At 42.1% G+C, this 72,089-nt stretch overlaps 1 protein-coding gene across 2 annotated transcripts; it reads left to right on the top strand.

The window, feature by feature from the left end:
- Window positions 1-16,546: 16,546 nt before the first annotated feature.
- GRPR (gastrin releasing peptide receptor) lies at window positions 16,547-48,968 on the top strand. Of its 2 annotated transcripts, XM_040532973.1 has the most exons (4): window positions 16,547-17,015; window positions 17,107-17,610; window positions 37,064-37,415; window positions 40,647-48,968. In XM_040532973.1, the coding sequence occupies exons 2-4, from the start codon at window positions 17,192-17,194 to the stop codon at window positions 41,037-41,039; spliced, it is 1,164 nt and encodes a 387-aa protein (XP_040388907.1). In that variant the 5' UTR covers window positions 16,547-17,015; window positions 17,107-17,191; the 3' UTR covers window positions 41,040-48,968. The 2 variants fall into 2 exon arrangements, with proteins under 2 accessions (XP_040388907.1, XP_040388897.1); XM_040532963.1 differs by having other exon boundaries at window positions 16,547-17,610.
- The last annotated feature ends 23,121 nt before the right edge of the window (window positions 48,969-72,089 follow it).

The raw sequence follows: 72,089 nt of genomic DNA, 5'->3' as shown, positions 1-72,089 counted from the left end.
TACTGCTAAATGTTCCTGGTCTGGGAAGTGATTTCTGACTGGCAGAGTTCACAGGGTATCACACCTTCTATTCAAGCCAGCCCTGTACAGATCAGCTGGTGCATCCACACTGTGCTGTACTGGTGCAGGCCTCCTCTGGATCCCAACATATGACCCATGTATTTTGTCATGTGTTTTCTCAGTACATAGTGTCTGAATGTCTTGACTGCAGCCCACCTGAGTGGTATTTTTACAGTGGAACACCAAGAATATGCAGGGCATGCTTTGGGTTGTGGTGGCAGAAAAGCACTGGAGAATACCTAAGGATATCAGACTCACAGAAGTAGTGTTGGAGGACCTTTGGGGGTTAAAGGAGGGAAACATGATGAAGCCTTAATCAAACTGATTGTTGAGAGTAGTCTCCTGTTTTGTTTGAGAGAAAACTATTTGGTTCAGCCTTGGGGTTGTGATTTATGCAGTGTAGACAATCTGTGGGCCAAGATCTGAGAATGAACAGGGAAGCTCAGACTTTTGGCTATATAGACATAATTCATATATTTATTGTTCAGTCCACTAACCTGTGACTTTTCAGAAGATATCTCGTATGCAGTGGTACAACATCTACTTATGATGAAGAACCTCCTTGCCCTTTCTTCCACTTTCACTGTAAGGGTCAGGAATAGTCTGGGAAGGAATTCAATTAGTAGGCAGACTGCCAATGATCAGTGTAAATTACTTTGAAGTTCATGCGTTATATTTGACATTTGAGTGAAAAAATGCATATTCCCTACCACCTGGGAGGCCTGTGTTGTGTGAGGAAGTATTAACATTGTAGCTCCTGCCCTATTACTACTGAAAGGTGAAGCTATTCTAAAAGTGACATACAGCTATTGTGCAGATCGGTTTAATTCAGCTGGAAGCAATCTGTGAACACAAATTTACTGTCAGCTATTAACAGCTCTTTTGGGTTTTCTAGCACAGCATATTGTATCCAAATCAACAACACAAGCAAACTAGAAGTATACTAATATGTGGATTGTGTGGTGGATGAAAATCACTCCAACGTAAATAAATATCCCATTTGCACGTGTCTAAGTAAAGGGATCAAAGCACCATGTCACAGCTACTGCTCCTGTTAAATGACTGCATAGAATTGTCTCTTGGTAGCAGATCCTCAAAGCATTTCCTAGAAGCTTTTGTCCCTTCCTTTATTCAAAGTTTCACTGAAATTCCAGGGTGATACATATACTTAGTACTTGAATTCCTGTCTCTTCTAGCATTGTGGTCTGGCAGATAATGGGATTATTTCCATGAAATGAAGAAAAAGCAATAGTTATGCTTGTTGCTGTATTATGTTGGAAGCCACTTATTTGGGATTTCTATGAATAGGATGCTTGCTGAAGACCAGTGCTATGCTGAGGAAATAACTCCAAGTCATTTATTTCCCACCCACTTGTCTGTCTGCCCAGTAAGCTACTAATTTGTTTGTTCAGTTAAATAAGTTGGGATACTGACTTGTCAAAATTTTGAAAGGAGTGTCGAGAGCTGTCACTACATACCTGAATGCAGATATTGTTTTCAGATGACGTTGAGCTGATTTTAGCTGAGGGTATATGCATCTTTCTCAAAGATCTTTCCGTTTGGTACAGAAGGCGAGGCATTACAGCCACTGTTATAGCTGTAAACTCCAGGGATCTCCCGTCTCTCTTATTTCATGTAGATAACATCCAGTGTCGGAAGCAGTGGCCAAAGAAGAGCTACGTTTTAGTGGAATGATGTAATTGAACTGAGGTCTTTGTAAATCATATCCATTGGCACATTGTCTACAAATCTTTTGTAATCTGATTTCCCAGGGAAGTTTAGGAACGTGTTTATGGATGGATTCTCCCTAAACAGAGAAGAAGTTGCACACTGTGCCTTTTTTATTCAACAAGTGTAGGGAGCTTTCTTCTGATTCAGGGCCAGATTTCCCAAGTGCACACGTATTTCTGCATGTCAGTCTTGACTCTCTCTGCAGCTGCTATAAATGCATAATACAATTTGTTGTGCATTGTTATGTACAATTTTATGGTAAATCAGGACTGTAATCTGCAGAGTTCAGGGAAGTTATGCCATTAAAAAAACAGGATGAGATCAGAATTGGCTCTCTGTCTCATTGCAAGCAAAGCTGTGCTCCAAATAAGACAAAATGTGACCAATTTCACACTTTCACGTTCTCTTCTGATGCAGTATCTATTCTGGGGATAAAAGCTCACCCTTGTAATTCTATTTCAAAGTCTTCACCTTCCACTTGCTTTCTTTGTAGCTAATCTAATTGCTTGTTGCAAATGATTCATTTTCCCCTTTTCTCCTGTTATTAGTTCATCATAGTTTAGATGCTCAGAAATACCACAGGACTGCTCTGAATATCTTTCAACCCGTGTATTTGCTGAAGTTTTTTATACTAAGCACTCCTCTGAATACACTTTCTTGGCCAATTAGCCTTGCCGTCCTGTAACAGAGTCCATCCTTCAGCAGACACCACAGAACCTGAAGCAAGGATGTGATCCCACGTGGTGGGGCTGCAGCAGTGGTCCTGGGGTGAGGAGATCTCTCCCAGACCCAATCACCAGGCGCTTGCTCCCAACCCCACATCGGTGCACACTGCCTCTCTGTCAGACTGTGTTTTCCTCATCCACCTTTCTCTTCCTTCTCAGCACAACGGTGGAGGAAGATGCCGTCGGTGGAGAGAAAAGGGGAATTATTTAAGCCAGTGTTGTCCCCAAAGCCCTGCATCAAGGACATTGTGTCCCATTTCAGGGAGAGCATGCACAGACAGGTAAGATAAGATCATTTCATCCACCACTGGTTGGCCACTCATTGCCATGCTGTCACTACCAAACACTTTATTAAATTGACAGACTGATTCAGTAAAGGTGTGGAAGGCTTTGAATAATTTTCCAAACGGCTGTAACCCCCAAATATTTGCTTTTTCTTCTGCTTCTTCTTCTTCTTCTTCTTTTTTTTTTTTAAAAAAAAAAACCTCCACTTCCTGAAGTCTTTGAATTCCAGAAAATCCCAAACCCGTTATTATTATTTTCTGTTACATTGTGATCGTCATCCATTAATGGAGCCCACTGAAACCAGCAGATCTTTAGCTACAAATTTCTTTGACAGATTTGCTGTCAGATGCACTCATCTAAATTGCTATGGTTTGGGAAAGTCATCAAATGCTTCCTTCAGCTCTTCATAAAATGATAAAATGGTAGTTTGTTGCAGCATACATTTAAATGTTATTCCAAAGCAATTCAAGAGTCTGTGCATTTTTTTTAATATATATATTAGTTGGTTTAGCTTTTTTCTCAAGGGATGATAGCTTAATTTACTTGAGTCTGAATCTTATTTTGCTTCAAGAGCAGAACGATGACTGTGTAGTCTACAGCAGGGACAGAGAAAGTAGAATGTGCACGGCATGCTACAGGGGCTTTTGTGTTTTTCATAAGGATGACTAACTGAAAATACAAAACCAAATTTCTCATCGAGAATCTCTAAATCAAGTTTTAAATTTTGGGTCGGTTCAGACTAGAATCTTCAATTTTCCTAAACAGATCACAAATGTCTCTTTCAGAAGCAATTATAAATATATATATATATTAAATTACATTCCATATTAGTTTTCTGTTACATGCAGCCATAATTTATGTTCCTATTCTCTTTTATGGAGTTAGATGTATTTTAGAGGGTGGAAATGCGTTTTTTCTTCTGAATCTATTATGTGCCACATCATGGAGGATGCTGTAAGATTTGGATTAAAGGAGATAATTATGACGGTTGGCTCCCCAAATAAAGCTTTAACACAGTAATGTCACAAAATGGGAAAAGCAATTATTTATTCATCTGAATTGAAAAAAAAATAATCCAATTTGTTGAAAAAAATGAAATAAAATGTTTTCGATAAATCCAGGTAACAAATCTTCAGAATTTTGATTGCATTGTCCTTATTTGGGCTGAAAAAAGACTGGCTATCCCAGTTTTTGAAGGGAATTTGGGATTTCATTCAGTGGAGTTGAATGTGAGACTAAAAACATGGCTGCTATCACAGAAATCCATATTTGTCTTATATTGCAACTCCTTTTCATTGCCTTTCTGTCTAGCTAATTAGAATATCTGATAACAGTGATAACAGATACTGATTTTCAATTTTTTTTTTCCAGTATTCTGACTTTTTAAGCATATGGCACCTTTGGCAGTCAATGCAAACTCCAATTGATGAGCAGATCTCTGAGCTCTCTCAGGTGTCACCAAAGTGGTGATTACGTCAGGGATCATCTCTCTCCTCTGAGCCCCAAAATGAATATTGACAGAACATAACCTTTATCTTAGGTTAGATTCTGATGATATTGGGATATTCTTGAGAGCGATACATTGGTTAGCACATTGGAAGAATACAGAGCTCATATCCTGCCTGTCTTCATAGATAAAATATGAGTTTCCACCAGAGAATATAAGCCTTGGGTATGTCAATATGTTAATTAGTACAAGAATGTCAAGAGCATCCAAACATCATTATTTAAAATTTAATCCATGTCTTACCAGCTTTTCAATCTATAGCTAATGAATAAGAAGACAGCTGTAGGTGATTGGCTTCACAAAGCATTTAGATACTTAACTCCCAGTGTTCACAGTGGGATTTATATTCTTAAATGTTTTTGAGGATCGGGGCCAATTCTGCTTATATGTCTTTATGATCATCCTTCAGATGACTTCTGGAGGTATGGACAATAATCTCCAGGGCTTTGGTCACACACAACTAGTTTCTCAGCATGGGACAATGTAAATATTTACATTAGAAAACACTAAAAACTAAAGATTGCTAGCCAGTGCTTCATTATTGACCAATTTTCTGCTGGATTGCAAATAAATATGTCCCAGCAACCTCAAACACTGTCATGTGATAACTGTTGGCAAAGGCAGATTAAGGCATTCCATGCCATGCAGAGCAGTTCCTATTCTTTAATGCAATTAGTGCTATCATTTTTAAGGGGCAGGAAACCCAGACATTAAAATGAATTACTCATTCCCTACTTATTCCTTCATCGTTCCTTCCTTGTTGTTTGCCTTTAGGTCTGTGTGCATCGAGATGATGTTTTTGAGTATTAATCACAGTGATTTCAAGGTTGCTTTTCTTACAGGAGACAGGTTGTTTAGATGCCATCAAATATGGGTATGATTACTCAAAGTCATTTATTCCCATGAGTATTATATTGTCTTTCTTGTCTTTCTTGTCATTTATTGTTCAGCCACACAACCCAAACACCATATTTTCTGTCAGTCTCAGCAATCAGTTTTCCTTGTTAGTGCTTTAAAGAACTCAGGACCATCAACAGACTTTGGCTCCTTACAGATCACTCCCTTTTCTGGAATATTTCTGAATATTTTGGGCCACACAGAGAGCAGGAGAGCTTTCCAGAGTGCTCTGGATGCCTTTCTTCTTGGAGGAGAGTGACTCATTTCTACTCTTGATTTCCTGTTTTGTAGGTGTTATTAAACAATAACTTCCTGAATGCTTTCAGAGAGTCCAAGCTCACAGGTGTCATATGTTTATCGTTAGATACAGCCTCCTTGCCTGTTAACTTAAACAATATTAGTTTCATAAATTATGACTTCCCCTTATGAATGTTTTGTCGAGCTTTCTCCAAGACCTTACATTTCTCCACATAGCTACTGATTTTTTTATTTTTTTATTTTAGCATACTGACATCTAATATGACATCATCAAAAGCAAGGTGTCTGTCCTGTGGCACCCCACTTCTCTCTGCACATGTTTTGGACATCAGTATGACAACTGCATCATCTTTCTGTATTGGGTTTACATGGCAAGGTTTTGGTAGCAGGGGGCTTCAGGGGTAGCCTCTGTGAGAAGAGCCCAGCAGCTTCCCCATGTAAGAGAATGGCCAGTTTCAGAAGGCTCCAAAGGGACCTGACACTGCCCAGACCTGAGCCAGTGACTGAAGTTGTTTGCACCTCTGTGAGAGCAGATTTAAGAAAGGGGAAAAAAAAAAACTGCTGCACAACAGCAGCTGGGAGACAGGAGTGAGAACCAGCCCTGCAGCCCGCAAGGTCAGTGCAGCAGGAGGGCAGGAGGTGCTCCAGGCACACAGCAGAAGTTCCCCTGCGGCCTGTGGAGAAGCCCCTGGTGGAGCAGGCTGTCCCCCTGCAGCCCATGGGTCCCACATGGAGCAGATCTCCACGCTGCAGCCTGTGGAGGAGCCCCCGGTGGAGCAGACCCCCTTCCTTGTTTCCCTGCGCTGCTCAGGGGGAGGAAGTAGAAGTGGATGGATGGGGGAGTGGAAGGTGTTTTTAGTTTGTTTTCTTTGTTTTTCACTTCTCTAGATTGCTAGTAATTGGTAATACATTTCTTTAATCTCCCTATGCTGAGTCTGTTTTGCAGATTATGATAATTGCTGAGTGATCTCCTTGTCCTTATTTCGACCCTTGAGCCCTTTTCATCATATTTTCTCCCTCTTTCCTTTGAGGAGAGGGAATGAGAGAGTGGTTGTGATGGAGCTCAGCTGCCCAGCTGAGTAAAACCACCACACTTTCTTTCTGCTACCCCTTGTCAGGTTCAACATGGCATATTCTACAGCACTAAAAATGCCATTTAAAAAAAAGAGTAAACCCATTTCTTTGCACAAAAGCCAGTGCTGCCATATATGTAGGAGGTGTTTTAAGAGACTAGACTACACTGGTAGGTGGTTTTGCTTCCCAGAAAACAAACAAAAACATTCTGCCTTTGTTCCTCAGGCACACTAACCTGTGCTTACATATTTTAAGTTAGCTCAAATTGAACAGTAAGAATGGAGCCCATCAGACAGATGCTTTGTTGATATTCAAAGACACTAAGATGTATCCTGCAAATGGGTGGTGAGATACCGGAGCACAGACCACCAAATTAAACCCAGAGTTTAATTTAACTGAGACAAGAAGAAAAGGTCTGCCTTGCTTCTGCCTCTTCCTCTCATTGCTGTAGGATTATCCCCCAAACAGGGGCACCCATCGGTGCAGCAGAGCGCTTTGCTGGCACCTCCCTTTTCCATTTTTCTGCATACCCCAACACAGTAGTGATTTCCTTTCAGTCATTTCTCTGTCCCTGAGGGTGGACTTGCTTTCAAGTGTTTTTTGCTTGGAATGCTTTCCAAACACCTTCTAACAGTGCCCACCCTTCTAACCCGGGTTTATTTGTGACCTTGTTGAATATTTTCTGTGTCCTCTAGGGTTGCTATCTGCTCCTTTCCAGCTTCTGTCTCCTGCAGACACAATGATTGCAGGGAAGAGGTCTCTCTAATTATCCACTTGTGTGGTCTCTTGCTACCCAGGGTCAGAAGATAGACATTAGGATTGCTGCCTTATATCTGGAGGGAGTTGGCCCTGTGATTAACACCCAGCCCGGCTCTCCAAGTCCTTTTGCTTTGCAGGGAATATATATCCCACCAGCAGTCATGCCATGAAGTGGAGAGAGCCATGTCCACGTGCTACCATCCCCTCACAAAGGGACGTGCCAGTGTACATGCAGAAGACTTAGAAAACCGCTCTATTGGGCTCTGGAGAAACAGCAGGAGCATGCCAGCCCCTCCACTTTGTAGTACTGCTCACCCTGTACCGTGAAGTACCTACTTGCCCCTACCCCACTCCATCAATGGAGCAAGCCTACGCATCATTTAGCTTAATGCAAAGTGGATAGCAAGCCAGAGCACTGCTCAGCAAAAAACGTATGTCACCCATGTCCTCTAGTGGCCAATATTCTCAGACAAAACTCCTACCCTCAGCATTTCTGTAAGGCTGTATGGATTTGAGGTTTTTTGTTTTGTTTTGTTTTTAGTTATGGTGGTTTTTTTTCTTTTTCTTTGTTTTTTTTTTTTTTTTTTTCGTCTTATCTATGGGAAGCTGCTGTGCCACACATCACAGGGTGGAGGTCTGGGCCCAGAGGTGCAAGGTGGATCCTGGGATTCATCCAGGGCTCAACACAGAGCATCTGTGGGGTCTGCTCCCTGCTGTCACAACTGCAGCTGTCTTCTGTTTAAACTTAGGAGGCAAATTAGAGCCTTTATCTGAAATCTCCTCTCCTTCTCATGAGAGAGAAGATAATAGAAAGCAAATCAGATAGTAGATGTCAAGAAAAACAATTTGTTCAGAGTTATCGTTATCGAATGCCTCTGTATTATGTGATTTGTTTTCTGAAACATCCCTCAGGTACAGTATAAAGATGGTAAATGGTAATATTACATTGCTGTGTTTCTCCAGTGCATTTATTCATGATTTTTGCCAGCTAGATTTGAAATCCCTTTTTAAGAAAAAAAAGTTTAAACAACCTTGTTGACAACAAATTTTACTTTTTTCTTTTTCTTTTTTTTTTTCTCTTAAAATAAGTAGTTGACACTGTGGTGTTTCATTTGTTCCCATCTCCCAGAGTACCACCTTTATTATTAACAATAACAATATTGCCATCTTTGTCTGTCTTTCTGTTAGCTGGGGAATTGTTCTCTCCCATGGCAACTAAGATTTAAAAAATAAAAAAAAATGCATCTCCAGTACATCTTTCATTATAAGATGGAAAGAATAGCATGCATTCAGCAGTAATTTATTGCACCAGGTGCTTGTCAGCAACAGCACTGGAAGAGAAAATGTTCAAACTCCAAGAGCCCACAAGGGAGCACTGGGATGGGACAGGGACGGGGGTGAAACTTGAGTGAACCCATCAGCCCAGGGTAGGAGCTACAAGGGCTTGCAGTTCCTGAACACTGCTTCTGCATGCCAGGGGCCAGGAGAGACAAATGTCTGCAAGGTGATACAGCTGGGGAAGATGTTCACAGTTCAGGGTTTCACACAGATGTTAATGACCTTTAGCATTCCTGTCCAGTCTTGCCAGTGTTAATATTTAAATAAATGCTGAGGCTGACTCTACCCAGATTTCACCTACCAAGTAAAGTCTATTAAATCAGCACTGACATAACTTCCACCTGTCCCAGTGGAGTTCACAGCTCTCTAAAGAGAAGTTTTTCAGCAGGTCCTGAAAAAATGTGCCTCTAAGGTAGGTTTTCAGCCTTGAAGTTGGTGTTAGAGCCCTAAGGTTACCTGTTTTGCAGCCTTCCTGTGCTCTGCTCTACTTGGCTGTCTCTCCAGGGCAATGCCTCTACATCCCTGTTAAGTGCCAACAACCTCAGGAAAGTGCTGGCTCTGCTGGTGGCCAAAAGCAGGAGATATTTGCCTTCACCTTCCTGGAACTCCTGACCAAAGTGTCTGGCTTGGAAAAGCCCTCCAGTAATAAGTAGAGAACAGAGGACTAACGTGGGGTATGTGCAATTTCCTTGCCCTTTCTAAAGCTGCTGTCCTCATCCTTTCTAGCACAAAAGTCTCTAACTCTTTCTTTTTTAGCCTAATCTAGCTTAAGTTGTACACTATCCTTGGCCAATTAGCTATTTAGGATAATATGCTTCAACATACACTTAACCCAAAATCTTGGCCTTCCCTGATTTATTCAACTGACCTCTCTTCTCCTGTCCACTTTTTCCCTTCTGAAGCATTTCTAATGGCTTCTTTTAATCTTGCTCAGATGTCTGTGGGGTTTCAGGGTACTCTTCCGTTGGTACTCTTCTTTTCCACTCTGAGCAGTCCATATCCACAATCTCATCTCTTCTCTTCCTGCAGGTGACTCTCAAATCTCTCCAACTTTGTCTTGCCTCCATCTGTCAGGACAGGAATCTTCCCCTGTGATGTTTCTTTGGTAGTGATCAGTTGCCAGCAGAAGCTCAGCATGTTTAACAGAGATCTTGTTTTCTCTGCACCAAGGTCACTCTGCTGCCATCTTTCCTGATTGCTTATCACTCAAGCCAGCTTTCTATCTGTTTGTTTCTCTGCATCCTCATATTTATCTCTTTTGAAGGGGGAAGGAGAGAGTCTGTATATAGGATGAAGCTTTTCCTATCTCTTTTACAACTAGGGTTTTATATTGGGTTTACGTGCCAAGGTTTTGGTAGTGGTGGGCTTCATGTTTGGCCTCTGTGAGCAGAGCCCAGCAGCTGCCCCATGTCAGACCAGAGCCAACTCCAGCCGGCTCCAAAAGGGACCTGCTGCTGGCCAGAGCCAAGCCAGGGAGCAATGCTGGGTGGGCCTCTGGGAGAGCAGATCTAAGGAAAGGGAAAAAAACTGCTGTGTGACAGCAGCTGGGAGAGCAAGGAGAGAGAAGCAGCCCTGCAGCCCCCCAGGTCAGTGCAGCAGGAGGGCAGGAGGTGCTCCGGGCACGCAGCAGCAGTTCCCCTGTGGCCTGTGGAGAGGCCCCTGGTGGAGCAGGCTGTCCCCCTGCAGCCCATGGTGTGGGAATAAAAATGTTGTTTTTGCAGAGTTACATTGTTTAGAGGTAAGGAATGGGGTATTAAGATATGCTTGCAGTGATAAGAAAACTTAGCAGGCAACCTTGTAAAATGCAGACAACCAGACTCCTTAGAACAGTTAGGTGAAAATCACAGTGTTAAGTCAAGTCAGATAAGTGAAGAAACATTACCGTTTTAAACAGTAAAAAAGTCAAAAGAAATTTGAAATTTAACAGGCCAGCAACTGAAGGCCATGCATTGTCTGTGAAGCATCAGATAGATTGTGAACCTGGATTACCCACTCAGTGGGGAAACAGGGGAGGGTCCTGTCATCAAAAAGTATATAAACTGTGTTTTGGAACCAGTAGGTGCGCTCCTGCTTGTGGGACGCCCGCCATTGCAATCGCAAATAAATTACTACTTCACTGAGATCCTCGCCTGAGCCTAAGTTATTGGCTACGGAGTGTTTCTCACAGTGGGTCCCACGTGGAGCAGATCTCCACGCTGCAGCCTGTGGAGGAGCCCCAGGTGGAACAGGTGGATGTGGCCTGGAGGAGGCTGCGGCCCATGGAGAGCCCCCGCAGGAGCAGGCCCCGGGCCGGAGCTGCAGCCCGTGGAGAGGAGCCCACGCAGGAGCGGGGGGTCTGGGGGGAGCTGCCGCCTGTGGGGGACCCGTGCTGGAGCAGTTTGCCCCTGACAGATGGATGGACCCCGTGGTACGGAGCCATGTGGGAGCAGTTCTTGAAGAGCTGCTGCCTGTGGGCAGCCCCCGCAGGCTCAGTTCGGGAAGGACGGCATCCCATGGGAGGGACCCCACGGGGAGCAGGGGCAGAGAGGGACCGTGAAGGAGCGGCGGAGATGGAGTGCTATAGACTGACCGCAGCCCTCATTCCCCGTTCCCCTGCACCTCTCGGGGGGGAGGAAGTAGAAGTGGGATGATGGGGGCAGGAGGTGTGTTTAGTTTGCTTTTTGTAGTTTGCTTTTTGTTTCTCGCTGCTTTAGTCTTCTATCAATAGACAATAAATTACATTATCTCCTTATTCTGAGTCTGTTTTGCCCATGACAGTAATTGGTGAGTGATTCCCTTGTCCTTATCTCAACCATGAGCCCTTTTTTATTGCATTTTCTCCCCCTTTTCTTTTGAGAAGGGGGAGTGAGAGAGTGGTTCTAGTGGAGCTTACCTACCCATCTGTGTGAAATCACCACAGGTGCCCAGCATCTCATATCTTCCTGGCTACAGCATTGTTTTCTCTGATCTCAAAAAAATGCGGTTGTGCTCTTCCAATATATGCAGAGGGCTGCTGCCAAGGTCATTTCCCTTTCTGTTTGCTCACATGACACTCTTCCTGCACCTTTTCCTGTTGTTCCATCCTCAAGAGCATCTCATACATGTATTCTCAAGTCCCTCCTCATCCTACGTTTGCAAAGTCTGGTCTAGTTCCTTCCTCTTGCTGGTCCAACACTCAGCCTCTGTCTCGCTGCATTTTTAGATGCTGTTACGCTTTTGCTTTATCAAGCCTGGCAGGAGATTCCTGTAAATAAATGTCTGCATGCTCTCTCCTTCAAATCCTTCCTTGCCTGTATGCACATATCCTAGGTGCTATCCAGTTCAGACATCCCCTCCAGGCGTGTCTGTTTTTGATGACTTTGTGTCATGATGAGATGCTGGGAGTGAGTACAGGATTTATGAAGTTCAATAACAAACTGAAGGAGTTGTCTAATTTAAGATGAGTAAGCTGTTTTCAAAGGCACAGTAGGAGTGCCTCACATTCTGGGATTTGCATCTTCTGCTTGATCAAGGAGCAAACCTGACAATGCTTCATTTCCATATTTACACATGCAAGAAATCAGCATGTAATATACACTCAAGAGACTTCTATACCATGGGTTATATTCAGTTTCCTCTCCACCCCCTCTGACCTCCAGTTATGCAGGTATGAGCCCAGATCATTGTTCGAAAAATATACATTTTAATGTAATTATCTTGCTGTAAAGCTCTACTGTAAACCAGATCTCTGGAATGGACTAAGTTAGAAAATTACCCTTTTGTAAACAGTTACTGTTAACTTCAGTGACTGAAACAGAGAGGTGAACTGAGACAAAGATCATGATGTGAACGGGTCAGGGTAACAGCAGTGAAAATGAAGACCTTACTTGAACAGATCATAGGAAGGATGTTCTCCATCACTTTGTTCCCTCTAGGAGATAATTTGCTGAAGGGAAATATTTGGTAAATCAATAGATGAGCTCAGCAAGGAACAATCCCTTGTCACTGCTCCTAGCCCCAGTGACCCAGTTCTCAAGGAACAGTAGAGCCCTAAGTCCAGAGACATCCTTTCTGACACTTGACTGTGGAAGGTAGTTTATCCTTCTCCTTCAAGGAGATGCTCAAGAGGCTGCTACAAAGGAAAGTCTTACTAGTAGCAAAGTAATGAACATGACACCCTCAGCAAAGAGCCATGTTCTCCGGGGGATGACCCCTATCACCTCCACCTTAGTGATTTCGAGCATGCTGCTGGCTTGAGCCAGCCACAGAGTCTGTGGGTGGTCACAGCAGCGTCCTCTGGCTCCCATCACCAGAACATGTCCTGTGGGACCTCACAGGGTCTGTGTTTCTGAAGTCTGCGAGGTTTCTTAGCTGTTTGGAAGGTGTCCCACATCTTAATTTCTCTGGGGAAATTTCCACTCATCTTAATACCCAGAGAGTAGTTTAGTGCTGTGCTTGTTGGACTAGATTTTCAAAAAAAGCCAATTTAGATATGAAGAGTAAATGATCAGTGTCTTTCAAAAGATCTCAGTACACTGGGTGTTTGAGTTCTTTGATAATCTGCCTGTGGCTGTCACTGTGGCAGCTGCAGCTTGCTGAGTTCCTTTGAAAAACGTGTCCCCATGTACTTCTCTCAATGTGGGTCGCATTCATTTAAAAATTCGGCTCCACTTCTGGGTGGTGAGTTCATGAGCAGTGTAGAAGCCTAAAATTCATTACTTTTCAAATAGGTTTAACTGCTTTTGAAAATTTTACTCAAGTACCTTTTTTACAAATTTTGTGCACAATTAAGGAGAAAGAAGATAGTCTCTTTGCAGCTATCATTTAGAGGCTGGATAAAGGTTGAGAGCTGACAAAAGCATCTATTGAAAGTATCTGTGGAATCTCTCATTGTCCAGCGGAAAAACATTACAATGCAGGACCAGGCTTGGGAGACCTGCATTATTCTATTCACAACTCTGCCAACAGCCTGTTAAGTAACATTGTGCCAGTTACTTTTTGTCTGCATGTGACTGAAGGTTACCCCCAGCGAAATATGGGTAATGATGCTTACCTTGTTTTGGAGAGAGGTTTGGGAGCTTGAAATGAACACTACAGCAGAGGTGCCTATGCTCATTTAAAGGCCCAAATGTTTTGTCTGCTCAGGGAAGATAATGCTAGACAGCATTCATTTTACGATGAAAGAAAAGTTTAATAATTAACATAACTTCTCTTATGCAAATTATGACAAGACAAAAATATCTCTGGGAAGCGTGTTCTACATTTCTAAGTTACTTATGGGGAAGTAGGCTAGGCAAGTGTGAATACAGCCTGTGTCCTGCATGTTGGTAGCAGGCATTTAACCCAAAGCAATCTATTAAGTCTGACATAAACAATGAATATTTTTGTAATCTGAACTAAGTTTCAGGCTTCACAGAACCTGTTGTGTTTTTTTTTTTCTTTCTTTTTTTCTTTTTTTTTCTGTATGTATTTTCAATTTCTCATTCTCTATGATCAAAAGAGGTTGTCCTAAAACCTGAAGCCTGGTTTTATTAAACCCCCCAAACTAGAAATCTTTTACTTTAGACTCGAAAATTTTCTTGGAATGAAATAGCTGCTTTGCAATGACAAAGAATGACAAAGGTGAAGTGGATCTTCTCAGAAAACATGAAAGCCTCTTCCATCACATGTGAAAACACCTGGGACATGCTCATCTGCCTACACTCATCTCAAAAGAACAGAAGAGTGACCCAAATCCAAATCTGCTGGAAGATAACAAGTGGTTCCAGCAGGGTTTTCCCTTTCCCGTCTTTGTTCACCCCACAAAGTTCACTATGTAACAGTATGAAAAATGTCAGCATATAATCATTTAAACTGTGATGAATCATGACTTAGTGGCTCTACTAGAGGATTTTTGGCAAATGAATCATATTGTTGTCCATCCGGAAGACTAAAGGCTCATGATGAGAGCTGGAGCTGTTATAGCCCTCAGTTGTGGGTTTACAAATCCCAGAGGTTCACAGAATTACAGAATGGTTTGGGTTGAAAGGGACATTAAAGTTCATCTAATTCCAACCCGCCTGCCCTTGTCAGGGACACCTCCCACCAGACAAGGTTGCCCAAAGCCTCATCCAGCCTGGCCTTGAACACCTCCAGGGATGGGGCATCCACAGCTTCTCTGAGCAGCCTGTGCCAGGGCCTCACCACCCTCTGAGTGAAGAATTTCTTCCTTATAGCTAATTTAAATCTACTGTCTTTTAGTTTAAAGCCATTATCACTGTCCTATCACTACGCCCCTGACCAAGAGTCCCTCCTCAGCTTTCCTGTAGGCCCCCTTTAGGTACTGGAAGGCTGCTGTAAGGTCTGCCCTGAACCTTCTCTTCTCCAGGCTGAACAACCCCAACTCCCTCAGCCTGTCTTCATAGGAGAGGAGCTCTAGTTCTTCAGTCATCCTCATGGAAGCACACATTCTTCTGTTGTGAAGCCCCTCTGACCAGACTCCCAACAAACCTGGGGGAACTCCTGGGAGAGGTGTCCCACCGCGCAGTGTGGACAGGCTGCTTTGGTAGCCCCATGGTGTCTCTCCATGTCTCCAGCATGTGTTCTGTTGTGCCAAACACTGTGCTGCCTCCAGCTGGGCTCTGCCCAACCTGGCAGCCTTGCACAGGGCTGGCCCCAACCCACTGAAGCACTTTCTCTAGTGCACCTGGATCAGACAGCACAGTAGCTCTGCGTCCTCTTTTTATTTTTATTTTTATTTTTTTTTTAACATTGGAAACCTAAGGTCTATTTTTAAAAACAGGCTTTTGTCTGAAAGGTATACCAGAAAATCTGGCTTCTTTTCCATTCCCTTGAGCTCTCAGCACAGCACTCTCTTGGGTGCTTGGTTTGAAAACATATGTAAGTAGCCCTCCTTAAAGTTAAGGGTACACGTAAGTCCTTTGTTGACTGAGAGTGAACAGCAGCAAAGCAGCTGAAAACACTGACCTGGGTCACAAGAATGAAGCAGAAAAATGGCTCCTGGAGTCTCCCTCTTATGATCCCATTCTGGGACATGGTGCCCAAGTGCCTGGATATTTTCCAGGTCATGTTCTGAAATATTTCCCTTCTCAGCAAATCAATTATCACACTTTTGTTGTCTAATGTCTGATTTGAATCACCATCTCCTTCACTTCCAAGTACTTCTAGCAGTTGATAAAACATTCTTTTTGCCTGCAAAAATGAGCAGTTGCAAGGGGAAATGTAAATTACAGCTTCACTTAATTTTGCAGGCTGGATTCCAAATTAGCTGTATTTTTCTGCAGTCCAGAGAGTCCTTGTATATAATCATAAATAGCCTATCTGTTATAAAGCCGTAAGCCATCAGTGTTGGTTATATCTTAATTAAGCTCTAAGAAAGAGCATTTTCAGACTTTTGTAATCTGAGTGAGTCCCTCTCTGCTGCATCTAAATGTGTGTTACCTATAGATGCCATTATGATGGGTACCTCATAAATAGCAATGATCGCCTTGAACAGTAAACTTTGTCCCTTGCTATTGGTACCTTCAAATTAAAACATAAACAAAAAATGTGCAGAGTTCAGGCTTCCTTGGTTAACTGCAGGTGCATAGTGTTAATATGCTTTTGCCTGCTTTAACTATGTTGCTGATTTTATCTTAATTGGCTTTATTCGGTTCATTTACCCTGGAGGATGAGTTTGGCTCCATATCATTATACTCTTTCATTGGAACAATTGAATACTGGAGCGCAAACAAAGTAAGTGTGCTCTCATTTAAGAATGCCCAAGAGCTTTTCTGGTCACATTATTTGCAGTATGAAATAAACTTTTATTTTTATTTTTGGCGAGGCGGTGAACCTCATCTCACGAGGTATTAGTGAGCAGACCTTTTTTCATCTAAAGAGTTAACGGAGATTTTTTTTCCCCCTATTTTTTCTCCTACCCAGGCAGTGATGAGATTGTCCAGTAGGTGGCTGGCATTCTCCGGCACTAGCCGGCGGCTCCCACGGAATGACTGCGATCATTTAAAGCAATCCTGCTCTCATCATGGGAAGCCGGGGAAGAATTGACGTCCGGAAGATCCTGCCTATAGGATCCGAGCCGTCAGAGGAGCCGTGCTTTTCCCTCACTTTAAATCCGGCCGGGGAGTGCAGGTGCTGAAAGCCAGAAGATATGGGGAATGCAGCATGACAGCAACTACCAAAAGTTCTTGCTGGCTGCAATTCCCTCGTTTCGGACTCCGTTCTGCTCGGCAGACCTGGAGCTGGGAAATTAACTAGCCTTGATTTTGAAAATGCCTCCCACTGACTGGGCTTTGAATGTGATAAATGGCCTTCCAGAGCTGGGGAGCAGCTAACAGAAAGACAAGGCAACGAGGAAAAGACAAGTTCCAGGATTCAAACTCTGGTAAAAGATGTTCTCCTTTCAACTTATAGAAACTGTACTGGTAAGCAACGTGCAGTGGCTTTTTTGTTTTATTTATTTTTAAAATGTTTCACAAGGTGAAATGACTTTTAAACTTTTCTGACTGTTTAAAGCAACCAAGCGGCAGCAAAATCAAAGGAAGAAATTTTATTCAAGGATTTTCAAAAAGTTGTCTTCTGAGAAAAGAAAAGTAGGACAATGGCATCTGGCGAGTGCCTTCTGCTGGACCTGGAAACGGATAACTTCATTCTCTACAACATCTCAGTCAACCAGAGTGCAAACCTCTCCATCCTCAGCGACGAGTGGTTCTACCCAGCCTTCCTCTACGCCATCCCCACCATTTACGGGATCATCATTTTGATAGGCCTTATCGGCAACATCACTTTGATTAAGATCTTCTGTACTGTGAAATCCATGAGAAATGTCCCTAATTTGTTCATCTCCAGCTTGGCTCTGGGAGACCTGCTGCTGTTAGTGACTTGCGTGCCTGTGGATGCCAGTAGGTACCTAGCTGATGAGTGGCTCTTTGGCAGAATCGGATGTAAACTTATCCCCTTCATACAGCTCACTTCTGTAGGGGTGTCAGTCTTCACTCTCACTGCTCTCTCAGCTGACAGGTAAGCCTGCTGCTGTAGCCTTGAAAACTCTGCATATTTCCAGTTCTGTAAAATGCACAATTATGGACATCTATTTTCAGGTCACAAATACATTGCTCATAAGTGACATTTTTAACCTAACATTGGAAAAAGAACACATTCTTTTAAATTTCTGGTGGTTATGAGCACAAAACTTGAGGAAGAAACAAGCTGAATGCAGGTTACTTTTTCTGGGTTAAACTGTGCAGTTTAGCAACTAGTTTAACTTAATTAAAAGAAAACCAAGAACAGATCAAGCCCAGAGAGGAAAAATAGCTATTCATGAAAGAAGCTCTACTAAAAGACAGCATGTCCATATTTGCCAAAAAGATAATTGTTCCATACTTCATGAAGTGTGAAGGCACTGGAACAGCAATTTAAAGTGCAGTTAGAATCAATTTTTTCTAGTGGCTTGCTTCCTTAGGGCTAGCACCATATGAAGCAACATTTCATGAAATATGTTCAAAGTACTCAAATAAAGATGCCTGAAGTCAGGCATCTCAGTTCACTGTAGTCAGTACATTTCCCTTGATTAAATGCTTTGCCCCGTAGCCAATCAAAATTGATCTGTGCTGTTGGTTTGGAAACTTTGTCTTCCAATAAAGTTTGGTGAAAAGAATATGTAATAGCTGTGCTATTTTAGACTATATGAGAAAAAGGTTTTCTGCAGATGATAAGCTTCTAATAATCCAACTCTGTTTTGGATTTCTGTGAGGATTTGGAAAATTATCTCAGAGCATTCAGATTTAAAATCAAAAGACCTTTAAATCGAATGTTGTTTTGAAGAAGGAAGCCTTTCTTTGTGAAAAGATTTTAAGTATTTGTTAGACTGTTGGCCTTCACAGAAGCTCCTATGCACATCATAGAGGCCAAGATATCTTGTTTCTAATTTTGATGCTTCAGAAAGAGACTAAGGAATACATTGTCACCACGTTAAACATAGGGAATTTCACAGAAATACTAAGATTTCATATGAGAAATATCCTTATAGTTTTGTCTTGGTCACAAGGAAGTGGAAATAGCCTTGTTTTAGGTAGTGCCTTGCATGCCATGCTGTGTGTCTCCTCCCAGCCTCCTAGTTTAAAATATCAGACTGTTTATGCTCAGTTTTCAGGGCTGTTCACATACACATTTCAATATACCTTATGGGATTTCAATAAACGCAGATCACACACTGTGTTTCAGAGACAGAGAATGGTCAATATGTTTTGTATCACAGCAGTTCAACTCCTCTGCGATAGTTATGTATAAAAATAGCACTGCCTGCTCCAACAGTAGATAGCAAACATGCCTATGTGCAGACAAAAGTCTTCAGACAATTTACTGTAAAAACACTGGGAAAATGGGAAAACTGCACAAACTCTTTACTAAAGGATCACCTACACTTTCACCCTTGAGTTTATTGTGACAGCTGGAACCCTGCTCTGGAGAAAATGTTAGGAAAATAAGTATTTCTCCAGGGAATTCATCTTTCCAAAGCTCTGGTCAAAGTTGTTTTAAAAAAAGTGTCAGGGAAAGAAAAATGTATCATAAAGAAGATTATATTAGAGAGATTTCTTGCTGTCTGATCACGTCACATAAAGTAAACAAGGCAAATGCTTTTACTGAGCAGCACATCAATAGTGTTTTTTTCCTGATGTAAGTCAACAGAGCAGAAAACAGCAGCTGTAGCAAGCTTGGGTTTTGGTGACTTTAAATTCCCAACTTCAGCATTGTCTGAATCCTCTTAACCATCATGCTGCACTGGTAATCAAATTTTGCAACACTTTTCCAAGCCAGTTGGCTACAAGGGAGATGGGCACGCGTGTGCGAGAAGACTTTATGTTCCCATCTTCAAGGGACAATTTTGCTGTCTTTGAATGCATCTCTTGTTCAGTGTAGAAGGAGATAATAATATTACATTTACCTTTATTAGATCTATGAATCTTAACTGCTGTGCACTGGACCACAAACAGGACTTATATATTATGTTTACTGAAGTTTTCATTTTGGTATATTAGCAGCAGTGCTAGGATAATTTTCTTATGGAATAATATGGTCTACATTTTGCCAACTCACAGGCCATTAGTCTATCTATATTTTCTGAGAAATGTCACCCCAAACTCTAGTACACAGTATTAATCATTTCAGAATCATTAAGAAAATAAACTTAAAATGTACAGGGAAAACTTCCAAGACATGCTTTGGCTGTGAGCAGCATGGTGATGCCTGCCTGAGTCCACGGAGGGACCATTAGTCCAGCATTCTGAGGTGGCCCCTAGGGCAAGGAGATGCTGACCCTGGAGTGTGGAGAGGTTTCATAGCAGGCTGCTTCCGAGGTCAGATGTGGCCTTGCAGGAAGGGTGAGCAGCAGCTCAGCCCTGCAGGGAGATGTCTGAGGGTGTTGTGGTCAGAGCAGGGTAACAGGAGGACTCAGGAGTCTGGCGGTTGACACTGCTCAGGCACAGCTCATCTCCCTCAGCAAAAGCTGTCTGAATGGAGGAGCCCCTCCAGGATAGCCAGCAAGGTGTCCCATAGTCCATGGAGAAAGGTACCTCCAGAGGAGATAGGATAAACCACTGTGTCAGGATACTTCCCTTCCTCCTTGGGTACAGACAAAGTCTTGCTGTTTAACATAAAACCTGCCTGAGATGCTCATATGAAACATGCGAATTTCCCTGTTCTCATGAATCAAAGTCATGGACCTTCAGAGAGAAAAACATCCTAACCCATCTGATGTGAATAACACTTCGCAGCACTGTCTCCAAGGAAAGGGAGACCTGTCGGTGCACCACAGACTTTTGTCTATAATTCATTTTCTGGGGAAAAAAAAAAAAAAAAAAAGATAAAACGCTCAATTATAGTCCGCTTCTATTAACAAAAAGCTAGTAGGAACAACTGCAGGCATTGCTGACAGTGTCGTGGTAATGCCTAGAGACCTGGTATCCCTGGGATCAGAAATCTGCTGTGCAAAGAAAAAGCAGTGTGATACAACACGGTTATTCCCATAGAGGTGCCCATTGAAACATAGTATGAAAAGCAATGGGTGGATGTGATGAGCCAATACACTATGGCAGAGAGTGGTGAGAAAAGTCTGCTAGAACTTACCACAGTGCCACAAACCATCTCTGTTGCTTTACAGCCCCTTCTGAAGACCAGGGGCCCAGTTTTAATACATTGTGCTCACCCCACATCATGGGGGCAGAGGTGTACCTTCCTGAGGTACACTATTATTCTTTCCATCTCCACTTCATCATGTGTTAGGCAGGGTTAATAACACCGACTCTGTCATCTCCTGGTGACTGCAGATGCTGAACTAAGTGCCAGCCTCCACCACAGGGCACTCAAAGCAGCTCCGTGGTTTGACCCGCCAAGACCCAGAGGTTATACAGAGGATTGGTTGCTCGCTTGCAAACCTTTCTCAGAATAAAACAGAAGGACAAACTGCCAGCTTCATCTTTTCCTGCAGTGGGAGTCTCCCAGGCTGCGAGGGGCTCTGTGTCCACATGCACACGTGCAGATCTGCACAGGTTTCGTTACACAGGACATAGCCATGGGGTCCCTGGGTGTTCAGCCTGGCTCTGTGTAAAACCAAGTGATTGCATCAGGCTAAAGTTAAATTATTCAAGAGTGTGAGGTAGGGTAAAATAGATTTAACAATATTAGAAATGTATTTTCTTCCAGACCACTCCGATGGCTGCATAGTGTCCTCATCTGTCTGGCCACATTTGCAGGAGCAGTGGGAGCTGCCTGTGAGACTTTTCCTTTGAGCCTGGCAGATTTACAGAGCAGCCAGGACAGGGTTAAGGCCTGTGGTGTGCTTACAGCCACCCTCCAGGAGCGATAAGGTGCCAGGGCTGAGTATACAAGAGCAAGGAAACAAGCAGTCGATGAGTGTGTATGCGTGTTTGTGTGTTTTACAAGGGCTGCAAACGAGGCTGGCAGGGGAAGGACATCTGTCTGAGCTGCTCTTCTGCTCCGACAGAGCAGCAGATTTCTTCAGCTACTCTTCAGCTCATCCCTGCAAAAAGGGAGCTTGAGTTTGCTTGTCTGCCCTCCTCCTGCAAGAGACTCAAGGTATAGAGGCAGCCTGCATGAGCGATCACACCTGGGCTGAGAGCCCAGGCAGAAAAGCCAAAGCTGGCTCAGCAAGTGACAGGAAATTAAGGAAAATCTTTGCACAGTAAGAGGAAAAGCAGCCCATTTAATTGCCCTTGTCATGGGAGATGTCTTTATTTAATTGACTGTTTCTCCCATGACTGACAGGGTTTAGACATTTGCATTTAAATTAGGCAAGCTGTCAGGCACTGATCACACTTGCCCACTGTTTTGCTGAGATTGTAAAAAAATCGAAATGCCCTGGTGCTCATGCAGTGAAGCCTTCCTGAAGTAAAGTTTCTTTTACAAGTACACAACAGAGCAAGTGTAAAGCGTAATTGGAGTTTGCAAGCGGAATCTTTACCTTAAGCAACTTGCATTATCCAGATTTTAGTGCTGGAAAACTGCAGGAATGCCTGAAACCCTGAGCTGCTGCCAGCCAGTCATAGGAGGCAGTGACACTTATTGTGGGGAGGCACATGGGGTGACATTATGAATATGAGGTTACGTGGCTTACCTTGGTGAGACCAGCTGGAGACAGCAGGAATTGCAGTAATACGGGAGCTCTGAGACCTGAAATAAGGGCACTAACAATGGCAATCACTCTTGCAAATGTTGACCTCAGTGCTTGGATGCAGGTATGGATGCAGGGATGCAGCAGTGGGTCCAGATGCCCTGGACCCCTTGGAGTGGGTCACAGCCACAACCTTCTGATGTTCCTCTGAACTCATGCAGAAGTTTGTTTACGTAAGAAATAAAGACCCACACAATCCTCTCTCCCCCTCCCCCACCCCCCCCAAAAGAAAAAAAAAAAAAAAAAAAAATCAGTGGTGGAAGGAAAGAAACAGACCCAGAATTTCTAGAAGGATTTCTCTGAATATGCAAAAATATTTATTTGGTGGACTCATCCCTTTTGAGCTTTAGATGTCTCCTGCTCCCACTATTAATAATACATACAATACCAGAGAAGGAGTAACATCTACATGTCAGTTCATTTGTTTTATTTTACAATGCCAGATTATGGCTCCACAAGAGGATTAAGTGTGCCACCCTGAAATAAAGCTACGAAAAGCTTTTCCCGCTCTACTCTGCGCTGGTGCGGCCTCACCTCGAGTACTGTGTGCAGTTCTGGGCACCACAGTACAAAAAGGACATTAAACTGTTGGAGAGTGTCCAGAGGAGGGCGACGAAGATGGTGAAGGGCCTAGAAGGGAAGACATATGAGGAGCGGCTGAGGTCACTTGGCCTGTTCAGCCTGGAGAAGAGGAGGCTGAGGGGGGACCTCATCGCAGTCTACAACTTCCTCGCGAGGGGGAGTGGAGAGGCAGGTGACCTATTCTCCGTTATCACCAGTGATAGGGCCCGCTGGAACGGTGTTAAGCTGAGGCAGGGGAGGTTTAGGCTGGACATCAGGAAGAGGTTCTTCACCGAGAGGGTGGTTGCACACTGGAACAAGCTCCCTAGTGAAGTAGTCACTGCACCAAGCCTGTCTGAATTTAAGAATCGATTGGACTGTGAACTTAGTCACATGGTCTAAACTTTTGGGCAGACCTGTGCAGTGCCAGGAGTTGGACTTGATGATCCTTATGGGTCCCTTCCAACTGGGGATATTCTATGATTCTATGAAAAGCCAAACTGATTTCCACAGAGTTGATTTACGGAATGATGCTTTTCTTTAATACATCATTTACAAAGTGTCAGGTCCACGGTGGTTATGAATTCATTCCAGGCAGTCTAGTAGCAGCATTCGTGAAATCCCTTCCGGTCACCAAGGCACAATTTTGGGGCAATTTACTTGTGCTGTAAGTTAGTGTGCAGCCTCAGGAAGGTTTTGAAAGAGTGGCTGAGAAAGCCGCTCTCTGAACTACCAAGACAATCCTGAGTCTGGTCAATGCAAGCTGGCAGAATGATACCCTCACACGTGCATTTTGGATCCACCAATGTGATCTCAGTCAGAATATCAGTCCTTCCAAACCAGAGAAGAAGTGCTGAGGAGCTTTGAATGCCATCTCAAAGCCTTCTCTCCCACTGAAGCACAGGGCAGGCACTGCCAGGTCGGTGCTGCTGGCATGGTGGCCCTGCTGCTGCTCTTCCTATGCTGATGGCAGAAGGTGCACACAGGGAAATACAGGTATCTCTTTCATCCCCTGCTCCAAGTCTTAGATACTGTGTTGCTGCCCACTGTGTAAATACAATATAAACACTCTTAACACTCTTGATTTTAGCTCTCATTTCCTAAGCTCCTGCATCCATCTGTACCAAGAGAAACGGATCAACAGCACAAACTTTCAGAGTATCTTGATTAGCTGGAGCAGATGGCTAAAACATGATAGATGCAGTACTATAGCCAGGAACATTAGAGCTCCCATTCATATCAGTGGGACCAGCGCACGAATCCAGGGTTAGAGTCAGTGCTAATGTGTTGGAGACTGTCAATATTTAAGCAATCAAAAGGAAGAAAAGTTGGATTACCTATTGTTTACATTTCAGTAAAACCTGAAAACCCCAATCAGTTGTCATGGTCTCGTGGTATGAGGTGCTGTGTGCACCGTTAGCAAGGAGAGCAATTGGCCACAGAGAATTTGCCAGTCCCATCAGCTCAGGCATTCGTACGTGGAATTCAGTGGTGGGCAACAGCCTGGCTAAAAAGAGGAAAAGGGATTTCAGCTGAAAAAGCTTGCCTGCATGGCAGTGAAAAATCCTATATCAGCTTTGCTGGCAGATAGCCTCTGGAATAACCTGTTTTCTTTTTATTTTGAAAAGTGACTCAAGTGTTAACCCTGCAGAGACCCCTCCAGTTGCCTCTCACCAATTCTGCACCTGCGTGCCCAGCTCACCCATGTCATGTGAGCAGCTGGGGACCATGGGGTCCTGCCCGAGCTCCTGTCAGCAGGCTCTTTGGTTTGCCCCCACACCATCTGATCGAGCAGAGCAGGGAATTTCAGTGTCCAGAAACCAGCCTGTGTCTTGGGCAGAAACCAACATGATGCTTGAGCCCATTCCAGTGGTGAGGCACCAAAAGGCATCCTAGCACCAGCCAATATGTGTGATGTAGAGAAAGGCAGAAAGATGGAGTCCCTTGCAGAAATCTGCCTTCCTGACCCCAGGCTGGCGATCAGTTTAGCCAGAGTGCAGCAAACTGTCAAGAATCAAAGGGAAAAGCATTGCCAAAGCTCTGTCCACCCTGTCCTTGTCTGCCCTCTGGACAGTCCCTGTGGCTCCTTGGGAGGGCAGGACAAAAAGCAGTAGTGGCACTCTAAGGGTAAAAACTATTTCTTCATACCTGCAGGCAACTCTGAAGCATGAGATTTAGTCATGGCTGGTCAAATGGCCTGGAAGAGCCAGAGCTGCAGATGCTGGGCCAGAACTGACGGCTCCAGGCATCCAGTTCAGCTTCTTTTCTTGCCCCCACCCACACACAGAGGCTGCTGCGTATCTCATAGCATTTGTATTAAAACATCATTTCAGTGACACGAGGCAACATTAAAATATTCTAACTAAAGGTGCCCTTTCCCTCTCATTGGTCTCCAATATTCTGCTATCCTCACTGCTTGGAAATTGTCATATTTCAATCTAAATTTGTCTGACCTCTGACCATTGCATCTGTCTATGCCTTTCTCAGCAGGATGGAAATATCCCTTACCTCTGCTTATCTTCTTAATATGAAAATGCATTCTTGTGGTGATCAAGGCTCCTTGGAAGGCATCATCCAGCTACACTGGCTTAAAGCTGTATTTTCTGATTCAATCTCCTCTTGGTAGACTATTCTGAACTCTTCCTGCTATTTGATATTCTTCTTAAAAGCATATGGTAACACAGACAGACCATTCACTATGGTCCTACAGTGCTGGAGGCACCACAGACACCATCACTTCCCTGCTACTATTAATAATCAAACTAATAACAACAGTAAAGGATAGTGTTAGACTATTTAGCCCCAACATGGAGCTAAAAGTTGATATGGAGGTAATGGCCTTTTGGGACACCTGTCTTTGATGAAGCCACAGAAAGGACATACGCATCATAAAAGCATAGCTGACAGCTTTATACTAGCTAGCTCAGGTACTGATTGCTCTAAAGCCATAACACCATAAGAATGGCACGGGATATTTGATTACCAGGTGTATAAGAGGTGCTCCAAAGTCTTGTTCTCTTTTCCTTGAAAGCCCCCCAATTATTTTGCCATAATCTGCTCACTTGGGTCCTACATGCACTGCACTCATATGAGTTAAAATGGCTTCTGTTAGACTATGGGCATTTATCCCAATGACTCTGACATATTTTTTTGCAGTCTGCTCAGCCACTGTGCCATCTGCAGACTTTCCCAGCAGAGTCTTTATACCTTGCCCAAGGCACCTGATAACTGCAGTAAATAGTACTGCAGTTAGAGCAGGTTCCCAGGACCCATGGCTCCACGCACTGTTACAATTTTACCAGCATGTTTGGGGACCCTCTGGGGTTGCCATGGGGCTCGGGGTCCTCACCTGGACCAGCTCCCCTTCTTGAGCCAGGGCATCTATTTTTAACCCTTGTTTCATAGGAGAGAGGCAGGGATCACTTGGGCATGTATGGAGAAGGGAGGAGCATGTGTGTCTGGGCACACTCTTGGGCAAGTCTACATCTAACAAGGTCACCCATGCAAGCATGCCCAAACAGGCTGCTCGCTTGTATGCCAGCAGGGCACACACCCTTCTTACATCATCTACAACCTTGTGACAACAGAAAAAAAAGAAAAAAAAAAAAAAAAAAAGACTAACCTTGCCATACATTAAACAACAAGGACTAATATTAATTGTCATCTGTTAGTATTATTAGCCTCTCCATTCTACCATCTACTACTGGCCTTGGACAGCCCAAATTCTTGCACTTTTCTCAGTCACAACTTCCACCTTTTTGAACTTCACAGTTTTGGAGCCAGTTCTCCAGTTCTTGGGAATTTCTCTATTTTTTCAAGATTTGTAAAAAAAATAAAAAATTAAAAAAATAACACCAGTTATTCCCCAGCTGGTTCCTTTAATACTCCTAGGTGCAAATTATTCAGGCCTGCTGGTGTGAAAATGTTTTGGGCTTGCAGATGTTGGCTCACATCTTCTTTAATACAGCTGGTGACTTTTCTGCTACATCTAGAGCACTGCACACAAGCTGTGGACACCTCCTCCGCATTTGGGCTTAAATATCTAGTGATTGCCTTTCACCTTGTCTCCATCATTGTTTGTATCTTCACTGTTTATATGTATGCCTGACTTAATGATTTTTTTGTTCCCGATGTATTTAAAAATGCACATTTGTCTGTCACACAGTGACCTTTGATATTTTGTTGGTTCCTCCAGCTTTCCTTATCAGACACCGACATTTTTAAACTCCAATATTTGCTGTCATTTACTTTTGCTTTTTTCCCATCTGTTGCATATTGATTTTTTTTAATTACTTCTTTGAGGTTCTAGCACAACTCCTCATTTTCTCTCACTCAAGGCAAGGTGTGGCAAGGGAGGAGGCTGGTGGTCAGCTGCTATTGTGTCATTAGCATTTCTCACTTTACATTTGCATTCCCAGTCCATTGCACTGGCAGCTGTTTTTAACTTCAAGAAGCCTGCTTCTTTTAGGTTCCATATATATACAGCGTTTTGTCCTTTTTCCACAAAACAAAAATAAGGTGCCATGGCTGTGCACTGTAGTGTAAGTGCTACGGTGTAAGGAACTGTTAAGTTGTAGGTCAGTGATAAGCTCTTCTTTCTCTGTCAGAGAAAAGTACAATATTTTATTGCTCATCACAGGCAGGACTTCTGGGGCTGAGAAACTTCCATTTTTAGAAACTCCAATGAATTTCTATTGCAGGCTCTGTGAGATATTCAGCAGTTACCTCATGTGTTTAGGTTAACCACTGATGCTCCTTTTGTGCACTGAAGGTTGTGCTTTCCAGAGAAATTAGGCTGTCTAGTGAGATGAAGGGTCTGCACCTGAGGCCCCAGCTTTATCTTCCCTGTTAAAATTTTAATTCCATGCCCTCGGTCCTACACCACTGACAACACTGGAGACTTGTCCTGTTACAGAAAATCCTTAGGTGGAAAGCATCACCAGCAGCCCTGGCATGAGCAAACCACGCTGGTGGTGCCTGATCCCACACCGTGCAGTGTGGGCACCAGCACATCCCCCTGTCCATACTGGGTGCTGAGCACTCAGAGAACTGCACAGCAGTTAGCTGGCACCAAGGAGCTTCTCCAGCTGGGGCACTGGCTGTGTTGGGGAGCTCACTAGTTTTGAAATCAAAGGATGTATTTCAGTGCATAGGTCCCATCCCTCCCTCAGATAGCAGGTCTTATGTCCAACTTCAAGAACTGTGGCAAATGGCAAGGCTGACCTGACTGAAATCTTTGACTTGAGATCAGGGTTTCATTCACAGGCGTGAATGAAGGTCACCTGCAGAGAATAAATACCCTAGGTGCAAGGGGGTCTTTCTAATAAGGACAGCATTGCCCATGGGACATCCACTATTTACTCCATTGACCTTTACATCTGTTGCTTCCTATATGTATAGTTAATTTTTGAAATATCTTGTATTCTGGATAGTCATGACTAGGAATAACACAGTCATTACTATATAGTTACTATGTAAGCCTTCTTCCCCCCAGTGTGTAGTCTCAGTGTCGACCCCAGTCATTCCTGGATTGAAATTCCCATTCATCCAGATTTCAGACTAATGTAGCAGTGTGCAGGTACATGGACTGAAATTGGGAAACATGCTTCAAAAATTTAGAACTACGCCACTCCGTTCATTGCATCCTGTTTCTTTCTGTTTGAATGTTAATTACTGGAAAGAGAGAGAAAGTAGACAGTACCTGCCAATGTATGTAAGACTAGCCCGTCAGGGATGTCTTTGTGCCCATGTGCAATTTACTAAAGATTTTAATAACAGATGTTCACCCAAGAGTCACGCATAATAACGATAATCTTAACTAAGTATGCAGAAAGCAGATAGACCCAAAATAGATTGTCGTAGGGTGCTGATGGCTTAGACAGTCTAGCAATTTTGTGGATTTATTCAATTATTTATCTTTGGAGCTATAAATATTCATAACATTCATGCTGGAAACAATGAGAAAGTTTTGGACATCACATTTCTCATAAAGTTCTTCCAATATTTAGTAAGGCTTTTTCGTTGCTTTCAAATTCAGACTTCACACTCAACAAGGCTCCATGTGCTTCATTTATGCAGTCTTAGCATAGGATCAACTTTTTCTCTGTTGCTTGAGGCTTTTTGCATGGTAATTGAGCCAGTCCTTCGTACCGTGTGGGCAAAATGATAATGTGATACTAGCAGAACATAATTACAACATTTTAATGAGAAGATTTTCATTCCATCTATTCACAGGCCAAGACCAGATCAAGGTGCACACGTTAAGCTTAAAAATGGGACAATTTTTCTCCCTCTTTCAATTACAGGTTGGAACACAAGAAATATGTGGATATCCTGACTAAGAGGCAGCTCTTCCATCATCACAATAGGAAGTGGTTGCAATTTCAGAAGCTCATTTTCTAGATTTGGGAAGAACTCAGTGTTTTTATGTAACAGCAATTTAAATGACTATTTTTGTAAGGCTTCAGTCCGTTCTAACAAAATCCTGCTTTTTATTTAAATTTTAGGTTCACATTTGCTCAACATCTCAAAATAAAGCTCAGTTTAAACAGATAAAAAAGTTTGTAAGTGGCTTTCTACCTTCAGAGAAAAAACAGAAGATGGGTCTGAAATATGGAAAATCTTTCTGTGAGCCTGATGCAGTCTAAGCAGTGTGGTTGGTAATGAAGCAAAGGCAGGCCAGTTTTGCAAATTTCATTTGTTCTTGGCCACAGAGGTACTATTATTACAGCAGACACAAGTGATTTTGTCTGAAATTAAGATCTACCAACCTCCTCATTTTAAAAATACTGCAGGAGGTGGTATCTCTGAGCATAAAATAGCCTGTCTTTTTATTTGCATCCTATATCTACCAAGTATACAATGAGGACTGTATGGAACATCTATATTACTTGTAATTACTGACATAAGAGAAGAGAGGAAAGCATTAATACAAAGCAATCATAAAAGAGGAAAGCAAACTAAGGCTGCCTACAGCACAAGCTTCTCCACAAAGCATGAAGTTACCTCCCTAAAAAAAAAAAATAAAATAAAAATAAAAATGGTGAGGAGATAAATCAATTTAAAATCCAAGGGAAACACCAGATTTTCATCCTGTGCTTTCGTTATTTTAATTTCATTTTTGTGGCTGATGTAGCAGGCAGCAAGTAAGTGGATGAAGGTGGCAGGAAAAGAAACATGAAGGATTCACTGGAGGTGCCATATTAGGGATAAGTTCCTTTCTCCCCTAGTGTGAGTGTGAAAGCAACCCTTCAGATCTCTATGCCTAGGAACATACAGGCAATATGACTTTGAAGGCAAAGTTCATTTATACTTCAGCCAATGTGCATTTTCTTGTCTCAGCTGTGGAGCACAAAGGTGGCTAGAATATTCTGCACCAGCAGAGAAGCTGTGTCTAGGAAATTGACATCCATTTGGGATCTTAGCTGTCTTTTTCATGATAAAGCTACTTCTGTGCTTATATCTGAAATTGTGCCTTTGGGGCTAAGTGTACAGTATTAACCAATGTTTGCATAAAGTTTTAGAGTACATTATGTGGTGTTATCGTTAGTAGCATTATTATTAACACAAGGATAATGACACAGTTTTCCAGTTTCCCTGACTTATTAACCTCAGTGGAAAAAGTATTTACCACAGAAAAACCTTGTGTGGGTGTCACGCTTTGGTGGTTTATGGTCATTTCAGTAGTTTCAGTTGTGAGAAACAATTGCTCAATGAGCTCAACAGAGATCCTAAGAGACACATGTAAGATATTTTCCAGAATTCAATGAGAAGTACATACTTTGTTGGCTCCTAACCATCTGTTCTGGCATATTTTTTAATTCTAACTGTTAAACTTACAAAAGTCACAAATTGAATCACTGGGATTAGGTTAAGAAGTGATTGTGCATTACATGTTATTGAATTCTTGCATTGAAGATGCCATACCAGCTCAGGTTTTGTTTCCAAAATGCCTCTGGCCCCAAACCCTGCCAGCCCCATCTCCTAAGGTGGAGGAGTCACTTTGCAGTATGCAGGGACAGATTTTCGTGAGCCCTTTTCATGGTTTGGGTCACCATGCTGAAGCAATCCTCTGACCAGGCTCCCCTTGGTGGTCTGAAGACGTGGAGAAGAGAGACAGCACTGGAGCTTCATGTCCGATGGAGGGGAGGATTGCCTTGCTTGTTGAGTCCTCGCAGCATCTTGCAAACTGTTTTGATCTGCCAGAGCTTCACAAAGAGGTGCTCAGTCTGGCCAAAACTCTGACCCACTATTTCTGAGGCTATCCTATCATTGCATTAATTGCACTGAAGACAACCCCATGTGTAATTTCTTTGTGCAGGCTGAGACTGAGACCATGAGACACAGAGATGTGCTGGCATCCATCCTGGCCAGAAGGTCATTGGTATCTGTTGTGTGTGAGGCAGGCTGCTACCTAGCAAGCACAGTGAGAACAGAGAAGTTCAAAGACTGAGCAGTAGTAAAGGTCAGAGCCTCATTCATATTTCCTGTCAGATAGCAACCCAGTCACTTTCATCTGGGCTGTTTGACAACTGGAGAGATTGGAGTTGACACAAATTCTTGACTGTGTCGTTTTATTCAACTGAATCTTCACAAGGCATATTTTTCCTTTTAAGTTTTGGCCTTTGTTGTGAGGCATGAGTCATACCTTTGTTTTTTAATCTCTTTCAAGATTTTTTTTTTTTTTTAAAAGCAGGCAGGGGAAAGACTACAACAGAAAAAGGTCGGTATCATACAAAAATTAGAGAGAATGAATGTTAGAGCAAGCAGAGGTGATAAATACATGACCATAACTGGATTTATTGCAGACAAGCTGAGATTTGGATTGGATTACTCAAATGCTGGAGGTTAAATATGGGAAAGTATCTGTCTAAAATGAGCTATGAAACTCATTATCTCATTGCCTGAGCTCTGTCTATAGAAAGTAGAACGAGGAGCAACTCTGGAGGACTTATCACCCCACTCCTTTCAGGCACCTATTTCTGGAGTGGAGGAATTACCCCCTGATTCACCTCTTTCTCTCCATTAACACCAAGGCTGATGTCCTGCCCTTGGGCAGCTGTAGTAGTAGACATGTCTGATGCAGACATGGAGAAGTGGATTTGATTCATTCAGCCTCAGTCAGCCCTCGGGTGGCCATTCACACCTCAGCTACTTACCTTCAACATGTGCTTTTCTCAGGAGATAAAATAGAACATGATAAGGAGTTAAAAGGCATTTGCTGGAGATGTAAATGGTGTGGATTAGATACCTCTCATGTCCCAAAGGGGTAGCCTACCCTAGAAAACTGGATGCGTTCCAGAGCATGTAAATTGCTGTGATGCTGATCACAACTGACGTGACTGTGCAGAGCAGGAAAACAGTGCACAGCACTTACCAGAGAACTTGGCCACCACCATGTCCAAGCAGTGCAAAATGAAAGGTAACAGCCACCAGCACCAAAGCTGTCCTTTTTCTGTTTTTGTTGTTGTTGCTGTTGTTTGAGAAGTGGGCATGCAACTGATCTGAAGCTGGTAGGTGAAAGGGAAAGACTATCTCACTGTAAAAGAAATGTCAGTGGACAAAGCTGTGGAAAGCTTTGAAGAGTATTTGATGCATGAGCTGGAAATACACAGTCTGAAAAACAGGACAAGGTGCTGCTCAAATCCAGTCTACCTTGTTGTACTCCTTAAGCAATGTCAACGGGATGTTAAAATCCAAGGTTGACCCTACCATGTAAATTGTGTGAAAAAGTAAAGGAGCAAAGGAGTTTCTGAGCCCACCCTCAAAAACTAACCAGGATGTGCAGCATTTTCACTCCCTGAGCACACACCACTGGAAGATTCATCATCCTCCCAACACCAGCCCAGCCCAGGAGGTCAATCTCTGATGCGTGCCCACCTTGTGGCCTTGGACACAGCAATCCTCTGCAGCTACTGTCCACAACCAAAGTTCATGAGGGAAAGCAGAGCTGTTGAAATGCAAGCTAAGGGGACACCCATCAAACCATCCATAAGGCAGCTGGAAATGAAGACTCCCACCAAATCAATACTAAGCAATTAAACGTTAATACTCAGGTTAACATAATTACTGGAGATTTCTGAATAAGTTAGCCCACCATCAGAAAAGTCATGCAGATAGTCAGCAAAATAATTTTACTTAATTGTTATGTTCTTAAGAAAATATGCACCCGTGTTCCTATATGTAAGAACCTGCATCTTCAAATCCTTTTTTTTCTACAGTTATTTTTCCTCTTTTTTTTTTTTTTTTTTTTTTTTTTTGTGCTTTTGACCTCATGACAGTACACCTTGTGAGCAAAAAGTCTCTCAGATCATCTTCTGTAACTGTTGTAGCAGGCTTTATAAAGTAAACTAAATGCCTAATAATCAGTGCCAGCATTCCTAGACATTTGCAATTACATTCTTTCAAAATTATATTGTCTGGAAATGCCACGTCTAATTAAAATGTACTAATAACCTTAAATGGATTAATTTTCTGACTCTCCATAATCTATTAATATTAATAAAAATAAGTCAGACTCTATCTTTCTCTGTATACTTTAATTCATTCATATTACTGGAAATTAATACTGGAAAGTGTTCTCTCAGCTGGCTATATTATATCAAAGAAAATCCCTAAAGTAATTATGCTAACATGCCATGTTGATAAGCATACAATAAACACCTGCAGAAATAGCTTTGAATTAACTAAATTTATGAATACCTTGATATGTAATTCATTTCCTTTTGTATTTATATTCTTTAGGGTTTACTGAAGGTGTTCATTTAGCTAGTGTTTCAGTAAATAATCTGGTGAAACTGACTATAAACTGAGCTCTTTTAGATGCCTTTTTTTTTTTCAGCCTAGCTCTTCCATTTTTGTACTGTAGCATTTGTAACACCATATTTAGAATCATAGAATCATAGAATATAATATAATATTTTAAGAGCAATAGGACATCCTCAGTTGGAAGGGACCCACAAGGATCATCAGATCCAACTCTTGGGTCCCCAAAGGACCACCCAAAAAAAAATCGGACCCTATGTCTGAGAGCGTTGTCCAAATGCTCCTTGAACTCCAGGAGGCTCGGTGCTGTGCCCACTGCCCTGGGGAGCCTGTCCCAGTGTCCGACCACCCTCTGTGTGCAGAACCTTTCCCTAACACCCAGCCTGACCCTCCCCTGTCCCAGCTCCATGCCATTCCCTTGGGTCCTGTCACTGTCCCCAGAGAGCAGAGCTCAGCGCCTGCCCCTCCGCTCCCCTCGTGAGCAGACATTGCCTGACCTAACTTCCAGTGACCATACACTTTCTTTTTCCATCTAAACTCTAGAAGAAAATCCCTGCTCAGCCAAGCTGACCTTCTGGCCTGCTTGCTTGACTTCCAGTATCTTGGAATTGCCTGTTCCCGTGCTCTTAAGAGATGGTACTTAAAAATTGACCTGCAGTGATGAACTCCGATATCTTCAAAAGCAGACCTTACTAACTAGTTCACTGAGCAGCCTGAAGTCTGCTCTCCCTATATCCAGGTTTGAAGTCTTGGTGGCACTTTTCCTCCTATTACCTTATTACTTTGAACTTGACTGTCTGATGATGACTATTGCCAAGACAGCCACAGAACACCATTTCTCCTATGAGACCCTCTCTGTTTACAAGTAACAAATCTAGCAGGGCATCTTGTCTAGTCATCTCCCTTTGTACTTGTACAAGAAGTCATCATCAAGGTGTTTTAGGAATCTCCTGGACCTGTTTATATCAGCGCTGTGTCACTCCCAATTTATGCCTGGCAAGTTGAAGTCCCCATTAGGATGTGTGTGGCTGATCTAGAACTACCTTTTAGTTCCTTAATAATAGTTCATCTGTGCTGTCATCCTGTCTGGATGATCTATAGTAAATTACCACAACCAAATCTATTTTATTTGACTGTCCTTTAATCCTTACCCAGAGGCGCTCAACCTTGTCATCTCCAGCTGTAAGCTCTCTACAGCCCAGCTCCTCCATTACAAACAGCACCACCACCCCACCTCGCCTGCCTTGCCTATCCCTTCTGAAAAGCCTGTAACCATCCACCATAACACAGCAGTCACAGGCCTCTTCCCACCAGGTTTCACTTATGCCAGTGATGTTATAGCTCTGGGACTGAGCCAAGGCTTCTAGCTCCTCTTGCTTGTTCCTCATGCTGTGTGCACTGGAGTAGAAACATTTCAAATGTGTTTCATTGTACCCAGCACCTCATGGAGCAGACTGGAGAATCTCACTAGCGTGCAGTCCCTCAGATTTTGGCACACCATCCCATAGCTTATCACTGATAAGCCTAGTTTTATCCCTTTCCCCTTCAAATCTAGTTTAAAGATCTATCGACCAGCCCTGCTAGCTCCTCTGAAAAAATCCTTTTCCCTCTCTGAAAAAGGTACATCCCATTAGATGCCAGCAGGCCTGGTGTTGTGTAGACCATCCCATGATTGAGAAACCCAAAATTCTTCAGGTTACATCATCCTCAGAGCTACATATTGATCAGCTGGGTCTGCCTGTTCCTTTCAATATTGTTCTCTGCTACTGGAAGGATAGAGGAAAACACTACCCATGTGCCTGATCCTTTAACCAATTGCCCCAAAGCCCTGTTTAATTGGCCTTGGACTTCTCTTTGAAGAAGAAGCCTGTTCCAGTGTTTGATCACCCACAATTTAAATATAAGCATGTATGTATTTATGTGTGCATGTATGTATTCATGTGTGCATGTATGTTCTCATGTGTGTTTGTAGGTACATGTACATGAATAATACATGTACATAAATATGTGTGTACAACATAAAATACGCGTACACAGATGCAGACCTACACACATAGAGGGAAATGACAGGTACATTGAACAGGGTATTGCTTATAACTAGAAACTGAACTTGTGTTTATCCCATGAATAATGCACTTAACCAGTTAAAACAGTGCAGAACTGATGTCTGCCCAACTCCAGAGCATTGTACTTGCTGCCTCAGTGCCTGATTCAGTTGGCTGACAGTCAGGACCCTGGAAGGAGATTATGAAAGGACTCTGGAGCACCCACATAGGGATGGATCATCAATCTTCAGAGAGCTGACAGTGATTAAGGGGCCAAAATTGTCATGGGCAGTGTGAGGTGGATCCTGGAAAAAAGTGTTCAGCAGACTGTAATTGCTATGATAATTAGTTTAAATAACAATTTGTGAAACCTGTAGGTTTGGAAATTCTTCTCAATTAATTTTTTCCTTCTACTGTAGTCTTTAAATGCATATGTAAATTTTGGCTTACCTGGTGTGTACACTCCTGCCAGACCAGGGATCTAGCAGATATGAAACTCTTCTGTTCTCTTGTCCTCTCGTTCCACACATCAGGTTCAAATAACTTTGCTTCTTCCATTTTCTTGGATTCTAAAGTGCAGTATTCCAAAGGGCTGAAATCATGAAAGACAAAATTGCAAAACAAAAAATATTTTCTACATGCCTAGCATAGCAAGCAATAGTGGTGGTTTTTGTTTGTTGTTTTTTTTTCTTCTGTTTATGTTTATGTTTTTGTTGTTTTTGTTTTGTTGTTGCTGTTTGTTTGCTTTTTCTTTCTTTCTTTAAGAAAGCCAGTTAGCATCTCTGGCTAATTAGCCTGGGAGCATTTAGTTCTGGACAATGGACTGTTGCCATCTACAGCACCAAGCAGCAATTTAAATGGGCAACACTCTTTGTAGATTGAGAAAGCATCAGATTTTGCTTCCAGAAGGTAAGCATACTCAGCTCAAAAGGAAATGTGCTACAAAATCTGCAAATTCAGTAATCCATTCAGTTTCTTTCAACAGTATTTTGCAATGGGGTGTAAACTGTTGTATGCCTTTGAAGAGAAGTCTGTGACTGTACTTCCGATCTTAATGCTATTTGGACACATACATATTAATGTCAGGCAGTACTGTGCTTCTTTGGGTCGATTACAAATTACATTAACTCAGAATCAATACACATGAAACTGAATGGATTCATAACAGTTATCTCTGCTTTAAAATGAGAAATCTTTTGAAAACGGTAAAATTTAAAATAGCAGAAAAAAATTTCAATCTTGAGTAAAACAGGATATTTTGTTTGTTTGCTTTTAAATGGAAGGGGTCTGTAAAGAATGAGCAGGAATATGGTGCCTGAATTTTATCAGTGACCAGTGCTATGGTCAGTAAATGATTTCTTTTTTCTTTCTTCTTTCTTCTTTCTTCTTTTATTTTTTTATTTTTTTTCTTTAGGTATAAAGCTATAGTAAGACCAATGGAGATCCAAGCGTCCCATGCACTGATGAAGATCTGTGTGAGAGCTGCTATCATCTGGATTGTCTCCATGCTGCTTGCCATCCCTGAAGCGGTGTTTTCAGATTTGCACCCTTTCCATGACAAAGGGACTAACAAAACCTTCATCAGCTGTGCTCCTTACCCACATTCTGATGGGCTGCATCCAAAAATCCACTCGATGGCATCATTTCTGATCTTTTATATCATTCCTCTATCTGTCATATCAGTTTATTATTATTTCATTGCTAAGAATTTGATCCGGAGTGCTTACAACATTCCCGTGGAAGGAAACTTACATGTGAGAAAACAGGTAGAGACTTGGCTTTCTTCAAAAATCCACACTCCTGATGAACCTAGTAGCAAAGAGGGCTCATACAGGGAAAATGACATGAGGGCAGACTGCATCTGTTGTGTTAATTTTATTAGACTATGGGCTAAAAGAATTGCAGTGGTTGACAGAAGCTGAGGCACAACATTAAAGACATCTCATGTTTCTAACTCTGGAGACTCTGACAGGGTGGTTACCACAACAAACACAGCAGGAAACTCAGGCCAGAGCCTGGGAAGGTATTGACTAGGATGCAGGAGATGGGGCAGAGATGAGCATGGTGTTGTGAGATCAAAGCTGAGGGGTGGCATGGCAGAAAATCAAAACTTATCAATGTTCCTTTATCAGAGAGAACCTTGGATAAAGTCTTGCCTCACAAAGCTGTCCCTCTTCATGCAGAAGGAAATTCTGGCTCTGATTCAGTCCTCAGCATGGAGACATGACAACGGGGTGTCATCTGCTGGTGCTGTCCCATGCTGAGAAACCAGTACAGGCTGGAGAGAGACTAGGGGAGTGGAGACAGGAGGATAACAGTGCTGTGCATAGGGTCCCCAGGAAGGAGGACAGAGCAGGATAGTGAGGCCTCCTAATAGATGCACTGAAGTTATATGTCTTGTGGATGGTGTGATCTTTGCAGTGGTGCAATCCAGGCTGAAGTCTCAGGAGAAAGGGAGAGGCCTATCTTCTTCCCCTGAAACCTTTCATTTATTCTCCATCTATCAATGCCTCTTTTTCTATGGTCTGCAGAGGGGAGTGCTGTTGCACAAAACAGCCTGCCCCCTTGTTATCTGCCCTCTAATACACCAGATTGGTCAATCTTCTTCTGGTCCAATAGGTCATACCCTCAAGTTTCACCTTAAGACTGATTTGATTTATATATGTAAGACATTTACTCTGGACCAGTGCAGACTCTTAACCTCCCCTTTGTACCCTTGAAAGCAGAGATACCTCTGTTATTATCACTCATGAGTGTTTTTTGTTTGTTTGTTTGTTTAAATAAAAGTCCCTGAGCTGTGCCACCACAGAACTCACAGCCAGGCTGGCTCAACTGGGATATATTACAATTGAGTCTCATGCTCTGGTTAAAAATGTGTGGCTGAAAATGTGCAGGGGATTTAACCAGGATTTGGCCAAACTAACTCCAGGCATTCAGCAGGCGACTGTTCACTCTTGGCTGCTCCTTTTGTAAGCCACTAGGGAGAAAAAATTATCTCCAGGGGTAAATCCAAATCCTTCATGTGCAGCTGAGTGTTTCTGGTCACTGCTTAAATTGGGATACATCTAAGCCTTGGGCTTGTCTAAGTAAGAAAGCAACAGCAAGGTAACTTCTTTCTAAACAACTTATTTCCCTTGACAGATCCCCTTCCTTTCAACTGAGAGGTTCTTCAACCTAAGCTAAACTGACACAAGCCATTCTTCAGCTGAACAAGCATCCATATAATTGCACCAAGTTGACATCTCCACCTTAGGTTGACATAACACAATCATCTCTCACAGCCTTCCGGTACTAAGTTGAAACAACTGGGACGGAAAGCTATGTTTTCTGCCCATTAAGTGATGTGCTGTCCCTTAAATCCTTATTCTTTTTCTCTTCTGAATGTCTATAAATCTTTTCCACTACAGGCCATGTTTTTGTAGATTCAATGACTGTTTTGATTAGTGGCAATAAAGTTAGTTGTAAAAGCAGCCCTTTCCCCCTTTGGTTTTGGGGAGAGAGCTCTAAAGAAAACAAAAAGCTAGGCTACAGTCTAACACCATCAGTCCATCATTCCTGTCCTGCTGTGCATTCAGGAGCTATAGGTCTCCATCTGAGATAACTGGTATTGATTTCTTTATTGCGTTGCTTCCTTTCTTTACAGTGCAGATGTGGCCTCAATAGCCCTGTATCAAATTAAGGATATATTTAAAAAGAATATATGGTTTAGCCGCGGAGAGCCCTTTCTCGAAGGATTTAATTTTCAGACCGCTCCCTGGAGACATTATCATCTGGTACATGTCAGTTCTTTCTAAGCTCAATAGCTAGTTTTCAGTTGGTGCCATTAAAGGGGCACCAAATAAAGTCCAAATGTGCACATCAGGTCTCTCCTACATACTCCCTCCTTGCAGCTGTCCTGAGCAAAAACCAGCCTGCGTCAGCTGCTCAGTTTCTGATCTAGCTCCGAAGTTTCTGTGTAGCTCAGAAGGTAAGTGAGGATGAGGAAGTGGCCAGGAGCCTGGCCAGGCACTGCTGCAGCACCAGCACCAGAGCAAGGGCAGTGTAGCCAGGGATGGGGAAAGTTTCAGGCTGTTCAGGTCATTCTCAGGTACAGGGAGCAAGCAGGTGGCAGCAAATACCCTAGAAGTGTCTGAGAAGAGGTGCAGAAATTACCAGACAGGAGAATATTATGATCCCTGCAAAGGCACCAATGTTATACTTGCTGTGCAGTATAACCCAGTGAGCAGAGCATTTCAGCAGGTCTTTCTGGGCAACTCCATTCATCCTCGGTTTTTGTGTGACCTCCATCATGGATCTTGTCTTCGTTAGGAAGAAACGTGTTTTTCAGTGGCATTATCTTAGTGTGCAGCATTGGTGGACAAAAGATAAGGTATGGGTTACCTCAGCTCCCCTCAATTGAGCAATACTTTGGGTTGACTCCAAGCCTGTACATGTAAGGAAAACAAAAGTGTGGCTTGTTTGTGTGAAGGTTATACTGCGAGCTAGCTGACATCATAACAGCACCTTCCCCTTGGGTAGATACAGCTATGCTATGAGAGGTGGTTGGTCATCCATCTGGTCACTCCCTACAGCCACCTGCTCCTTGTGACCCCAGCTCTTTCAGCTGAAGGGTCCACCGTGCTTCTGCCTTGGTGTTTCTGTAGGCACAAAATCTCCTCTCTTGACTTCTCCAGCTCCTTCAGCCTCTGAGTACTGTGTTTGGTCTCCAAGGGCTGTAAGCTGTTGGCAGCACATTTGTGTACATATACCACATGGCCCCAAGGCAGAAAGTCCTGCCTCTGGGCTCTGTGAAATATCCCAGACCCTTACTCCATAATTAATATTAATATTTATTAATATTATTTTTTCTATATATTACATAGCATTGTATGTTATATATGGGTAACTAGTGCAGGTGTCAGGTGCTAACCCTTAAGGTGCAGCACTGGGAAAATATAGCTAGCTATTGGTCCAAGCTAGGGATATCTGCTAACCTGCATTTCTCTTTCTTCTTCCAGATTGAATCCCGTAAGCGCCTGGCCAGGACAGTACTGGTCTTTGTGTGCCTCTTTGCCTTCTGCTGGCTCCCTACTCACATCATCTATTTATACCGATCTTACCACTACTCAGAGGTGGACACCTCAGTGCTGCACTTCATCGCCAGCATCTGTGCTCGGATCCTGGCATTCACTAACTCTTGCGTCAACCCATTTGCTCTCTACCTGCTCAGCAAGAGCTTTCGGAAACAGTTCAACAACCAGCTGTTCTGCTGCAGAGCTCGCCTCCTCATCCGGTCCCAGAGCATGGCCAGGAGCACCACCCGAATGACCTCCCTCAAGAGCACCAACCACTCCCTGGCCACCTTTAGCCTTATCAATGGCAACCACATCTGCCATGAAGGCTATGTCTAAAACATGCAGCTGAGGACCACTGCATGACGTACCTAGTGCAGCTGCTTGGTTTTGCTCTGTGGGGATGCTGAGTAGCACACACATGCACATGTGTGTGTGAGGAAGTCTGATGCGCTCTGAGAATGAACTCGGAGGAACTGGAAGCATCCAACATTTCATCCCGGACTGTGGCATGTCTGGAGCAGCAGGTCATTTAGCACCTGCCTGCAGGAGTTCCCTGGGGTGGGCTGCGTTGCTTCAAGACCTGCTGCTTTTAACGAGAGTGAAGTGAGCGTCTTAAGATCAAATCTAGTTTGGCTCTGCCAGTTCTTCATCACTTTCTGCTCAATCCCAAACTCAGACAGACTTACAGCAATGACAAAGACTACACCAGGTGCACAAAATTCATCGGAACAGTTGCATCCAGCAGTTCATGGCATAATATTTTTGACACCAAAATAAATCCATTTAAATAAGGTAAATACTTTTACAAAGGAGTTCAGTGTAGGTCATTTACAGACTTTTCAAGTATTTATTAATGTTTGGAGTACAGTATTAATTCATGATATAAAAAATATCAAGAGTTTACTGGGGTATGTTGGTGACCCCATCTGAAATAAATGAGCAGTATCTTGCACTACGTCAATGTGAAAGCAGTAACGTAAATAAATGTGAGTTGGAATATGTTTACAGTTTTCAAATGTGTGAGCTTTTGCCATGTTATGGAGGAGACAGAAGGGCATTTTCCAAGCGTTACTACTTTGCTCTTCCTGTCTTCAAGGCGGGAGACAGTGAAAGTGTTTCGCCACCTAAGGGGTACCACAGAAGTTTAGTCGGGTCTGGTTAAGGATAGATATCTAACAGAAAATGAAGAGAAGCCATGCAGTAGTGCTTTGTGAAACTCACCAGTTATGCAGTAGAAACCATCAGCAATGCAAGGTCTGATCTCCGGCCTACAGTTTTTTTCCTTCTATCTTCACAGAAATCTGTGGAGACCGAGTGACAAGGCTGGCTGGCAGCCTAGCGAGGCAGGCCTCCTGTAATGTTCGCTCCAGAGCAGATCTTGTGCCAGGCACCAGCTGTCCTGGAAACACGAGCAAAGTGTCCTGCAGATAACAAGCTCTCGAAGCGTGTGGGCTATAGGACAGGCAATGAGGCTGCACACCTGATAAAGCAAGCTGCTACAAATGAGGCTATAAACCAATCCCTGCAGCAGAATATTGAGTTTTTAATGGCCCTCATCCTCTGTGAGGATGATCCTGTTTCTTACCATGGCAAAAGAAAAATGAAAGCTAGTAAAACTTTGTGTTAGGCTTGCTGGGTGAATGTCGAAAAGGCATGCAGCGTAATCGCACTCAGCCTGGCACCCATGGGTGCCCAGGGATGCTGGCGGGACCTGCTGTCTGCAGGGGCTGCAGGCTCAGAGAGTAGTGTCTCCTGGGTGAGGATCTCCTTGCCTGAAAAATTAACACAGTGGGGTCATTTTCCAGCTGAGTCCGCTCTCTTTCTTGTCCAAGTGTGTGTCTGTGGTGTTAATTGCAATTCACTGGGCTGTCTGAGGCCTCTGTTACTGCTTTTTTCAGCAGGATGGTGCTTTCCCTGAGCTTTAACGTGAAGCTCCTGATGACCAGCCTGGCCTGTGATCATTTCAGAGAGTTTTGTTGAGTTTTGAGCTGTTTACAATATTTCAAAATGAGAAGAATATATCTTGCCTGAGACTTTTTTTCACTAAATATTTTCTTCAGCCATGTAAGTATCTCATGGAAAGCAAGCAGGAATTGCACATTTCACCCACAGCCGCAGTGACTGTGCTGCCTTGTGTGTCCTGACTGGTAATGAACAACAGATCACTGTTGCTCTACAAGAGAATTCAATAATTTCTGAATTCATGTTTCTGAGGGAAAGGGGAAAACACAGCTCTGATGTGAGCAAATTGTAAACATGGGGAAAAGAGCACTGGCTGTAGCTCCCTCAGGGCTGCGCTGAATACGGCTACACTGTGTTGAGCACAGCAAAATTATGAAGATGCGGCACCATGGAATTAAACAAGTGCTGTGGGTTTCACTCTTCTTAGCAGAGCTAGTGACCCCCCTGAGGACAGGAAAGAGGGGGTTTTGGCTATCATTTGGAAAGTGGTTTCCAACAATGCAGCTGCAGGTGTTCGCATGTGTCACAGCCACACCATTGCTTCATTTCCTCACTATTCCTTTTTTTTTTTTTTTTTTCCCATTTGTTTTTAGAGCTGATAGGCAAATCTTTAGAGGGAGCACCATGTAAAATGTAAAACTTCCATTGAAACCTAAAATGCCTGCAACTTCTTTGAGTTTTCAGCAACATGGGGCAGGCCTTTTCAGTGGAAAACTAGAGTATACATTATCAATGAAATTCTTTATTTTATTCAAATCCCACCCAGTCCCAGTTTAACACCTTTAAGAAAATTTGGTGGTTTTGTGAAAAAAAAAAAAAAAAATCCAGTGAAAAAAAGTTAATGGTTAAAAAGAAAAAAAAAAAAAAAGTATTTTGGAATGTATTTCACAAACTTACACTTGTTTTTTAATACCTCAGAAAGAGCAATTCTGAGTCTGAAATTATTCCTATTTCATCCCTGTGTTAAAATAATTAAAACACTCGATGCAGCAGTTGAGGTCAGGGAAAAGAGAACCCAAGAAAGTTTTCAGAAATATCCTAGCACGTCACTGCATTAGTTGTAGCTGTAATTAGTTTTCTGCCTCTTGCTACTTGTCTCATTACCTTGGTTTCAAAAACATGATGTACTTTATGCTGCTGCAACAGTCCAATTCCTTATCTAGAGCTATTTCGATGTTTGCTGGCACACCTGCAGTGCCAATTCTTTGAACCTGGAGCATTGTCTGCAGCATTGCTTGCACTCGATAAATTTTCAAAGAGCACAAAGATAAAGTCCCTGCCTGGCAAGCGACTGCAGAGACATGCACTCAGATGCAGCCTGATCCTTGGCAATGATCTGGTTCAGGACAGGAAAAGCCCTGGGGACTGCATTGGTTGGGAAATGCTGCATTACAAGGCTCTAAAAAACAGTTTTCCCAAAATTCTGCAGCATGTGGGTGGGGGACAAATGGCCCCTGGGTCAGGCTGTTGCATGTCACATGGTGGGGTGTGCTACTTTCTACTATGAGGATGCGGTGCTTTCATCCTGGGTCAGAAGTGCTGCAGGGTTATTAAATATGTGTAGCTGCCATTAGATGAATCAGTGTGAAATATGAAACTAATGTTTCACAGGGACATCTTGAGTTCTGTCCCTGCTTTCTCAGAGCAGATTAAATAGGGCAAAAGGACAAAACATTGTTCTTCATTAGGAAATTGAATTTTCTGAAATTCCTGAATTCCCTTTGCTCCCACTGAAGGTAGTGGGAGATGAAAGCACTGAATAAATCACAGCTTTCAGCTGTTCTTGCTTTAGGATTATTAAGCACTGTTTTGGTTAAAAATGTTTTCTCATCAGTTTTGAAAATCACTGCAAAGAATCAAAGAGATTAGAATCAAAGAATCAGAAAGAACAGAAATTTTCTAAGACTGACACCAAGTGAAGGTTTCAGAGTCCTTCAGCTCTGCCTACAAAAGGGTATCTGTGTTGCAGTGTTTCCACATACTGCCTTTTAGGAAATGTTTAAGTACGAAAAACCAAATGCATGTGATTCTGCTGCATGGTAACAGTAGTTGTAAGCAAGAAAAATGATGGAAAAGAAGGGCTGTATTGTTGAACACAAATATTTATTTCAGGTTGAAAAAAACCACCAAATGTTGTATAACGTAATGAATATTTCTTTGTGTTAAACAAACAAAAAATAACTTGAAAATCCTCTATTTACCTAACAAGAAAACATATGTGTGATCCTGATTCCCCTAATTAGTTTGATTTGTATGGAATGAACGTTTTAGTTACAAAACAGAAAGATTGCATTTTTATGCATGGTTTGGCAGAAATAATATACCTTCTTACTCATTTTTCTGACAAAATACATTTTTTTTTCTTACAGCAGAAAACCATCTGTGTGTATTCAGTTGGGGAACAAAAACAGTCTTTCAGCCTTCTTTAAAGGCGAGAAGTTCAGTGCAGCTTATCTGAACAGTAAGCAATCCCCTGAATGTTAACTCTGCAGCTCATTGTTAGTGCTAGGCACCACAACGATAAGAGGGCAGCTTACCCTCTCCATCCTGAAAAATCACAGCAGTTGATGGGCCTGTATCATTCTTCAATAAATCGGTAGAGATCTCGTGTAACACCATATCTCCATTTCCAAGAGAAAGAAGGCAGGAGGCAAAGGAATATTTAGATGACTTTATTCAAACCTGAAAGCTTTCTGCATGTTTACTGAAATATTTGTGCTACCTTTAGCCTTTTTTTTTTTTTTTCAATGACAGCAGGTTTATACATGCTGCTATCTTTTAAAAGCATGCATGTAAAGAAACAGCTGATTTGGGCCATCTGTAAATTGATATTTATTTAAGATCGCAGAATAGGCTGTTGGGCTGTAAAATGCATTTTAGCTTGGGTAGCTACAGCCACAAGAGAGTTCAGCCAGCCTGCAGGCAGCTCTCTGCAGTGGATGGTGAGCTGGATGAGCTGTTCTTGCAGCATCCTTCCCTTGTACACAGCATTTCTTGCACAAGGGCTCTACAGCTCACACGCACAGATCTGGCCAGACTGTTGCCCCAAAGCCAGTGGCCCTGCACTAGCTCGGTGCCCACATATCTATTCTGGAAAGACCTCCTTGTTCCCCAGCCCCTTTCTCTTCCCAAAGGAGCTGGCAGGGTTTCACCCCTGCTCATCCTGCCTGTAAGCAGCTACACGGGAGGAGCATGGGGCTGTGGGCACAGCATCCTGCAGAACCACAGAAAAGAGAGGCTCATCTCCAAATCACACTTCAGGCATCCCAAGTGCTGTTGGCTTGGGTCAATAACTCCAATAACTTATTCCTTCTCTGTAGCAGTTTCCCTAGAAAACCTGGACTGTATTTGTACAGGCCACTTTGAAAGGCTCATCACCTTGAAAACAGTGGCCTCCGATATGGATTCACACTTAACCCGAGAATCCTCACCCAGGTATGGCATCTGTGTAGGTCATACCACAGAGGGGGTGAAAGTGTCCCCTTTGGAAAGAGTCTCTACCTAGGGATGTCCATCTCTGCTGGCTGACTGGCTTGTATTTATGTCCCTACCTTGCACTTCATCATAATCCATCATCACAATTGTAAAATCTGTTAAGAATAGAGACTAAATACCACCCTGCTTTCTGCTAAGATTATCAATGAAGACTACGTCTAATTTTATATTAAAATCACATCCAAAACTCGTTTTAAAAGTGCCTAATTGCTTGTTTCTGGAAATAGCTACTTCAGACAATTTCTGTGATTAGTTTGATTATTTCACCATAAGTAGTTATGAATTAAAGAGAACCAATCATAGAATTCTTTTGAAATAAAGGATTTAATCTGTTTTAATGTAAATTAATTACACTTCATGCTAAAATGCCTGCCTTATGCTGAATATCTTTTAGTAAGTGCTACTGTGTGTTTACAAGAAAAGTCAGTCCCTTACATCCTTCCAATATGATGCTTTGAAACAGATGAACCTGGGCTTTGTGCCAGCACTTCTAGCTCCAGAGTCAGTGTATTATTGCTGTTCACACCACCATTCCTCTGCAGCCTCTTTTTAGTGGGAGGTGGATATGACACCAGTCCCCGCACTATGAGGCAGAGAGCAATGATTAAAGCACCTGCCTGCTGGACAGGACTTCTCATCCCAAGGGTCCAAAGCATTTTTTCTGGGGAAAAAAAAATACAAATGGAAGGAGAAGGAAAAAAAAAAAAAAAAAAAGGACATTTCTACCTTTGTTTTATGAATAGCCTAAAACCAAGCCAAAGCAGGCTCTGACCTACTGGCCCTGAAGGTTAACGACAGAGTTGAGCACAGTTCCCACTGTGGGGTGCCTATCCTAGTTGTTGCCCTGAAAAATCTGGCACCCAGCTCCAGTGAGCAGCCATCTCCTCTCCACCAGTCCTGAAGATGGACAGGCAAATCATCCCTCTTGTTTTGGACACATCCTTTTTCATGAGACATTGTGCCCCATCTCTCACCTTTACTGCCCACACCAGCTCTAGTTGATCAACATAGACTATCTACCTAATTTTTAAATGGCTGATGTCTGTCCAGATGAATCCTTCTGCACATCTCCTGTGGCAGTCAGCCCAGGCCTGCCCTGCCTCCATGCTGACCAGTAGAAGGGCACATTCTTTTCCTTCTTCTGTTCCCACCTTGCAGCTTTCTGTTCTTGCAAGAACCTTCTGTTCTTGCATGCAGCCCTGTCACCACCACCTGATGCCACATTAAACAGGCCATTAAGATGGTTTAACAAGAAGCAGGCTTTTCCTCCTCATCATCAATCACCTGAATGAGGCATGTACAAGACCCCTCCAGAAGGTGGTTCACAGCTGCTTACTCATTTGCTCTAGGGTTGTGCAGCTCCTTGCTGGCATGATAGAGGAAAGCTGCTGTGAATACACCCTTACTGCCAGTCATCCTTTGTGTGACCTTAGACCCCTGGCGCAAATTTTGTTAGACCATTAGTCTAAGAGCAGTGGCCTGTCTTCCCTGTGCCATGTAGTTAGTTATGTATCAGACTGAACAGGAGGAAAACTAAGAAGAACGTCTTTATTCCCATAGGCTCATTCAGGGTAAGATAATGGAAAACTGAGAAAAAGTATCAGGCCAATCTCATGCCTACAGCGCTTACACTTGTGCTATCTATGCCACAGGTTGAAGGTGAAGAGCAAGAGACATGGATAATCATGACCCTTGGTCTAATACACACTAATATGATATTTACCATAAAAGAGGCAAACTGTAAGCACTGTAATTTAATGATGTCCAAAAGGAAATGCGGTGCTCTTTGAGAAAATTGAGTATATTTCTCCCTGTCAGTGTTGTATTGCATTTAAGGGAAGAGGTGAGCTGTGCTGTACAATCTGAGGAACAGAGTATAGGTTGGAAAAAAGCAAACAAACAAAAAAACCACACCACCAACAACAAAAAATTACACTACTGTAAAACATTTCCCTCATTCAGTGATTAGGAGTATCAGAGGGGAACCCATCTTTCTTCCAAAAAGCAGATCCCTATGAATAGCAGGTGGACTCCAGGCAAGCATTTCTAGTTCATTTGGTTCCTCCTGGAGGAAAAATCAGTGTGTGCTTCTAATTGTTCTGAATGTGCATTCAGGACCAGTTGCTGGCAGTCTTGAACAAGCCAAGAATCACTTCAGGAAGCATGGCAATCCGTTACCATGTTATGCACTTTAAAAAATATCTTTAAGAGACCACACAGTATTTGCTTTTTATAAAATCTATGACACAGAGAACCAGTCACATATTATAGACCTGCTTTATCAGCAGTTCACTCTGAAGGCAGCTGAGGACACAACCCACTTCAAATCATTTTCCTAGTGCATGTGTGGAAAAGCTTAGTTATGAACTACAAGATTGTACATATTTTATAAAGTGTAATTTTAATATCTCCTCTGAATATTACTTATTGCTTTGTAAAGTAATGTTTGTGTGCATTCAGCCATCTGTCTACAATACAAATGTCTTGAATTGCTGTGTACTGAGGTAATGCATTTTATTTTACTAGAAACATGCTTTGCTTTCTCTTTTCCAGATGCTGTATAATCTGGTATGAAAAAAAAAACACTGAAAAAATAATTTCCTTATCAAATGAAAATTTGCATAAAGGCTAATGTTTCAGCTCCCTTGAGGTAACAATTAGAAGGGGATTTATAAGAAAGAAATCAAAATGTGAAAGCATGTGTTCTATTTTGATTGGTTTATTTTGCCTTTGGATATATTTTCTAATTTTGTACACCATGCTTTCAAAAATGTGCCTGAGTGACCTCTATTGAAATATGGACTCAAACTGAACACTCTATCAAAAGGTAAATATTGAATTACACAAAACTTCTAGCTAATAAAGCATGATAGATTAAATAAGAAGGCTTTTGTTGCTTTCTAGTTAGAAATCATCTCAAGCTTCATAAGCATGTTTATTCACTTGCTTTTTTGTCAATTTTCAAACACTAGAAAGAGTTATCTTCCAGCAGCCAAACAGACAAAGACAGAGGTGGTATCACAAAAAAAAAGCAGGGATTCTCTTTACCCACTGGGCATCCTCATCCCAGGTCCAGTTTGCTCCTGCAGGCAATGCTGCACTGACAACAGATTTGCAGACACTAGGGACTTGGCAGAGGTTTTCAAAATCTTCAGTGCTCCCATTTCTGCTGCCACAGATATGTGAGGGGCTGCAGATGGAGCAGGGCTTGCAGAAGGCCACTGCCAGTGAAACACTGAAGAAAGCACTGCCTATGAAAGCAAAAGGCTCAGAGCAATTGCATTGCAATTACTGAATGTGCCTAACAGCATTGGGCCTTGAAACTCAGCTGCTCTGGGTTGATTAATTAAAGGAAATATACAGAGGCAAGTTATGGAAGCTGACTGGTGCTACATTGACATCAGTGGCCTTTGCATCTGTCTCATTAGAACGAAAAAGTGAGTGGTCTTTGCTTTCATGCCACTTTGCACATCTGTTACACAACAGCTTTGGCCCTCCAAGAATCAATTGCAGCTCTCAGCTTGAAGGAGACAGTGCTCTTGTTGGGCTTTATTGCATTTTAGGCATCAATCTATTCTACCAAGCCTTTAACATCCTCCCCATCTTTACTGCAAACACTGTGAGCTAGACACAGGCTTTAGGTGTATGTTTGCTGCGGGAGGAAGAACAGAACAGATCAGAACAGAATGGTTCAGTTGGAAGAGACCTTCAAAGACCATCTATTCCAACTGCCTAACCACTTCAGGGCTAACCAGCAGTTAGGGCACATTACTGAGGGCATTGCCCAAATGCCTCTTGAGCACTGACGGGCACGGGGAAGCACCCACGTCCCTAGGAAGCCTATTCCAGTGTGACCACCCTCACAGTAAAGAAACGTTTCCTGATGCCCAGCCTGAACCTCCCCTGGCACAGCTTTGTGATGTTCCCTTATGTCCTGTCATCATCATCATCATCTCCCTGTCACCAGTGAGAAGAGACCGGTGCCTCCTTCTCCAATCCCCCTCCAGGGAATGTCATATTAACAGATGCTGTTTGTCAGAGCCCTTCTTATTTCAGTCTCTTCTCCTTGGCATTTTTTGATTCATATTTATATTGGTGCTCACGTTGCATTCTGTATTTGACAGAATATTGATAATATTACATAAAGCTTAAACGGTTTTTTCTGTTGTACAGTGTCCACTGCTAACATTAATTACCAGTCCATGGTATTTCTGTTGGTGTGGGAGGTCTTACAGACTCTCTACTGATAAAACTTATTTTTGGTAGGTTGAACTGTTTTCTGCCACAGATTTCAGTATTTATTGATATATTAATTAAGAAAATACTTGAAAACTCTACCTTGTAGCTCCTCAGATTATTGGGTTTTATTAAGTTTTCTGTCACAGGTTTAAAGGAGACTCTTACCAGGCAATGGAGCTAATGAAACCTATTTTCTCATACATTTATATTAGGAGGATTAGCTGCACTCTCATTCAGAGCTGTTCAAATGTGGCTAGGATATTTTTACTGAGAGTTATTTCAGGATCCTTCAGGCTACTTAATCAATTGAGTTTAATTAATATGATTTAGAAGTGATTCTTATGCTTTCCCCTTAATGTAAGGCACAGTCCTGCGAAGTATTATGCAACCTTAGCTGCCTTCTAATCCTGTTGGAGCAGAAATTATTGTGATTTAGAAAGACTGTGATTTAGATAGATTGCTATTTTCTCTATTATCAGTTTAAATTTATTAGTAGGAACTGTTCTAAATACTTTAAAAATCCAGGAAAGTTGGGAGTGCAGCTTTTATCTAAGAAGGGTAAACAGATAAGAAGTGACTATACAGTCACACTCAGGAACAAATCTTTGAAAACGCTAAAAAATTCAAATTAAGGGGGAGTATTTACAAATACATCCTCCTGCACAAAAGAAGGAAATATAGCATATTGTGTTGGTAGGAACAAAGAAATATTTACCAACAAACAAACAAAAACAAACTTTTCCACTGCTGTCTCATGAGCCCAGTATGGCATTCCGGATTGGCATTCTCCAAAGCCTTTCCAATACACAGAACATTTACAGAACCAAAATGAGTTTATGCAGGAAGGACTAAGTGAAATTTGCTACAGCTGAGTTGTGGTGTGTCAGCAACTAAGAAATTTCAGCTGAAACATTTCGAATGTTGGAGATAAAGTATTCACTATGGGAAGGAAACACTTCCTATTTGTTCAATCTAATCTCATTTATTATATCTTATTAACAAACCTGTCTGAGTCCAAGGTTGTAATGGCAGAATAATCTTAAAAAGACTCCTGAATCAATACGCTTAAGACTTTTTTCGGCTCCAAATAAATGAGTGCAGGGGTAACTCAGTAAAAACATAGGTCCACCTGCACAGACCTGTGCCACTTTGCTGCTCACACCGCTAACAGGGAGAGCTGAACCAACACTCACTCATGTTGTGAGACCCTATAATGTAACATTATTCATTAAATGTGATATCTTCTGCTTACTTTCTGGAGCAGGGCCTTGCTGCTTTATGCTTAGTGTGTGCATATGGGCAGATATAGATCCAAGCATTACAATGAATGAGCTACCTACCCATCAGTGATCAGGAAGATCTGAGGACGAGCTGTGAGCACGCTGGGTGTAGTACACAGAGGTGATGGAAAGTTCCAATAAAATAGCCCCTGTCAGCTCTTTCCCAAAGCACCGACTTCTATGCAGATTTCTTCTAGATGCCATGTAAAAATAAGGCTTCAAAGAAAACTGCGTTTAAGGACAAATTTAATCTTTTCAAGCAATGTGAGATGTTTTATTGAGAAAAGCAGGCCAAGTTGCCGTCCTTGGGAAATGAGCAGGGAGATAACTATTAAAAAAAAAAAAAAAAAAGTGATAGAGAAATCCAGGAGGAAGGCTGAAGTTTGCAAAAGCCAGCATTATTTTTAGTGAAAAACCCAGGGTTATCCTGTCTCTCTTTTTCAGAGTCAAAACCCTGGCTCTCTTTTTCAGAGTCAAAACATATGATATTCCTCCTCAGGATGCTTCTCAAAGCAGAGCAACCCCTGCCATTACCGCCAATGGGGACACCACGGTGAGCTAAAGCTGTGCCTTACCTAGCCTTGGCTGAACCTTGCTCACTGAACAGAGGGAGTCACACCAATTTCATTCCCACCAGACATTTAAATCCTTCTGATTACAGTGTTTGAATGTGCATAATTGCTATGCTGACTTCCTCTATGAGCACAGGACCAGATTCTCAGCAGAACACAGCTGTTGGCACTATACGGAGGATGTTAAGGTGGGTCTAAAGATCATTTCCAAAGAAAAGCAAAGGCACATGACTAAAGATAAAAATACAGTTCTTTGTTTTTAGAGTTTGCTTTCCATTGCACTGAATTTGATTATTTACAAGATAGATAAAATGCATATATCAGGAAAACAATATTTCTGTGCTTTCAGAATAACAGTTATTATAAGATCTGTCTCCCCAGATATCAGAGAAGGCTTGGCTTTCTACCAAGATGAAAATAAAAAGCTAATGTCAATGTTTCTAATGTTCATGTTTCTAAATTATGAGCTGTAGGAAACCTTGACAACTCCTTATAAAGTAGTCTTTTGATTAATTATGTGCCAGTCTTGTCAGTCAGTCTAAGCTACAGTGCTAATGTTCATCTTCTCCCTGTGTGCTGCAGTGATTATGAGCTGGACACTCCACAGAGCACAGCATCACCTCTAACTCACTTTCGGGATGGACTCTATGTCAGCTTCAAGGATACCATGTGAATCCATTAGACTCTTCTTACAGAAAGATACAGGGAGTCAGATATTGTCTCGAATTGAATATTGCCTTCAGCACCTTCCAAAGGGAAGAAACATGAGCCTCTCAAATCCTTAAATGAAGCCTTCTCCTAGATGAGTCTATATGGCCCTTGTCTACCAATAGTTGCTCTCATATTTTGTCTCGCAGTGTTTGAAGTGCAGAGACACAGCATTCCACATCTGCAGATCAGTTGGCATTTAGCTCCCTCAGATCCCTTTACTTCCCAAAGTTCTCCCTGCAGGGTCCTGTCAGGACACTTTTCCACAAAATGTAAAAGGCTGAAGGGAAAGCTAGTCAGGGTGGTGTGGATTTAGGTTAAAAAGAAAAGGTTCACAGAATCACAGAATCTCAGACTCACAGCGTGGCTGAGGCTGGCAGGGACATCTGGGCTCACCTGCTCCAAGCCCTGCCCAAGCAGGGACACCCAGAGCAGGCTGCCCAGGGCCAGGCCCAGGAGGCTTTTGGAGATCTCCAAGGAGGAGACCCCACAGCCCCTCTGGGCAGCCTGTGCCAGGGCTCCTCACCCGCACAGCACAGAAGTGCTGCCTGGTGCTCAGAGGGAGCCTCCTGGGCTCCAGTTTGTGCCCAGTGCCTCTTGTCCTGACACTCGCACCTAACCACGGAGACAGAGGAGGTATATGCTCAACTCTGTCAGAGCTCTGAAAACTCACAGTCCAAGTTACCTTCTAGTAACTTGTTTGTATGAAAAGAAAACAGTAAATACCAGTCACACAGAGATTTTAAGGGCACTTTTCAATGGGGATATGCTTGCATTTAAGATTTATAATACCCTGCATAAAAACATGACTTACTGCTTATGCCATGGAAATTTCAGTTCCCATCATAATCCAATTTTCAAACCTTGTTAAGGGATGCTTTATTATACTCCTTCAAGTGGACCACAACGCTTGGAATTCCCATTATATTAATTAAGCCACACTTTGAAGGTACACTTCTAACACACTTTGTGAGAGCCCAAGACGAGAAATAAATTTAATTATGACACCTGCTCTGGTACTACCTTCCAAAATGCCAAGCCTTTCAGGGTGACTCATCACTCAAGTGCCATGAGCGAAACATTGTAATATATTCCACATCTGTCCTTCATGTCTTTCCAGAATATTTATTGAATCTCTCTAAGCACAATTTCTGTTAATATTTCTATTTTATTTTAGAACTTCCAAATGGTTTGGATTTTTCAGCAATCGTGCGAACGTCTGCATTGCTTGAAATGTTAGTTTAGTGTTATAGATATAAAAAAATAATAATCTGTGCTTTAATAGTGAATTATTATTATCAGCAGGATATGAGGATATTATCCAGTATAATATTTAGGAAACTAGCATATAAGAAATAGCAGCAAACAGAATCCTCATATAACTGTGAGAGAAATATTTGGGGTATTTATTGCTTGTTATCATGGTTATTTGCCGTAGAGGTATCTCTGAAGGTGCTGGAAAGAAGTGAGAGAAAAATCTATTCTGCTATGGTTTTGTCTGCCAACTCCTGCTGTCATTCAAAGTGACCCACAGCAGATGGAAGAGTAGGCTCACTTCCCACTATTGTGATTTGCTGCCAAGCCAGAAACATATATTACTTCTGTCCCCCTAGTGGATGTTTGTATTTGTGGAATCAGAGGACTTTTCAAATGGTCAAAGATGGTGAGCGAGGCAGAGCTTAATTCTTTTATCTGTGTCAGATGAATGAGAACAGACACGGTAAAAAGCTCTCTTGGGCTCTCAACCTGGGAGGTGCAATTTCTTTTTCCCAAAAGCTAGAAAGAAGAATAAAAACATTTTTTTTTAACTTTGCTTTTTATATTTTAGACAGCATCCCTTTGGACAGTTTATGAATCATTTGGTATTACCTCTCTGTCTTGGAAATGTTTCCCAGCAAAAAACCAGCCAGCTGGCAATGTGTGACCCCAGTTTCTGTAGCTGTGCACACCCCACTCATGCCCTTCTCCAGCCCTCCCTCAGGTCAGCCGTACTCATGGCCCTCTTCAAAGGGAATAGGTTGTGACAACTGGATCCAAAGGCTTTTAGAATAGAACAGAATAGTTCAGTTGTAAGGGACCACCAAAGACCATCAAGTCAAACTGCCTGAGCACTTCAGGGCTGACCAGAAGTGCACTGACGGGCACGGGGCAGCACCCACCTCCCCAGGAAGCCTGTTGCGGTGTGTGATCACCCTCACGGCAAAGAAACGTTTCCTGATGCCCAGCCTGAACTCCCCGGCGCAGCTCTGTGCCGTGCCCGTGCCCTGCCATCGGGTCCCAGGAGCGGAGGCCGGCGCCTCCCCCTGCGCTTCCCCTCCTCAGGAGGCTGCGGAGAGCAGCGAGGTCGCCTCTGGGCCTCCTCTCCTCCAGGCTGGGCAGCCCAAGTGTCCTCAGCCTCCCCTCACAACACATGCCTTCCAGCCATGCTGCCAGCTGTGCTGGCCTCCTCTAGACGCTTTCAGGGACCTCAGCAGCCTTTCTGTGCTGTAGAGCCCAGAACTGCACACAGTACTCAGGGTGAGGCCTCACCAACACTGAATACAGCAGGAGAATTGCCTCTTTTGACCGGCTGGCTGTGCTATGTGCAATGCACCCCAAAACGTGGTTTGCCCTCTGTCTGCCAGGGCACACTGCTGGCTGGTGCTGAGCCTGCTGCCGACCAGCACCCCCAGGGCCCTTTTTGCCGAGCTGCTCCCCAGCCACCCAGCTCCCAGCCTGTGCCTGTGTCCAGCATTGCTCTGTCCCAGGGCAGAACGTGGCATTTCCCTCTGTTAAACTTCATGCCTTTGCTGATTGACCAATTTACCAATGTATACAAATCCCTCAGCAAAGAGAGATTTTGCAGCTAATGAAAAAAAAAAGGGGGGGGGGGGGGGGGGGGAAGGGGGGAGGACGGATATTGGTGACCCATAGTTATAGTTCATGCTCCGATTCCTTGCAAGGTCTAGTAATAGGTTTTGTAACCTCACACAGTGATGTGCAGTGAGTAGTGTTCTCAGAGCTAAGTCAGACTTTCATTAAAATTTCATTATTCTGGTTCACCAGGTCAAAAGACTCAGGAAAAGAGATGTTTATGGAGCAGTGACAGAAAGCAGTGAATGGGCAGGAAATGAAAAGGGCTTCTTCCCTGCAGCAGTTCCCACAGCACTGACTCACGAGGACACAGCTGAGAAGGGACTGAAATTGTTCTGATGTCTCGATTACCAGGGAGAGGTATGGCTTCTCCACTGCAGCACCTCATCTAGGAAACACAGCCAGAGCCCTCAGGACTGTGTGGTCAAAGGGAACAAAGTATGACAAGAAGTCTAACACACGGTCATGACCACTCGTAGACATGATCAACATGTGCCTGCTGCTCCTCCTTCCTGCCTTGGGTATTTTTCTGCTTCTTTCTCCTTCTACAGTCCTGGTTACAAGAAAATGCTGCCATCTGAATGTATTATGCTTTTGGTGATATTTATGCAAGCTGTACTGGTGTTGTACATACTTTATAGTATGTAGCTGGTGTTACTTCATTTGTGTACATTTTAAAGGTATATAAAGCTTCTATGCTACATTTTGGTTGCCTGATTATTCCAGCAGTTTATAGATGTTCTCTTACCCAAATATATCAGAGATGGACAAAGATGGTGAGGCAGAGCTTAATTCATTTCCAATATCTGTGTCAGATGAACAAAAATGGACCCTGTAAAAAGCTCTCTAGTGCTCTCTTGACCTGGAAGATGCAATTTCTTTCCCCCAAAAGTTAGAACAAAGGATAAAAAACGGTCTTTTTTTTTTTTTTTTAACTTTGCTTTTTATATTTTTGGCATCCCTTTGGACAGTTTATGAATCATGCGATATTACCTCTCTGCCTTGGAAAAGTTTCCCAGCTAAAAACCAGCCAGCTGGCAATGCGTGACACCAGTTTCTGTAGCTGTGCACACCCCATTCATAAAAGTGCATGGAGACTGGAGGCAGTGCTTTGCGTGCTGTTCACTGCAGGTGAGAGGAGGGAAGACAGCAAACCTGCCTACACTGGGCACAGGACCTCATAGTTTTAAATAAGCTGCAAACTGTGAAGAAGCAGAGGTGAGCAGGGGAGACTGAGCATGGGGATGTTTCAAGGGGTAAAGTCCTACGTGAGGAGTTTGCTGGCTGCAGGTAACGGTTTGGCTCAGTGACAGTGTTTAGGAGTAGTAAATGAAGCTTCCTCGCTTTCATTTTGCCTATGTAACATTTACTTCCTTCTCTCAAAGTAGGCAAAAAAACCAAATAGATTACTTTAGCTACTTTTTAATTTCCTTATTACACAATAGGACCCATGGGGCAGTCCCACACATCTGGGACAAACATGCAGTAGATTTTGTTTGTTCATGCAGTAATCATGTTAAGTGTCACATTAACTATTATTAAAGATTTTCAGCTGCTGTCACAGTCACTGGCTCAACTAAGTATAGAAAGCAGGATAAACTTCAGAGAGATGTGTTAAAGGGTTTAAGTAGCTTCTCCTCTATCACAGGCATGAATCAGTGCAATGCTTCCAGGCATGGCTAAATAGAGATTTTGCCAGACCCTTTCCTGAAATGCTCTTTTGTTTCTAGCAGTAAATATCACCTTGTGATTTACTTCTTGGATAGCTTCACTCAGTGAAAGGTTTCTGTTCAATCCACACTTCAACACATTCTACTTTACAACACCGTCCTACTCCTCTCCTGGAAGAGAGAGAGAGAGACGGCTGTTTGTTGAGAAATACAGCCTGTCTCACAGCTCCAAACACAATGAATACTAGTCCCCTTCTCTGAATCCCTTTGGGACCCTCACATCAGCTTTGGTTTGTCAGGGAAGAAGGCTCCATCCCATATGAGTGCCTTCAGCAGATTTCTTATCGCAAGAACACACCACTAATTAGCTCAGTTGCCTTCCTCCTTTTCCCCTCCAAGCTTAATACCTTCAGTTTAATACCTTCCTTCTTGACCTGAGCCCAAGTATATCTCCTCTGTGGTAAGCACATGGAGTATACTCCATCTTCTGAGTGATGCAAGTGCTGAATATGAAGAGTTTGGTGGGTAATTAATGATGATAAATAATACAAATTCCCAAAGTTTCACAGAGGGAATTAAAAGAAGCATGGGATTGACACAGTGCGGTGCTGATGACAGGTCTCAGTCAGTAGTGTGCAGACTCTGGAGGCCACGTAATGATCCTCATTTTCTCCAGTGCCCTCTGTTCTCATTGTGTCCCCAGGAGGCACCAGCATCCTGCTATGTTGGGTCCTGGCTGTCCTGATGTGTGCCCAGGCACCATGCTAGCTGGAGAGCAGTGATGAGGACAGGGTACAGACCATGCTGCATCCTATAGCCAGATTCCTGGCTCTAATGAAGCTTTTTTCCCGCATCATCTAATGCGGTGGGGAGAATCCTGTAGGCAAGGATCTTTATAAGAATACAGTTATTCCTAATCTGTAAATACCGCAAAGATGGTAACAGAGAAGAAATGGAACCATGTATATCCTCCTCCTCCAGACCCTCCAAGGAGAATGAAAAACGAGTGCTCTTGTGGCTAGGAGCTCCCACTGAGTGCATCCTCTTCTCTGTGTTGTGAGGGTCTTAGAAGCCTAATGGAGCATGTCACTTCTTGACAATGCAGCTGGGGCCATATACTGCTATGGCATCATGTCTGGGAAAAAATGTAATTGCTGAGCTCTGGACCCAAATGTTGGTGAAAAGAAAGGAACAGCATATGTGTAAGTCTCAAAGCAGATATTGTAACTGAGATATGGTTGATAGCACACCAGATCCCTTGATTAAACATAGAGTTACTGTGCACAATGTAAGAAGCTTGGGAAAGGGAAAAAACTTCTGACTACTAATTAGCTGTAAAAAAAAGGCTATCAACAGGTTCTTTCTGAAAAGTTGTTTATTAGGCAGCCCTTTTCTGTATTTGGAAGAAAGGGCTGACTTGCATCCTGGGCAGTGGTGGGGATGGAGAAATTCTCATCTGTGCTATAGCTGAGCTAATGGAGCAAACAAAAGACACGATGTGAAAGCACAACTGATTTTGCAATGCTCTTTTGAAACACACTATGGGAAGGCATGACTTAGAGACTTCTCATTCTGTGATAATTACAAGTGGAGAGTATAGGATGAATAGGAAAAAAATTGTCTAAGGATCAGCTGATGAGAAAGCCTAAGGATGATATGGCATGAAAGACCAGAAGTTTCCCATTGAGTGGTAAACAAGATCTTGCTTTGATACATAGCAGGGCAGATTATTATGCAAAAATAGCAGCTATGCAGTAGTCATTAAAGTAAAAGGCATTTAGAACATTAGAAACATTCAGTGTTTCTCTGCAGATATTCTTCCATCTGAGTCTGCTGAGGACAAGTAAAAACTAAAAAAAATAAAATAAATTATAATCACAGGGAAAAGGAGAGACCATCTACTGCTTGCTTATTAGGAATTTTCTTTTCCTCATTGCATATTTTAAATCATTAAGTTAATAGATAGCCTTTGCACTTTGTAGCTCTTTGAAAGTATCCATGCTAGAAGTCGTGTTATCCCACATGTTCATAAGTCTTATGGAAAAATGAGGTAATGAAATTTGTTGATGACGCTCTATTATTTCAGGCAATAAAATAGAATTCAACTGTGAAGAGTTGCAGATGGCTCACAATACTGAGTGACTGGGCAAAAAATAGCAGATGAGATGCTGATAAATATTGCACATGGGTAAAACCGTTCTTAACCATGTATAACAGTGATGGGCTCTAAATGAGCTATCAGCATGCAGAAAAAGCAATGTTTGAGTTACTGTTGACAGTTCCATTAAAATCTCAATGCCATATTCAGGGTCCATCAAAAAGGTAAATAAAACATTAGGAATTCTGAAGAAAGGAACAGAGAACAAGCAGAATAATAATCCTCTGCCAATCCTTTTACCAGCTCATAAAGTATGTTTGTGTTGTGAAAATTATGTGCTGTCCTGACTTTTTCATCCTCCAAGCAGATAGAAGTAGAAAATATACAAAGAAAGGCAAGAGCAATTGAAGGTATGGAATTACTTTTATATAAGGAAAGGTTAAAGAGCCCAAAATGTTTTCATTGCTGAGAAAGGGCTAAGAGAAGTTATGGTGTGTACAGTTGTGAATGATGTGTAGAAATGAACAGGAACTCACATTCACTATTTCTTGCAACAAAATATTTGAAGGTCCACTGATGAAATTCTCAGGTAGTATGATTAAAACTTTAAAGATGGGGGTGGGGGTACGAGATGTAAAATGAATAATTAAACATGGATTAATCACCACAGGATCTCATGGCTGCCTGAAGTTTAGATTGATTCAGAAATTGATTAGATGATTTTGTGAGGAGAAGGCCCATGCAAGACTACTAAGCAGGCTTTATTTTCTCTCTGGCTCAGGAAATATATCTTCATATGTTCACTATTTTTATAACATTTCCCTCAACCTCCTTTACCAGACCCAGTCAAGGACAGGATACAGAATTAGATGGGACTTTGTTAGACTGAATGTGGACTCTATGGTGTTGACTTTTAAGAAGCGTGTTTAAAAATATATATTAAAAAAAATAAATAAATGAGCAGACAGGGTTTCCTTCTCTTTTTGAAGGCACTGTGGTCAAATCCTCCCAGCATGTCCTGTTGTTTTTCTCCAGCGAGCTCCCAGGATGACGGTCTCTTGTGGGACACTGGACTAGCTTCTCTAAGGCATCCAAAGGAACAGAGATGAAAAGCTGAGGCTATCCTGAGGAATTCATGAGCTGGCTACCTCTCAGGGACTGTATGTCTCTCTGTGGAACAAGATCAAATCTAGACCCAAGTACCTTTCCTGAGCAACACAAGAAGAAAAGATCCGAGTACTACACAAGGTATCCTTAGGGAGCCAACAGAATGATTGCATCATTCAGATTAAAAACATTCTCACTCACAAGAGTGGTGGACAAGAAGCAGACCAATACATGTGCACCTCAAAAAACAGCATCTCCATGTCACATAATTATTTGAAAGCTACTTAGGACATTTGATGGGGTAGATTCCTCATCTCTCACAGGTTACCCTTGCTGAGCTTTCTGACAGAAAAAAAAAAAAAAAAAAAAAAAACATCAAGGGAAGCTTTACAAAAAGCCAGGGGATCTGGGGATCTCTCTTCTCTCATGTTAGACTCCAAATGAATTTGAAGAGCTGTCTTTTGAATTACTGACTCAATTTGACCAGTGAGCACAGACAGAAGTTCTCTTTCATAAGGGGATGCCACGCATTTTGGACCGGGATGAAGGTCATAAAATCATAGGCCTTGTCTATTTTTATAAGTCAAACACTACAGAATATTTCTGTGTAGTACTTGTTAGACCAGTCCTTGGTTCAACTTAACTTGGGCTAGTTACTACTCTCCTGGAGAACTGTAGGGCATACCCGATGAGTCAGCGCAGGCCAACGAACTGTCTGCCAACAGCCAGTTTTACAGGGTAAAGGAGTTCAACAGTATGGACACACTCTCATTCTTCTTTGGACACTCTTCAGTTGGCCTCCATTTTCCTTGACCCACTGTGCCCAAAGCTGGACAAGATATTCTTTCTGAGGACTTACTGATACATTAGGTGTTTTGCCAACTCCAACAGTACATGTTATGTTTTGCTGGCAATACACTGCAATCCCACAGATCCTTTTCTGAAGAGCAACCCAACTAGCTAGTACCTATGCAACTGAATAATCTTTTCTTCAGGCATTCTCTTGCAGTTGTCCTCGCTGATTTTTTTTCATGACTTTTCTTTAATTTGTCAAGACAACTTTGAAACCTAAACCTGTTTCTCAACCCTGCCTTGGGTCATCTCTAAATCATAAAATCACAGAATGGTTTGGGTTGGAAGGGACCATAAAGATCACCAAGTTCCAACCCCCTGCCATGGGCAGGGACACCTCCCACTCCAACCTGGCCTTGAACACTTCCAGGGATGGGGCATCCACAGCTTCTCTGGGTAACCTGTTCCAGTGCCTCACCACCTTCTTAGTAAAGAATTTCTTCTGAATATCTAATCTAAATCTCCCCTTTTTAGTTTAAAGCCATTACTCCTTTTCCTATCCCTACACTCCCAGACAAAGTGTCCCTCTCCAGCTTTCTTGTAGGCCCCCTTTAGGTACTGGAAGACTGCTATAAGGTTTCCCTGGAGCCTTCTCTTCTCCAAGCTGAAAAAAACAACTCCCTCATTCTGTCTTCGTAGGAAAGGTGTTCCAGTCCTTCAGTCATCCTCATGGCCCTACTCTGGACTTGCTGTAATAGGTCCATGTCCTTCATATATTGGGAGCCCCAGAGTTGAATGCAGTACTCCAGTTGGGGCCTCATAAGAGTAGAGAGGGGGAGAATCACCTCCCTTGACTTGTTGGTCATGCTTCTTTTGATGCACATTGCAAGCACACATTGCCAGTTCACGCTGAGTTTCTCATCAACCAACACTCCCAAGTCCTTCTCCTTAGATCTGCTCTCAATCTGTTTTCCACTGAGCCTGTATTTGTGCTTGGGATTGCCCTGACTCAGGTGCAGAACCTTGCACTTGGTCTTGTTGCACTTCATGAGGTTCTCACAGGCCCACTGCTCAAGCCTGTCCAGGTCCCTCTGGATGGCATTCCTTCCCTTCAGCATATCAGCCTCACCACACAGCTTCACATTGTCTGCAAACTTGCTGAGGGTGCACTCACTCCCACTGTCCATATCACCAACAAAGATGTTAAACAGCACCAGTTGCAATCCCAGCTCCTGAGAAACATAACTCATCACTGACCTCCACTTGGACATTGAGCAATTCTTTGAGTGCAATCATCCAAACAATAAATTATGAGCAGCTTCACTGATGCAAATACGGAGCCGAATCAGAGCAGAAGGAACTCTGTAAGATCCCTTACTACCTTTTTATATTTTGACAATGAGCTAATTCTTAATACAGATACAGACCTTGTTTTGTATACAATGTCCAGTAATTTCATCCAGATTGTATTTCTTTTGCTGGTTTATAAGAATATCATGTAAGATCAAATCAAAAGAGTTCCTAATGTGAAGTTCTATGGATTAGTTCCACATCTCCTTTTTTACCACAGAGGAAAATTAGATTATTTTTATACAATTTGTTCTTTATGAAATCCTACAGTCTGCTTCTCAACTATTTCTTTATCTCACAGGTACATTCTAAATACTTCATTATTTGATCTGAATTATTTCTCAGAGCTCAGGTTAAGCTCACTGATGTATAGTTCTCCATATCCTCTTCTTTTCACAGGGAGAGACACTACCAGTGACCTACAAAAATGAGAAGGCTCTTTCTTTAAGAAGTAGAGGGAAGGAAAATGCTTGTTATGGAGAGCATATGCTAGGCCAATTGACCAGGTCTAGTGTTAGTGATGAGAACACCCACTGTTCATGGTGGACTGAAGAGATGCCTCATGGTGGCCTGCAGCTTCCTCACGAGGAGAGTGGAGGGGCAGGCGCTGAGCTCTGCTCTCTGGGGACAGCGACAGGACCCAAGGGAATGGCATGGAGCTGGGACAGGGGAGGGTCAGGCTGGGTGTTAGGGAAAGGTTCTGCACACAGAGGGTGGTCGGGCACTGGGACAGGCTCCCCCAGGCAGTGGTCACAGCATCTAGCCTGCCAGAGTTCAAGGAGTGTTTGGGTAATGCTCTCACACACATGGTCTGATTTTTGGGTGGTGCTGTGTCGAGCCAGGAGTTGGAGTCAATGATCCTTTCCAACTAGAGATATTCTTTGATTGTATAGATGTCTTATCAAAAGAAATTTTACTCAAAGGTGGAAGAGCCAAGAGGTCCAGGAATGCCCAGAGCCCTCGCTTTGAAATAAAGCAGACCGACAGAGTTCTTGAATGGGTGTGAACTGTGTAACATATATATTTGACTGAAAGTAGGGTCTCTTCCCATAAATTCTGCTGTAATAGTACTTCTAAATTAAAGAGTCAAAATAAATATATAGAAATAAATATTATTCATTAATTATTCTATTATGGAATTTTCTTTGCAATTTTCTAATAGAATCAATCCAGAATTTTATCAATTCCATTGCCTGTACTTCATCTGAAGAAAAAAAAAAAAAAGAAGAATAAGATAAATTTATTCTTCCACCTATCTTGCCTACTTTCGGTGAAGTATTTTTTACATTATTGCTAAGCAATTTTTCAAAATTCCTAAGTTCTTATCAATGGGAGTGGGATCATGAAGGACAGCATTTGTGCAGAACAAACTGCCTAATGATGGATGGGACCATCCATGGAGCATTTTTGCATGGCCCAGACTGACATAAATTGCAGGTAAAATACCATAAAAGCTAATGTAAGGATTGATTTAAAAATAATAATAATAATAATAAAATTATAAAAATATAGTTAGTGTTGCTCAGCACAATTTTCTGGATAACAAAAATCTTGTCAAGCAAATATGATTTCATTCTTCAATAAGATGACATTTAATGATTAAATGTAAGTGCACTGACATAACAGACTTACAGTGTGTAAAGGCGTTTGATTTAGTAACTCATGACACTCTGATTAACAACATAGAATTATAGGAGAGAAAAAAACAGAGGCTGAAGAGAAAAATCATTATCTCATCGACAGATTTCAAGTTTCTTCCAACAGGGAAATCACTGAAGAAGGATTTATCTTCCTTGTAAATCTTCCCCATTACTCAGTAATCTCATCAGTGATCTGCAAGTAGATATACAGTCACTTCTGGTAGATCACAGACAGAAGTTAGTGAGGTGGTCAACAAACACTAAAGACTAGGGAAACATAACATGTTGGGTTATTCAGTAAATTCCCACATTGAGGAAAGTCCATTGGGTTGTAAGAAAGATGGGCATTCCTCTCAAAGAGAGGCTTGCACATGGAAAACCAGGGTGTCTGATAGATGTGTTGATCTTTTAGAAAAGAATCAAACCAATACAATCTTTATGGAAAATACCTTGGCAAAAAGGGTGAATAAAATTGGTCATCCTGCATAACGAACTGGGAAAGACCAACATTCAAGTGTTCCTTAGTACCATTAACTTGGTACTTACCAATTGGTAACAGAAATTAAAATGAGAACAGGGCTGGAAGGTGGCATTGAAAGCATGTTTTCAGATGCTCTGAAGCATCTGAAAAAAGTACATTTCAGCTTCAGGGCAATGCCAACACCAGGAGAGTGCACTTGGACTGCTGCTGATGCTGAGCCACCTAGGTACCAAACTACCTGTAAAGCACATATGTACTCTTTAAGGTGAAGCTCTTTTGTGAGTATGAGTGAACTTCATATGAAAGTGTTCTACCATGTCCACACGGAAAAAGGTGTGATGGCACAGCCTTCTGCTTGAAACAAAGAAAGACTAGATGTCCACACTTCATTTTTATATATTTTAACTAATCTAAGTTAGTCATGAAAAATAAGTCTAATGAAAAGGTATGATGCATTGCATGGACTGAATTCAGACAGTATCTTAAGTTTTCATGACATTTTTTCCTTGTAAATGCTTACAATCTGGCAAGTGTTAGGCTACGTGTCACTACTGTTTGTCTTCTGAATTTAAATGTGATTTGCTGAAGTGTTTTGTAAGGTTCAGGCATAATAAAGATCTATGAAATTTCATAGACCATGCTGAGACCTTCTCTTACACTGCGACTTCATTTTATTTATTAGTGCTACAGATGTAATGGGCTCCTGCTATAGAGAGGGAAAGAAAGGCTCTAAATAGGAGCAGTAAACATTTATGCAACAGCCAGAAAAATGTAACACTGATTTATTATTTTATTGTTGAAAATGTGATTGTGCTTTTTAAATCTGTGTCTGATTACTAATTCATTCAGTGCCCTTGTCTTCATAACAGTTATCATGAATGATTTGTGAAGGTGGATTGGATGACAGAGGAAGTGCTCTTGGCAGTGGTGACGATGTGAAGGCGCTTGTCATCCAGGCGTCATTAATGGCCTGACACTGCAAGTGGTGAGCAACTGCAATGCTTGCTGACTTCAGTGTAAGGCGTAAGCTTTCTGAAATTCAGGCTGTAAGTTACTGTGCAATGAACCGAACCTACCAAGACAAACAATTAAGTCCATGTGTCTGAATTAATTATAGGGGCACAGGGTATTGTTAGCTGTGATTGATATAACCTGGAATTGGTTGGAAATAAAGCTTTAACATTCTTTGTTAGTGGGAAATGTACACACAGTGCAGAAGGAAACAGACGCAGCGTTACCTCTTTCATCTAGGCAGCCAGAGCACCAGGAAGAGCAGTCTGTGTAGTTTCTTTGAAGTTAATGGCATTAATTATGCTGTCTGAAGATGCACTAATATGGAGGCATGTTTTGAAGGCAGAGACAGTGAGGTCCTGATCCTCACTGCATCCACTTGTGAACTCACATGAAGGCGGGATGTTTCTGAGTTGCACCCGCTCAGAGTGGCCTTCCTCCAGTTCCCAGGTATGAACATCTTCCCCCCAAGGTTGTTTCCACAACCTTGTTGTGGACAATATCTCTTGCAGGAGAGACAAGCAGGTTCTCTTTACTTACAAGTGACAGAATGTCCAAAATGGTTGTATTTATAGGTAGAAAGCGAGACCCAAATGAGGACATGACAGTAGTTGGGTCAGAGACAACAGGTGAGTGAAATCATTCGTTGACAGATATAGGAAGTTGAGATTCTTATGAAAAGCTCCCTTATATGCTTCGTTTGCCTTTCCTTCCACCACTTTTTTACCTGCAAATCACAGCAATGACTCCATGTCACATATAATACATGCTACAGATCTTCTACTTCTGGCCTAGGGGGTAATTTTCATGTCACCAAACAGGCTGTTCTTGTTGGCAAGTAACAAATGTGATAGACAAAGAAACATTTTCCCTTCATCTTTTAAATTCTACTTTTTTTTTTTTTCCCATGCCTTGCCTTGGTGTGTGTTCCTAACTCTCATTTTAAATTCTGTAACAGGCAACATCCTAAAATTGCTGATACCAAACTCCACAGCGCAATCTGACACATGACCACTGGGGAGTGGGGAGAAACAATTGGAGAGTTAATATATTTGAATTAATTGACCCAGCAGAAGCAGAGGGAAGAAGACGGTGGAGAAAAAGGCATGGGCTAGCTTTGTGTTTGGCACCGGTTTTCCGGTTTGTATTTGCTGATTGCACTGAAAATAAGCACCTGCTTCTAGTTGCCCAGAATTTTCCTTCACTGTGTTACCAGTTGTTACCAGAAGCTAAAAGAGACATCCTAATTTCTACTGTTCTAGAGCACTAACAAAAAGGGGGAAAGACTGGTGGGTTGGCTTGTTTTTGTTTTGTTTTGTTTTTTGTTTTACTGATGATGATTGTATAAAATAAATAAAAATAAAAGGGGGGTTTATTGAATGTGGGAATTTCAGCATGGAGTCTGCAAGAGTAAATGACAATATTTTGGATGAGGTTTGAAGCCTCAATGTTCACTAGACTTTTGAATGACATCTACTGTGTCATTTTAGACTTCCTCTTCATCAAAATGACCAAATGATGTGTTGCTTGGAGACATAGAAATGCAAATTATCCTTACTAGAAGTTACCAAATCTTCTTGACTTCTTTTTCAATTACTTCCAAAAATTAAGTTTTCAAATGTTGTTTAGCCCCATAAATAACTGCAACAAAATTTACAAATATGCATTTTGAGCCAAAATTTGCAAATTTACTCTTCAGTGCCTTAATGTCTCTAGAAGACTCATTTTAACTACCTGTATTTTTAAAAAAAATGTTATTCTTGAATAATAACATAATTTATGTTACCTTTAAGTCAGTCCAAATTCAGTTATTTTTACCATCTATCTTTAGTGTTTACTTACTGAAGCATGCTTAGTCTTCCTGTGTAAAATCGCTCAGTGAAGGTCAAATCTCTTTGCATGTAAATTTTCAAAATTTAAGAGGAGAGATGTATGGGTTAAGCAACTTCTTCTTTGGCAATCCCAACAGGCAAAACTCTAAGTTAGCATGTCTATTAATTTGCCTGAAAAGCATCAATAAATTAAGTTTTCTAAACACCCACTTCTGAAAAAAAAAATAAATATATATATATATATATATATTTTAATGGTATTTGGATAGCAAAAGATTCCTGGCCATATGAATACACCTTCAAATCTAAGCTGAGTGTTCTCATTCCTGATTTGAAAATTTTGCTTCTTCCTTTGCTAGCTATTAGAAGTAAAGGCATTCCATATTACAAAAGTAGGAATGTAGATCAGCCTTCTAAATTAAAGAACATAGTCAGAATATTGTGTGCACAGTAAAGAAGTGTGCACATTTGACTGTATGCAACTCAACATAATGGACATAGACATATTAATTTCCTGTGCAAAATGCTATGAAGTAACTGATGACACCTATAAGGTGGGGGGCAACCAACTCCAAAGTTACGGTGAAAATGCCAGATGAGCACCATAAACAATTTGCAGGAGAAAAAAAGCTTCTTTTGACAGTCACAGGCAGAAGGAAAGCAACTCACACAGCAGTTCTCCTGAGTTGCATTAGAAGTCAGACTGGGTTTCAACATTCCCTGGAAGCCCTTAACAGATCAACAAAGAAAGAGAAAGAAGGAGAGCACTGAAGGGCATACCTACAGCACCTGAGACTGTCTGAGAAAAAATGACAGACATATTTATGGCATGAGCTTCCTTCGAGTTTGTGTTCTGTAACAAGCAAAAGAGCAGCATTGACTCCAAATGCACTGAGTCCCTAAGAAGCTACTCATCCACTTTTAGGTACAAAGTGTCTTAGAAATGCATGTGCAGACCATTAAGAACAATAATGATACAGACAGGCAGAGTACAAGACTATTATTCCTCTCCACTGGCCCTGCAAATTTGCTCTGTGTATTTTTTGTTGAATAAATTCCCTCAAAATCCCATTGAAGCCCTCAAGACAGAATAATTGTAATCTATCTTTTTCCCCTGTGTAATCCTCATACAGTCATTTAACAACTTTGAGGGGAAAAAAAAGAGCTTGAAAATAGCAATGACAGCTTAGAAGTGGTTAGAGTTAAGTGGTATAAAATTTCACAACAACCTGTTAGATTTTCAATATAAAATGTTTACCTTTCCCTTCCTTTCCAAGGACAGTAAAAGCAGAGGGGTAGATCTTGCAGAATACTACGTTTAGCTTAATTCTTTACCAGCAATCCAAGCTTCCTCCAGGGGAGGTTAAATGGACCAAACTGGAAAGCAACTTTTGTATTTGCTATTGACTGATTCACTCCAAATCTTACTGTCCACCAATATCATATGGAGCACATTGCAGCTAGAGTTCCTGAGTGATAATTTCTTGATAAATATTTGGTGGTTTTCAGCCCAAGACTGCAGTCTTGCAAGAATACATCACTAAGAACAGGACTACAGAAACATAGTTCAACCTCAATAATAAATTCTGATCTAACAAAATGCTCTAGTTAATGAGATATACTGGTAAGATTTAATCAATTTCAGTACATGCCTCTACTCCCCATTTCCAAAGCACATGCTAGTGGTCTAAATATTTGAGTTTCTGTTTTTCAACCTTCCCAAAAAGACTCATGGAAAACAAGACTGACATGTCGAAGGATTGTGAAAATTGCACCCTTTCTCCCCTGAACACCTCCAGGATACTGAGTGTTCACCTATTCCCAGTGCTTACACACCCTCCAAGACGCATCAGACATGAATGTGGAAAGTATTAAGCTTTTCTGAAGTCCTGAATCTTGGTTAGTTTGACTCATTATGGAGTCTGTTAGTCTTCAGCTGTGCCTGGCAAATATAACCTCTGCCAGTTTCTGAGGAAAGGACGCCCCTTCTCCCTCTTTCACATTTGTCAGAACTCCTGGCCAGCTCTTGCACTTTGGCTAGTCTTGAACTTTGAGATGGTGAGCCAACGTAAAATGTCATACATGCCATATGTTATCTATAGTCCTTTAAACAATTCTGGGAACACTGGCCTGCCCTCCTTACAAGCTGTCTGTGGGCTTTGTTGCACCAGTAATTTCTTACATCCAGTGGGCTTCTGGGCAGGTTCTCTGTGCTGGCAGCCCCCTGGAATGAATGAGTTACCAAACAGTAGATTTCTTGTACTGAAAGAGTCACCACCACAATCATGTTAACTGGCACAATGTATTTAATTGGCTGGTTCAGGGGGATGATGGTAGCCCAAAAGCAATGTTTTACTTGCCATCAGGAGGATCATATTGCAGCGCTTTCTGAATAATATCAAAGAAATCAGTAGCAAAGGAGCTCTTTCATTACTCATAAGCTATGACAGTAAAATGGAAAATGAGCAAAGATGATCATTTGGTTTGAAATTTAATAAAGTTATGAAGAGCCAGCTAGTTCTGCTGTCTGAAATGCAGTTGGGAACAAAGAAGGAGGCAATAATACACAGTAGAGCAAAATTGTATTTTAACATACCACCAGTGCAAACAGAGATGGAGATTCTCAGCTTTGTCTTCCAGAAAGGGCCTGCAGCTCCATAATAAGAAACTTTGGTGAATCCAGCATCCAGGCAAGGCACAGAAAACCCAGCAACTGTTCTCTGTCGGTTACAGCTTTTAACAACTTTTGGATGCAGAAAGCTGAGAAAAGAGCTGACAGGAAGACACTGCAAGAAGCATCAACACTGGGACTAGAATGGGGAGGCAAAGAGCAACTGAGGATAGGGTGGCCATGCAATGACAGAATTCACATTTCTTGAGAAAGGAAAAAAATAAAGCAAAATAAGCTGGCTTCAGAAAGTCAGCCTTCCAGAAAATCATCAGAGATCCAAATCTGGAAGGGGAAAAGGGAGTTAAAGGGAGTTCGAGTGTCCTCAGAGGAACAGATCCCAGGATGTGTTTTGTGGTGCAGCTGGCTAAACAGACACTGGGCAGAGTGAACAAGAACCTAAGCAAAGAAAAGATAATAATTTCCTCTTCTTGGGAAGGACAGCAGCAGGTATATCAGATCTCTCTGATTAGGGGCCTGAGGATCTGCCCCCAAACAGGGGTAATCATGAGGCAGGCTTTGCTTTAGTACTTACTTCTAGTGAAGTTGAGTGTGCCTGTCCCATAAGTCAATATCTAACCAGTTGTCCCTTCAGAACAAAGTCCGTATTATCAAGTCAATCAAAATAAATAAATAAATAAATAAATAAATCTATGGAAACCTCTTATAGATACTCTTCTACCTCAGCCTCCATGCTACTCTCTTCACTTCACCATGCATTTCTTCCTGGCAAATTCTTGCCCTCCTATTTCATCTTCTACCGCCTCTTCAGGATCTCTGATGCCAGTTTCAAATCTCTGTACCTTTCATTGTACTCACCTTTCTGGCACGTATCTGACACAGCAGAAGTGCTAGGTTTTTATGCATGAGTCATATTTTATCCTGTTTTCCTTTAAACTGCAGATTTAAAAAAACTGTCTTGTTCATTCCAATACGTTAAATAAGGATTAGATAAAAATAATAGCAGCAGTTTCTTCTGGTCATTACAATGCCTCTTCCTTAGCAAATTTTCAATTAATAATAATAATAATAATAATAATTTAAAAGAAGATTAGAAAGAGTAAAGACAACCACAAAGTTCAGGTGTGAAACAGTGGGTACAATGCTATCTATGTGGTAGTCGATGTGAGTTTTGTTATTGCTTCCAGCAACCTTCTTAGGGCTCAAAGTACCCCACACATTACATTACATTACTAACATGTACACCAGAATGATTTGTCCTGCATTTCCTGTAAAATCTCATTTCTTCCCTGATCTTATTATAGACATTGCAGCCATTGAGTAGAATTAAACTTCCTGGTCACTTTCACAGATAATAAATTTTTGGGTTCTGTTTCTGGATTTGGGAGGAAAAAAGTGTAAAATATTTATCAGAAATTGTCAGCACAACTAGAAATGAACACCTACCTTCCACACAGAGCAGAAGAGGTGAGCAGTTTTAAGGGAGCAGTTCAATTGCCTCCAACTCTCTATATCTTTCCCCCAAGTATTCTATTTTATAGCATTAATACAGAAAATCTCAAGATCAAAACATCGCTCTTTTCCAAACTGTAGAAACTGAGCCACAAAGCCTTTAATAAAAAAGTTGCAGTTCAAGAATCAAAGTTAACTGAGGCTGATGTATCATG

This window comes from Cygnus olor, chromosome 1 (assembly GCF_009769625.2).
Source record: "Cygnus olor isolate bCygOlo1 chromosome 1, bCygOlo1.pri.v2, whole genome shotgun sequence".
Taxonomy (NCBI): Eukaryota; Metazoa; Chordata; class Aves; order Anseriformes; family Anatidae; genus Cygnus; species Cygnus olor.
The sequence above is the reverse complement of the archived record's forward strand: the minus strand, read 5'-3'. Positions and strand labels throughout refer to the sequence as shown.

Excerpts from the sequence above, each read along its gene's own strand:
- GRPR (XM_040532973.1), top strand. The coding sequence starts at position 17,192 with ATGGCATCTGGCGAGTGCCTTCTGCTGGACCTGGAAACGGATAACTTC. Across the intron at positions 17,611-37,063 it reads ACTGCTCTCTCAGCTGACAG|GTATAAAGCTATAGTAAGAC; the intron begins GTAAGCCTGCTG and ends TTTTTTCTTTAG. Across the intron at positions 37,416-40,646 it reads ACTTACATGTGAGAAAACAG|ATTGAATCCCGTAAGCGCCT; the intron begins GTAGAGACTTGG and ends TTCTTCTTCCAG.